General features: G+C 36.4%; 3 protein-coding genes across 11 annotated transcripts; all 3 read right to left on the bottom strand.

The window, feature by feature from the left end:
- Positions 1-14,841: 14,841 nt before the first annotated feature.
- LOC127806639 (protein CHROMOSOME TRANSMISSION FIDELITY 7) lies at positions 14,842-17,437 on the bottom strand. The gene is made up of 6 exons (XM_052344052.1): positions 17,262-17,437; positions 16,916-17,180; positions 16,714-16,809; positions 16,360-16,428; positions 15,652-15,992; positions 14,842-15,206 (listed from the first exon to the last, which is right to left on the bottom strand). The coding sequence occupies exons 1-6, from the start codon at positions 17,402-17,404 to the stop codon at positions 15,065-15,067; spliced, it is 1,056 nt and encodes a 351-aa protein (XP_052200012.1). The 5' UTR covers positions 17,405-17,437; the 3' UTR covers positions 14,842-15,064.
- Positions 17,438-19,781: 2,344 nt separating this feature from the next.
- Positions 19,782-61,130, bottom strand: LOC127806055 (uncharacterized). Of its 9 annotated transcripts, none has more exons than XM_052343042.1 (22): positions 60,929-61,130; positions 60,378-60,843; positions 54,942-55,006; positions 54,783-54,855; positions 54,093-54,215; positions 53,311-53,480; positions 52,351-52,500; positions 51,744-51,890; positions 48,522-48,579; positions 47,989-48,308; positions 39,076-39,207; positions 34,383-34,502; positions 34,090-34,176; positions 33,259-33,384; positions 32,971-33,091; positions 32,744-32,869; positions 30,596-30,730; positions 28,144-28,307; positions 27,758-27,898; positions 25,373-25,681; positions 22,011-22,126; positions 19,783-20,638 (listed from the first exon to the last, which is right to left on the bottom strand). In XM_052343042.1, the coding sequence occupies exons 3-22, from the start codon at positions 54,996-54,998 to the stop codon at positions 20,578-20,580; spliced, it is 2,736 nt and encodes a 911-aa protein (XP_052199002.1). In that variant the 5' UTR covers positions 54,999-55,006; positions 60,378-60,843; positions 60,929-61,130; the 3' UTR covers positions 19,783-20,577. The 9 variants fall into 9 exon arrangements, with proteins under 9 accessions (XP_052199001.1, XP_052199000.1, XP_052199002.1 ...); XM_052343043.1 differs by having other exon boundaries at positions 60,378-60,438; XM_052343041.1 differs by lacking the exons at positions 60,378-60,843; positions 60,929-61,130 and having other exon boundaries at positions 19,782-20,628.
- Positions 61,131-64,044: 2,914 nt separating this feature from the next.
- Positions 64,045-67,885, bottom strand: LOC127806300 (receptor protein kinase TMK1-like). Its single transcript, XM_052343505.1, has 2 exons — positions 65,045-67,885; positions 64,045-64,621 (listed from the first exon to the last, which is right to left on the bottom strand). The coding sequence occupies exons 1-2, from the start codon at positions 67,401-67,403 to the stop codon at positions 64,113-64,115; spliced, it is 2,868 nt and encodes a 955-aa protein (XP_052199465.1). The 5' UTR covers positions 67,404-67,885; the 3' UTR covers positions 64,045-64,112.
- Positions 67,886-72,089: the final 4,204 nt, after the last annotated feature.

Raw genomic sequence — 72,089 nt, 5'->3', positions numbered from 1 at the left:
GGTGATTTTGAAAAGTTTTTCAAATATTCTAGCTTATATGCATTTTTTGCAAATTTAAGATGGGCAATTTAGAATAATTTTTTAAATATTAAGTTATAAATAATTTTTGCAAACTTTAAAAAGGGGGCAATTGCCCCCTCAAGCGTATATAGTTCCACCTATCTGTGTAAATAAAAATAAAAAAATTATATAAAAATTTATTAGGTGATATGTCTAATAAAAATATTTTAGGAAGGAGTGTTAATAATATATGAAGAAATATTTATAAGACATATTTCATAACACCAAAATATAGTATTTGTTAATAATATATTTAGAATTATTATATAAAAAAATACTTTATTAACAAATTTCATAACACTAAAATATAGTATTTGTTTATATAATGCCAGAGATATATTTCGTGTTATACATGTATAAGTTAAAAAACAAAAAAATTAAATAAAAATTTATTAGATTACAATTGACCGTTCTAATTTAGTTTTTGTATTTTGTAGAGAAAATTTAAATAAAGATTAGATTTAATGTAGTGATAAATTTGAATGTGTTACGCTAAGATTCATTTTGTTTAAAATTTTACCAAAATTATAATTGTCAAACATCATTCAATAACCTTTTATTTAATTTTATTGAGATATCTCAATATCTTAAAAGAACCTGATCCCGTTTCCAGCTCTGACCTCTCGTGGCCCAGTCAGGTAGGTAGCTATGAGGGAGCATCCCTGAGCCCTACGCTTAGTATGCGAGCCCCCACGGACCTGCCGTGTGACCCCAAAGCCAGGTTCTATAGGGGACTCTACCCCCGCCAATTAGAGCATAAGTGAAGGCTGAGAGACCTTCCCTCTCTGTTCATTTGCTCGAAAGACTGGCCACATTAAGTGGCCACCACCGAGAGTCTCTTGGATCATCTCCTAAGGGGTGGCCACCATTGAGAGTCTCTCAGTTTTGATCCGAGAAACTCTCGGTTCGAGGGGTGGCCGAGATGGCCACCACCGAGAAACACTCAGTTCTAACAAGATCTTCTCGGTTTAAGTCTTCTTCAAATTTTCTAGCGAAATATACTAGGGATATGCTATCTGGGAAGCCCTAGATAACTGCCACGTGTCCTCAATTCCCTCTTCTATAAATAGGCAGCTTGTCTCTTCATTGAGAGGGGATTTTTTGGATAAGGACTCCATTTCGCTCTCAAACATCTTAGGGACCAATCAATTTTTAATGGCTAGTCAGTTCTTAGGGGCCAATCAATTCTTAGTGACCAATCAGTTCTCTGGGCTAGTCAGTTATTTAGGGCTAATCGGTTATTCAGGACCAGTTAGTTATTTAAGGCCAATCAATTTTATGGACCTAGTCAATTCTTAGAGGCACCCAATTCTCAAGACCCATTCAATTATTTGGATCCAATCAGTTCTGTGACATGCATTGGACATATTTCTTAGAACATTGTCTGACTTGGCCATCGGAGAGCCCACGTGGGGGACTCCCCTACATGGCTTTCTAACTATTGTTGTGCCTGCAGGCTAAATTTTGGACTGCTTGCCCCTAACCTTTGAAGACTGACCTATTGAAACCCCCTTGGGGTCCCATGTCACTTGTCAGTCAAAAACCCTTCCAAGCACCTCGCATAGAAGATTCTAGAGACTATTCTAGGCCCATGCCTTGTTGAATTCCAACTCTGACATGATCCAGATCTGTCGAAGCCTCGTCGATGATATCCTACACCATTGACAGCGGTGAATGCTTCTGCTCAGGTCGATCCCAAGACAAATAAATTTTATTGTTGTAATTTGGCAACAGCGGTTGACATCGTCTGTGGGAAATGTGAAACAAAAAGTCAAATAATTATTAATGGTAGGCATTAGAGGCAATCAATGGACTCTTTCTTAGGGCGTGGAAATTTTCCCTCCTTCACAAGACTCGCAAAATCCAATAGAAGCGTATAAGCTTTTATCCAATTTTCAACGATAAGGAAGTCTTCAACAGCAAGTGAGGACCCAACCACCTCCACCAAGTTTCCAACACTTGGTTAATTAGCATGAATGCCACGATGAACCTGGCTCTTCACAACAGGCTCCTTACCATCCCATGGGCAGATTATGAAGCGTTGCGACAACAACATATTGAAAAAATGCAAGCCTTATGGGATATGGCAGGGATAATCCAAAGTCTGGTCTCTAATAAGGCATTACTTGCAACGCTAAGGAAACTTATGCCAAAAATTGTGCCACTAAAAAGAACTCATCATAGGGATGAAGACATCAGTTTTTATCGAGAAGCCACACCTAGCTCCCACTCTCATTCCTCTCATCGTAGAGGAAATCATCCTAAACTCCCACTACGATGAGCTAATGCCTCTCCATTACAAAATCGAGAGTGGGAGCGAAATTATCAAAGAGATAAAGGGATCTCGAGAAGGAGAAGACGTTAGAAAACTATGACAAGTACGCCTACGAAAAGAAGGCAAAGCCTTACCAATGACTCGACGCCAAGGAATAGAGATGCTAACAATAACATTGCAATGTGTATACGGGATGATATGAAAAGGGTAATAAAAGAGGTACTCGAACATAAGAAATTGGTTCCAACCACTAAGGAACAACCAAGAAGGAAATTCCCATTCACTGAAAACATATTGAAGAAACAATTGCCATAAAAATTTAAGATCCCATAGATTATCCCTTATGCTGGCAAAGATGACCTTGATAATCATATTCAGGACTATGAATCATTGATGATACTTCATGGATGGGGTGAAAAAGTTGTGTCGAGCATTTTCGTTGATTTTGACAAGGCATGCTCAAACCTGGCTCAATGGGTTACCTAAAACTTCAATTTCATCATTCGAGCAATTAATAACATAATTCATTAAAGTCTTGTAATTAATAGTCAAAAAAAGAAGGACGCAACATATCTTATCAATATCCGACAATAAGCTAAGAAAACCCTATAGCAATATGTGGATAGATTCTGGAATGCCACTTTTGAAATCCTAGATTTACCAATTGAAGTGGCGGTATCCGTTATGATGCAAAGGACACGATTGGCATCGTTCCTAGCGTCGTTATTGTTGGACCCCCCAAAGTCTTTGGTAGATTTATTTGCCAAGGCAAACAAGTATGTACTCCACACTAAGATAATGAGAACAATAGGAGGAGGTGAAATAAAATAAAGAAAAAGAAAAAATTGAGAAATTGAAGCAGACTTCAACACGTGACGAGAAAGCTGGTTATTGATAAACTCAAATTTTATAAGTTTATTCTCCTAATATTTAGTTTATTTAGCATGTTTTAGGTCTTATAGTACTTGTTTGCAATAATATTTTATATATAAGAGTGGCAAAGTTTAATAAATTATGTTTAAAAAATAAAAAATGAAAAAATAAAAATAAATCTCACATATTTTTATTTATTATTTATTATTTATTATTATTTTCTTATATGTATAAATATTATATATTAATTTTGTAAGAAAAATAATGAAGAATTGGAGCAAAAGTGAAGCAGAAGTCTTTGTGAGAAATTAAAGTCCTAATTGCAATTGGAACATGGAGGCTAAATAAAATATTATAATAAATTAAAATTCCAAGTCCAATTGACTTGAATGCCCAGTGAATTCACGTGCAATTGGAAGGAAGAAATTGAAGTGGGCCACAAAAATTGGAGGGCTTGGCATGCGCTGCACTTGAGATATATATATATATATATAATATTAAGGAGACAGCAGCGACAGAGATTCACGAAATTGAGAGGAAAATAGAGAACCAGTGGATTGCTAAACTCTTATCCGAGCATAAGGATAATCGAAGTGTTGATTCTACAGAAATTGTGAAATCAAATTAATTTTTATTATTATTTTATTTATATATTTTATATGTTTGTTAAAATTATTGTTTCGATTAATTAATACAAAGGACTTCTTGTAAATTATTAGAACAATATATTGCCAATTAAAAATTTGAATCCGTAATTGTTTAGATATTCTAATATTAGTGGCAAATAACATAATTGATTATGAATATGTCTTCAATTTATGTTATAGAAATATATAATTTAACTTAAATGAATCAAGCTTGTCTATTTATTGGTTAAAATTAGTAGTCTTTCTAGTAATTAACGTTGTTGGTAAATTAAACCTTAAGAACTTATTTAGAGTTGTTTACTAACAAGAAAATAATCAATGAGCTTGTCTTGATTATTAGCAAAGTAAGGAGAGACGGATTATTAGAGCTTGTTAATATCCATAACTAATTTAGTGAAAGAATAAAGAGTTATTTTTGCATCGATGATCAATTTTTCGAATCAATTATGAGATTATACCTTTGACTGAATACTTGCTTAACTTGGTTTTTCGTTAATTTATATCCCTACAATTGTTTATTTCTAAATTGTTTAAATCCCAAAATTCAAAACCCCCAATTGTTTCTTCTATTTATTTTAATTTTTTAAATGAATAGATCTAACCAATCTTTGTGGATACGATTCACAATTTACATTTTTAAGAGTAAGAATTTATTATTTGTTGGATTCGACATCCACCAATTATCCTATGAGAAAAAATTAGAACGAATACAACAGATACCACATGACCTACAGAATTGAATTGAGATATTTATCCTGAAAAAAGCAAATGACAGATAACTCAATATTCAACACTTGAAAATCAAAAATATAAAAATGAATGTACATTGTCAACCAAGGATTAGGAAGCAGACATAAGCCCGCCCATCATCCACTCAAGCCTAAGGAACAGGTGTGTCCCCTCATCTAAGGAAAAATGAAGTAGAAACAAACAAGGCCATAGCATCAGAAGCATGCGAAGTGTTAGAATGGCATGAGTTCCCACCTCATGACATGACTTCCCTCATTGTGAATAAAAGGCGCGTTGTCTCGCTTACAGTCCAATAGCACAATGTACAAGATTGCCCCATTGTCCCGTCTAACGACCTGCCAATGTGGTTCGCACAATCTTTCCATTTGCATGATTGGCCATTGTCTCGCCTAACGACCCGACAATGTGGTTCGCACAACCTCTCCGTCTGAAAAATTGGCCAATTATCCAGCCTAACAACTCGGCAATATGGTTCGCACAATCTCTCCATCTACACGATTGGCCCATTATCCCGCTCAATGGCTCAACAATGTGCTTTACACAATCGCTCTGTTTGCAAGATTGGCTAATTATCCCACTTAACGGCCCGACAATATGGTTCACACGATCACCTCGCCTAAATGATTGGCCCATTGTCCCGCTTAACAGCCCAACAATGTGGTTCGCACAATTGCTCCATCTGCAAGATTGGCCCATTGTCTCGTCTAATGGCCCAACAATGTGGTTCACACAATCACCCCGCCTAAAGGATTGGCCTGTTATCCTGCCTAACGGCCCGGTAATGTGGTTCAAACAATCACTCCACCAACATAGTTATTCTCTTTGAGCGCGAACGTAGGGATATGCCAAACCACGAGAACAAAATATAGTTATTTTCCCCAATTGTAGACATAGGGTTACACCGAACCGTGTAAACAAAATATGATTATTATATATGATTGCAGACATGGGTTACGCTGAATCGCGAGACAAAATATGAATATTCCCTTTGATTGCGGACGTGGGGTTACGCCGAACTGCGTGAACAAAATATAGTTATTCTATATGATCGTAGACATAGGATAACATCGAATTGCGAGAACAAAATGTAATTATTCCCTCCGATCGTGGACGTATGGTTATGTCGAACTGCGTGAACAAAATATGGTTATTCTTTATGATTGCGGATGTAGGGTTACGCCAAATCACGAGAAGAAAATGTAATTATTTCCTCCGATTGCAGACATAGGGTTACACCAAACCGCAAGAACAAAATATAGTTATTCTCTTTGATGGCGGATGTAGGGTTACACTGAATTGAGAGAAAAAAAATATGGATTTCCCTCTGACTCTGGACGTTGGCATTATGTGGAACCGCAAAAAAATGATTGGTTGGTTGTCCTGCTTAATGGTCCGGCAACATGGTTCAAACAATCGCTTTACCAACACAAAAACCTGTTGCCTCGCTTATCGCCCGACAATGGGATGAAAAATCACTACTCGTTGTCCCACTTATAGCCTGATGCAAGGTGATCAAAAGATCCGTTGCTTATCTATCGCTTGGTAACGAGGTGAAGAATCACTGCCCGCTATCCCGCTTAAGGCCCGACACATGGTGAACAAAAGACCTATTACCTTGCTTATGGCTCGACAATAAGATGAAAAATTGAGACCCGTTATCCCCGTCTATTTATAGAGGTGCGAGAGAACAAAAAACATAGAAGAGCGTACATGGTTATGAAAAATCTAGAAATATAATACCAATGGAGCTGGGAAAATTGTGAAAAATAGACGAAGTGTTTGCTAAATTTGTGGGGAACAATACTTTCCCACCCCGGGGCACCCAATCAAAATAGCATAGAGCAATTGATATGCCCGCAAATATCAATAAAGAGACTATGTGTCAGATCTACGAATATGGATCAAATACACCTAACAAAGACAAACTAAAAAAGAAAAATGAAGAAAGCAAATGATTAGAACACAAGTGGAGGCCGAAGGGCCCCCCTCTCGGCTCAACCGTGTGGCTCTCAGTTTATAATCGAAAGCCTCTCAGTTCGTTTGCTCGAAAGAAAGTGACCACCACCGAGAACCTCTTGATTTTGAACGGAGAGGCTCTTGGTTCCCTACTCCTCCAAGAGACTCTCGGTTTTACCGAGATTATTTCGGTTTAAGTCTTCTTCAAACTCCAAAGCGAAATATGCCCATAATATGCTATCTAGGAAATCTCAGATGACTACCACGTGTCCCCCACTCCATTCTCTATGAATAAGAGGCTTGCCTCTTCATTGAGGGGGATTTTTTGGACAAAGACTCCATTTCGCTCTCAAGCATCTCAAGGACCAGTTGGTTTTTAGTGGCCAATAGAATTTTAGGTTCAGTTAATTCTCAAGGGTTAGTCGGTTCTTAATGGTCAGTCAATTCTCACGGGCCAATCGGTTCTTTAGGCCTAGTCGATTCCCAAGGGCCAATTGGTTCTTTAGGCCTAGTCGGTTATTGAGGACCAAATGATTTTTTTGACCTAATTAATTCTTGGAGACACCTAGTTCTCATGATCCACTCGATTCTCAGAGGCACCCAATTCTCAAGACCCACTCAATTATTTGAACCCAATCAATTATTTCAACAATACTATTCATCAATGAGTTATTATTCACTAACAACTATTCATCAGCATAAACATGAGCATCTATACACATATCAATAATGTCATGTATATTATCTACGACATGCATTGGACATATTTCTCATAACATTGTCTGACTTGGCCTTCTAACTGTTGTTGTGCTCGCAGGTTAAATACTGGACTGTTTGCCCTTAGACATGGAAGACCAACCTATTTAAGATCCTTTCAAGGTCCCACGTCGTCTATCACTCGAAGACCCTCAAAGCTTCTCGCATAAAAGATTTTGAAGACTATTCTAGGCCCGTGCCTTGTTGAATTCCAACTCTGACACAATCTAAATTCGTCAAAACCTCGTTAATAATATCATGTACCCTTGATAGCGATGAATGCTTATGCTTAGGCCGATCTCAAGAAAAATAAATTTTATTGTTGTAACTTGACAATAACAGAAATAAAAACTAAAATTACCCTCAACTAATATAAAAATTATGAATATTACAAAATGATATATATTAAATAAGGGCCATTAGTTTTTACAACATAGTTGGGAAATAAAGAAATTATTTTTTTGGGGGGTTAAAATAAACTACATTCATTTCAAGTTTATAATAATTTAGGACACACTATGATTATATTTTTGATCAAAAATTCTTTTGACATCATTTTTTGTTTAAAAAAACTAGATTTATATATCAAAAAAGGACCATAACGGCCCCATTAATCTTAACAAATATAAATAATTCTATTACTAGAAATCAATTAAAAATAATAATATAATACTTATCCTTAAATGGAAGAAAGAAAATAACGCTATTTGATGATTAGCAAGAAAAAATTAGATAAAAGAAGTGAAAAAAAATAAAATCACTAACCCTACCGAGTCTCTAAACCAAACAAAATCTCAATTTATCTACCAAGAAATGTAAAAATCAATTAGTACGTGATCTAAACAAATTGTAATTTATCTATGATTGAAGGATGAATTCGTTAACTGACTAATTAGTTTTTACGTAACTCACACTAATTAAATATAACAAGGCCGGGGCTTGAGCCAATCAAATCAATTGCATCAACCTTTCAGGCTTTCTGCTAATTCTTCTTGTGCTTTGCAGCTTTGCTTGACTCGGTCTGGAATGGTTACACTTTATCTTTCAAGCTCTTCCCCAGATAATGATTATCCACCTTAGTGTGTAAAGTCAATTCTTGCTTGACTTCTTGAGGTAAAGGATCCTTTTTAATCGTAAAGTTTGAATTGAGTTTAGTAAATTTTAGCACCAAATAATCAACATTATTGATTATGAAAATGTACGAAATCGGCCAAACATCAGAATAATCGTTTGCAGCACTACATTTGGCAGCGATATCCAGTGGGTCCAATTAAGCACGAAGGGCCAACCTCACAAAACGGCATCCTAAAAGAGCCCCTTTTTTGTCGTCTATACATTTCACAGCTAACCCAATAAACAAACATAATAATATTAATAATCAGACCCTATGGACTTAAAACGTTGCCCCAAACCCAATGGCAAACAATCAACAAACATGTGGCCTGTAACAGTCTTTTGAGTCTTGCCACAATATTGAACTATATTAAAAAAAAAAAAAATTAAAGAAAGATCCACCAGAACCAATCAACAACCGTTGCAGATAATATTTGTTTCAACAGTTTAATACATATTATATAGGCTGTTTTGTTAATACTTTCGAGGGCATGCATGTCATTTCATCCAAGGAAAACACTTACCTGCCGTATTCCCTACCGCATGCGATCAGTATCACCTAAGCCAGGGTTTAGGGGCCGCCCGCCCTCCCTTTCCTTCCCACAGATTCACCTTTTCTATCTACACGGTTGGAACTTGGAATAGGGCACAAACCACGGGGGAAAAAAGTGGAAAAAAATCGCAAACTTTCACCACAGGAACGAAAGCTTAATCAGAAGCGCTTCTTCTTCGGGAAGCCAATCCAATCGACTGGAAGATTGGAGGCGCTTAACTAATTGACTTACGAGGCCGAGCAATCGGCCCAGCCTGTGATCGGAACCCTACTGTGATGGCGTCGTTTACGCACCAGTGGAACGGCGCCGTTGTTCCGTTCCTGACCGCATTCGAGCACTCCTCACAGGACGGTGGCTTCTGAACCGTCGTTGACGGAGCCGGCGAAGACCTATAAGCCTCTTCGACTCTCGGAAACGAGCGCTGGTCGAAATATATAAGAGGAGTTGGATTCGGATTCATCGCCATCACGTACTCCTTTCTTCGGACCTCCAGATCCTGTAATCGCTGTCTGTAGTCCGCTAATTCAGGATACGGAAGCTGGTTATACGGATTGTTCAGCTCCGGCGCGGTTCGCCGCAGAAGAAGCAACTTCTCCGGCGACGGAGGCGCTTTGTTTCCCAGAAAGTAACCTCCAAATTCGACGCCGCCATGTTTCGCCTTAGGCTTCCGGCTCTTCCTCGACCGCTTCAAAACCACGAGAAAGAAACAGTCGGTTTCCTTAGCAAGGTCCGCGAAATTCACCTTACCGGTTACGGGAACTCGCCTGCGAAATTCAGTAGGCACCGCCGCTTTGGACTTCTTGCGATCAACAAGGTAGACGGTGATCTGGTTAGGCGAGATCCCGATCCTCTGGCTCAGCCCCATTTGGAAGCCCTTGAACTCCACCGAGGGCCCAATCCTCACGCCGCCGATATTGATCTCCCGCTCGCCGTCGTAGAACACCACAGGGAACATCGCGCCGCCGTCGTCGTCCGCCATTTCCCCAACACCGGCCAGACCACGAAATGAGGGAGAGAGAGAGAGACGCAGTAAAGGAAGGTGGGGGAAGAGAGGGCTTTTATAGAGGAAGAGAGAAGGCGAGGGGTTTAGTTAAGGCGGTGGGAGGGGGGCTAGAAATGGAATTAAAAATGGGGACGCAGCGGTTTCTACGTAATAGATGGAGCATTTAAAGTAGGTTCGAGACGCTTATGGCAAAGCGTGGGTGGGGTTGTTGCTTGGGGATCAAGCAATGAGTCAAGCCCGGTCGGATAGGGTCGGACCCAACCCAATTCCCAAGTCGTTTTCCGGAATTGCCCCTGTTCGATGGGGCCCGCAAAGCCACCTGTCAATTCGCCTGTTTTGTCGTGTATCGAGGGGGACACCACCGCATAAAAGTTGGGGGAATTTGTGCGCTTTCATACGCCAAATTTCTTTCCTACATTACACGCCCGAGTCGGTGACGTCAATTGCACACACTTACCGTACCACAAATTTTATTTTATTTTTTTATTTAATTGTGCGTGCGTGCTGCTTCATTGGTTAGTATGATACGTATCGTTCTTGAAATTGAATTGATGTATTAAATTATAATTAAAATATCAATTATTATAACAAAATACGTATTTTAATTTTTGTATTTATATTTTTTTATTAAATTTTTAATTTTTTTTATTATTTCAACTACACATCTTGTCACAATTGCACTCGCATTAAAATATTTAAATTACCTCTCTAATTTTTTTAATGACAATGGGACAAGTGCAAGCCACCAAGAGACGACAAGCAAAAGCGTCAACAGCAAGTAAGCTCGAAGGTAGACGAAAGACAATGGGCCGATGGCAAACAACAACAAAAGAGCAATAGGCGAAGGAAAACCTTTGCCTTGGTCTGCTGTTTGCTTGCCTTTCATCCGCCTAGGCCTGTCATCAACCCATTGTTTGGCCACCTAGTATCAACGCCTTGGCCTATTGTCTCTTGATAACCTACATCTATCTTGTCGCCTCTCAAACAGTGTGTGCATAATGGGTAATTTGAATATTATAGCGTGTGTGTAAGATCAACTATAACAAAATGTGTAATTAACTTAATGTTATATAACTTAATGGCATAATTGAAATAATAAAATATTTAAATATCTAAATAAAAAAAACTAACAATTATAAGGAGTAAAATATATATATTTGAGTGAGTGAAACAATTGTGCTCCTTGGGTGCCACCAGTACTAATTAACTTTGAAGGAATACAACATTGAGCATATTGATACTGTACCCAATCTCTCTTTTAGTAGATTGAAATTCCACTAAGCATTGCATAGTTATCCATTTGACATGACATCTTAGTATTACATACTAATAGGTATTTTAGTATGGCTTAATTAGTACCAATGGGTGCATATCATTCTGGCATTTGACTAATACATATTATTGAAAGATTTGGTTAGTATCAACTAACATTAGAGTCAAATTCTTTCACCTTCATTTCAGTTACTACATTAATTTTTGTGACCCACATTTGACTTAACCACCAAATGAATGAGCAATCTTCTTTCTAATTGCAGGTGGTGTCTCCACCTGGCTCTTCTCCAGTCCTTAATAATGCTTTTGTACAAATCTATTGCCTTTATAGTAATGGCCTTTCTAATTGCAACCAATCACTTTGATTCAGCATTAATATTAATACTATATATGGTATCAATGATAAATTATTATTTTTATTTGATCCCTAAATTTTATACTCAATTTAATTACTTTCCCCACCAAAATATCTCTCTCCCCCAACTAACTGGATTCATAGGGTCAGTGAGGGGGAGTCATGAAAGTTGCCCAACAACTCTCATGTCTCGTACCAATTTGAGAGCCATCAACAACTCCATCTGACATTTTGGGAGATAAATATATATATAAAAAAAAAAAACTAAATAAGATAAGGTGCCTATTGAGTTTTTTTTAATATTTTATTAATAAATAGAAGTGTTTTGTACTTTAAAAATAGATATAATAAATGTACATTATTTAAAAATAATATACACTTATTAAATCAATAATGATTAATATTATCTTAATTACTATATTAGATGAAAAGGGTTAACATATAAAATACCATTAAAATAAACAAGATAAAATTATATCAAAATAAAATTAAAAAATATTTCAATATTTTTATTAAACTATTTCTTAATTTTTTTAAAATGCACCAAAAATTATACTTTTTCTTTTTATATATTTGTTAAAATATATATAATAAACACTAAGATAATTTTTTTTTTTATCAAAATATCTCTATTCCCAAATTCATTTAAAACTATTTGTTAACATCCATAACATGTTTATAAGATTGAGTATATAGGTCTTTTACTCTTATCTATAAAATTCATATAAATTTATTTAAAGAAGGAGAAAGATTTACTTGTCTAATTTTTGATAAATAAAAAGTTAAGTGACTTCTTTTTAATAGATTGTCAAATAAATTTAACAAATATAATTAAAAATACTTTTATCTAAAATATTTTTCATATCTTACTTTTTACAACATGTTAATAAGCATTTCCTAGCAAATTCAAACTATATTAAATAGATTTACAAACATTTAATCACTCTATGAAACCAAACAATATCAATCTTTACTTTCAAAGTTTTTAAATTAAACAATAAGTTCAATTTTTATTTTTAACTAAAATAAAACCTCAGTAATACAAAAATATGGAAGCACAAGTTGAAAACTAGCACAAAAAAAGCTTGAGAATGAATGAAGGGAAAAGGTTAAAGACTGGGTCAAACCAAGTCTAGCTTTCCAGATTTAAATTTTGAGATGAGAAATAAATGGTGAGTATAAGGTGATAAAGACATGTCCAGTGACCTGATTGGCTGAAGTTGCCTTCAAAGGTAGGGACACCAATAAACTCTAGAATTTGTTGGAGATACCCTGCTCTGACAGTAAGTAATCAACAATACTCTGCAATAATAATAGCTTTAATATAAAGGCAGTGGAGTGAGGTGGGATGGGGTGGGGGGATTCTAGTGTTTGTGACATTTACAGTGTGAATAACATAAAAGATTGTGATATATAACATGAATAATGTGTTATTTAACATAAATAATATATAACCATGTAAAAAGATTTATGTATAGTAGTTGTTTAATATCTGTTTATGTATATACTATTTTATTTAAAAGAAAGCTGGCAATAATTTACAAATCGTATATACCAAATAAATACAAAAAAATTTACAACCTAGCTGAGGAAGATATAGCAAGTCTAAAGACTCAGATTTTTCTTCCTTATCAAAAATAGTGGGATCGAACGGTAGAATCCCTGCAAGAGAGGGCATTCCAAAATATAGTAATTCTAATGTTAAATCTTCCATGTAATTTTTGTTAGGGGTGAGCACAACTTCGGTTAAACCAAAGTAACCGAACTAAACTGACAAGTTCGGTCGGTTTGGTTCGGTTATTCTTTTTTAAAATTTTGGTTTGGTTATTTTTTAAAAAAAAATTGATTTTTGATGTTCGGTTCGATTTTTTATTTGAAATAACCGAATATCCGAACCGAATCGTATATTTAGTAAACCCCCCCCCCCCACTCGGGCCACCCCACACAGACATGCGCGGGCGGGCGCGACACCCACGTGGTTCTGGCAAAGCGCGGCACCCCACGCGAGTTCTTCTGGCAACTTCAAGCGGGTTCCCTTCTCAATGGCTTTCTCCTGTCTTGTTCTCCTTCTCCATGACTCCATCTTGCCTCACTGGTGAGTCGTGACACAGCTTATCAAGTTCTCCATCCCCTGCCACGACCACGAGAGGATTGTGGACCACTACAACCACCCCCGTAACGTTGGGTCCTTCGAGAAGGATGATTCGACAGTCGGCACCAGCCTCATCGACGCCTCAACCTAAGGTGGCGTGATGAAACTCCATATCAGAGTCGATGAGCAGAGCGAGAAGATCATCTTTTCCTAGTCCACAACCCTCTCGTGGTAGCTGTTCGACCCTTTTGAGTCTATGCCCTACCCTTATAGGAGAGAAATTTCCTTCTTTTCTGCTAGCCACCCCCCATCGCCATCCAAGGTCGCTGTCACCACCACTATCCCTCAGAGACGAAGAGTCGAAGAATCGAAGAGGCCGCCTCACCTCAAAACCCTATGTTCCTAATGCTTACTCCAGATTTGTTGCTCGGCGTTCATCTCTGGATCGAGCAGCTAACTGCTATTCTTCTTCCTCGCTACAGCCTAGAGGTTAGTTTCATCTCTAGATTTATGCTTCTTCATCGACCATCGGTACAATCTCGAGCTACCATTTTGTTTTGTTTCTATTTCTCTTTATCATGTTCATTATGTGTCCAACTCCATTTCATTCTTTGTATATGTTCGACAGTATGGTAGTCAATTTTTGGGTAGGTTTCGATTCAGTTTTTGGTTCGGTTAGTTTAATTTTAAAATCGATTAGTTCAATTTCGGTTACTTCGGTTAGTGGAGTAGTCGATTCGATTCGGTTCGGTTATTTGTTTAGGGTTGGTTTGGTTCGGTTAGTTAAAATTGGGCGGTTCGGTTTGGTTATAACCGAATGCACACCGCTAATTTTTGTTAATTTTATCAAATGAATTTTTTTAATGAATCAAATATGACAACTATATGAAAAGATAAGGTACTTTCAGTTATAAGAAATATTTTCCACAACATTGTATCAGAGCAAGTCCTTGTCAGAAGCTTTAAACCAACATTCAATATGGAGAAATTAAATAAGCTAGGCTTGGACAATTCCATCCCTACAAAAAGGGCAAAAAAAAAAGAAAAAGAAAAGAAAGGTTACACCCCAAATAGATTTGGTATTGGAGAAAAGTTTCTTTATGTAACACAGACGCCACATGCTGTTCATTTTTCATTCAGCAAGATTGTGGTTCGAACCAAAGGATCCCTTACCTTTCATTAAATCATGAATAAAATATAGAGTGATAAAGAACATTCATGGATGAATGAGACCTAGCAGTTCTTTTTTTCCTGCTTTTTGGCTAAAGGTAAAATATATAGTGATAAAGAACATTCATGGATGAATGAGACCTAGCAGTTCATTTTTTCCTGCTTTTTGGCTAAAGGTAATCAATGACCTAGCAGTTTAAATCACTGGTTTTGTAAACCAAGAATGAGTTGCTACCAGTATAACTAGATGCCAGTGCCTTTCCAGCTGAGGTTGGCTGTGAGAAGGCCATCTGCGAGTGTTCAAGCTCCATTCCTTCACAGAACGTTTTCCTGCATTGATTAAATATAAGATGAGAGAAATAGAAGTCAAAATGGCTAAATTAGCAGTAAAAAGACACAGTTATATTCTACTTCGAGGAATACTTTCATGTCATTTGTTGCCACCTCAAACAAACAAACATACAAAAAGACCATTCAACAGAAAGATTCATGACCTTTAGAGGAAGAGGAATGGAACTTCCAAAAGAAAGTAGGGAGAGGAATTAATGGGTAAAAATTTAAAGGCCAAATTTTGTTAAGACGGTGCATTTGATTTCCATCTGTTAAAAGAGAAACTGGTCAATCTCAGACAAATTTCAGCATACGCTTACGGTGACTTAGTTTTCTTTAACTAGTTTATTTTCGTGAGGGTACATCTTTTCCTGTCAGAAACAATCAAACAGAAACCCACAGGAGACCAGAGATTAAACAAGCTTTCTCCCCTCTTCAAAGTTACCTTGCAGCGTCAAGTAAATGGCTTGCTATGGATTTTCTTCTGTTACCGGGACTGACCCAAATGGCTCTGATGCCGCATAATGCAGGGATAGCTTCCTCTTCACATAGTATCACTCCAGCTTCTAACACCTCAGAACTACTGGCAGACGGCGTTCTTCTCACTAACTCCCTCTGGAATATCAATTCACCAAATTGGAGGGTGTTTGAAATTGGTCTTGCTTTATTTCTAGGAGTGGCTTCCGGTTTCCCATCCAATGACCTAGACAGAACCTTGTAAGCCTTCTTAATTGGTTCTGCAATTAGACAACCAGCAACCCTATGGGAATCAACAAACAGATATACCTGCAAACATTGTTGAATTATCAAATGAAACTTCAAGAATGAACTTGCAGGAAACAACATCGCACATCAGAAGGGAAAACTACTAAGTTCTGGTGCAAGGAATGCTCAAAATCTCAAATAAATTATGAGGACCAACAACGGGGTTCATACATATTCAGGCATAAAAATGATTTTTAAAAGTGTGTATACCTTATACACGACCAAATTTATTTGTGTAGAATAACAGAAATAAACCTGAACGAGGCAACCTTGATACCTCATAATGAGGCACTGATATTCTGTGCTTATGAAAGATTACTCTTATTCTACATCTGAATCTAAACAACTATGTTCCAAAATGCAGTCAAAGAATGCCAAAATAATTTACCTTACAATGCTTATGAAATATCCATCCATCTCCAAGCTCCATCTCCATCATCTTTATTACCTCCTGAACCTGCATATACAATGAGACCATACCAAACCTCCAATTTTATATTTCCATCATCACATAGTTACATATTAATCTAAAAAGTAAATTACCAAAAAAAAAGTACTAAACTTTAATCATATTGTTAAATTTAGGCCGACTTTAAATTGTTCAATAATTGCATCCAACTTATTACGTATTATTGAAACAATTTAATAAGTTGGATGTGACACTTCGAAAAATTAAGCCACTTTGAATATTAAAACACAGTTAAAATTTACACTGATCTATAACCCATAACTGAAACTGAACCTTATTCCTCTGAGGAGCGGGATCATCATCCAACACCAAAATTATACGGCTGCCTTGCAATGAAGGCATGCGAATCTCTCTCTCCTTGCGCCAGCCCTACACCATAATAAGCCATTAGCCATTTCAACAGAACAGACCATTAGACAAAACACACAAAAGCATATTTGAGATAAATGCTTCGACTTTTCTGAGGTTGAAGTACCTTGAATTGAATCCCATGAGTGTAATTCTTGTGAAATGCCTTGTGAACCTTCTCGTCCCCTTCATCACCAGCAGCATACTTGAACCCACATGTGGTACAGGTTCTTAGCAGGAAATCTGACTGACCCAATTCCAAATGGAATTGAGCATAGCTTCTTTTCTTGTTCAAAACCTTTCTAGACAGAGGCTTTGACAACCCATCGCCTAAATCCGATCTCTCCAGCGCTTTGCCGGTCGATCCCCCATCACTCCCACTTCCCCCCAAACTGGAAGAAAAACCCAGATTAGAAACATCAATTATTACCGAGGATAATCTGGTGAAGAAAAGAGAGAAGGAATTCGCTTGCCTGTCGGGATTTGGGGCTCTACGCTTGTATGTAATGCGGATTTCCGATTCGTTCTTGTTTGTGCAGCATCCGTGGACGATCGAATCGTCAAAAGCGGGAGAGGGATCAGGGGATTTGAAGAACGAACTGATCTTCTGTTGCATATTTGATTAGTCTCTTTGATGAGAAGAGGGAATCAAAACTAAAAGGAAACTGATACTTCTGGGCTTCGCTGTGCAATGGCGCCAAATGATTTTGGAATTCAAATTTCGCTTCGCGCCTGTAATTAGTGATTACTGATTGATTACATTTCACTTTCAAAATTAATTATGATGTAAACATTCTTACTCTTATGCTTTGATGTTTACTTTTGTTATAATTGTGATTGAGAATTAAAATTTATTTGTGATTGAAATTCTTAATTAATCGTGATTAGGAATCCGAATTTGACTGTAATTATGATGTTATTAAATTTAATTTCAATTGTAATTTATTTCATTTAAAGAAATATTTTCACAAATTATTTTTTGATTGGGATATATAATTTTTTGTATACATCTATATATAATTTTATATCTATAAATAAATATTTAATATTCTTGAATTTATTGTAACTATATCACTATTATTATAACTATATCATTATTATTGTAGTAATATTTAATAGTAATATTTTATTATTTTATCTGTGATTTTTTCTGATTTAAATTTTTCTGGTTAAATTCTGTATTCTTTTGTGTGATTAATGATTTAATTGTAATTTATTTATGATCCAAAATCATAATAAGTTTAAATTTTAAGAATTTTCAAATTAAATCTCAAATACATACAAATTGAGATTAGGAGCCGCTGTTGTGGCTCAAATTCAACTTAAAGAAGAAAAATAGAGAATAAAGGAGGTGATTGGGAATCATAAACATATCTTGCGTAAAGATGAAAAACATTTCATCTCAAACTCTTATTAGAAACGAAAATATTTCTCTTTAAATTGGTGTCAATACAATGAGGTTTCTATTGGAAGTGAGTGTGTGTGATTTTATTTTTAATTTTATTTATATTTTTTACTTGGTCCCCAAGATGTTCTAGAACAACTTGGCCCCCAAATTCTTCTAGATATACTTAGTCTCTAAGCACTTCTTGATTGGCTTGGTCTCCAAGTTTGGTGGGTGCCTATATATATTGGTGTGAAGTTTTACATTTCTACACAAGCTTTCAAGTTGTTCTCTCTTCTCAAGTTTTGTCTCTCATATACAGTTTTCTTCTTTGAGTATTGAAAGAACTTGTTTTTCTCAAGTTTTTCATCACTAAAAGCGAGCCCGTCCTGAGTTTTGCTAGTTTCGGTTGTTCATGGCTGTCGTTCATCGAAGAGGTCGTTTCATCCTGCTGAGACAGTCGCCATAGTCTGTTTGTTACCGGTGCAGGGCTCTAACTATCTTCAGGACAACGCAAAACGCGACTCGACCTACTTTTGTTCCTACTTCTTCACGTTCCAGAAATTTATCCCTGATACCTTGCTGTTCCACCTGCAAGCGTTGCTGTTCAACCGTTTTTTCCACTTTACTGTTCTGGTCTAGTAATCTCTGTTGTTGTTCATTTGTTATAAGCTCCTATTGTTGTTAATATTAGCTGTTGTAATAGTGGTCAAGTATTGTAGTTTACATTTCTTATACTGCAGCGAGTTAGAACTGATATATATCCTTATAGCAAAACAAGTTATTTTTGTATAACGTACGCGTCTATACTCTTTGTATCCCTAACAGTTTCATCTCTACTAAAACTTCCGTCTCTACCTCTAGAACAGTAAAAGAATAATTAAAATTATTTTAGAGTTTAAGGTTTTAATATTTTTTTTGCCAGAATCTTTTGTTTTGGGGGACATAATATTCAAATCATGAATTATAAATCAGACTCTAATATATCACTACAAAAAAGGTTATATTTAAAATTAAATTACATCTATAATAGAGAGAGAATTAGAAATAAATTATCGAAAAAATCAAAGATATGAATTTTAGTGAAAGTGAAAAAACATAGAGACGAAATCCTGTTAGAAAATTTTTCAAACATTAAAAAATAAATATATGATTTTAACCAAAAACATTTTAATTCAAATTAAAAAGCAAATTTTACTATTCATCTTGAACTTTGCACTTCGTAATAAATTAGTTCAATTTTTATCATCAATAACCACCAAACCTTAACTTCTGTTATAATTGGATCCCCATTTTAATTTCTCAATAAAATCTATTAACAAAAACTAATATAATCTACATTAACATAAACCTAAAGATTGTAAAATTTAGGTTAATTTTGCACCTTAAATAATTTTTGAATTTTCATTAATAAAATTTGATAAAAAAATGAAAAGAATAACTGAGTTATTAAAAAAATTAATATTTATTAATTGTAGTGATAAAAATTAAAGTACAATGATAAATTTGTTACAAAATGTAAATTCATAGACGATGGTGAGCATGCTATTTCTTAACAAAATATGGCATAAAGGTTCAGAATAAACAAAATGATATTGACCCTCAATGTCTTCCCTTGCTTGAAACTGGACAAAATGCAAATTAACATCCTCTGTGCAAAATCTTAGGGCTACAACATATGACACTGCTCATAACTTCAACTAAATTATTAAGCATTCCATTCAATTCTGTATTTACAGAACTTCCCATCAAAAAATGGTCTCCTATACAGAGACAAAGCAAGCAGTTGGGGCTCAACAAGAAGAGGGGCTGAGAGGGGATCATCTGCACCATCCATAGTTCAAAATTGCAGATGCCACTGTTAGGGACTAGCAATTGGCCTTTGTTCATTGGTATAACTACTAATTTGTCCTGTCGCAGCAACTGGTGCCACTAAACAGGCTTACATGGTCCTGGAGTATCGGTGCTTTATCATTACATACTGATGGTAAAAGAAAGCCTAGGAATCCAGCATGGGTTGTGGAAGGTTTTGACCCTTTTGTTCCAGGAAGAATATAGCTTCTCATCATATTGCTGCCGATACATTGAGCATATTGGCGGGGTCTATTCCATCTTTAGCTCCCAACATCGATGCAGAGGACGCCCTAAGGGCAATATTGTGAGCAACAACCTAGTAACAGCTAGTCCTCTGGGATGAAAAAAAAGGGGGGGAAAAAACAGAAGTCAACTACAACAGTGTTGGCTGATCTTTGTGGGTAAAACCTGCAGCCTTCAATCTGGAATCCCCTCTAAGTTGGGATGCAAAGTTCCTCTTGAATTTCCTTAAATTGGGAAAGCACGCACCAAGGTCATTTGAAAACTCTGACCAAAGTGTTAATCACCGCTGCTGATCCAAACCCCAAATTTCAGTCCTCTTCAGACATGGATGCATCATGCATAGCATTCTTCAGTGCACTCTGGACAAGACTAGGGGTGAGAGAAAAACATGAGATATTTATAACAGCTCCTTACAGATTACTTTATATAAACAACCAAATTCTATAGACAGTAGAACCGCCCATATCCATCAGTAGTTCACGTCAGAAATATCATTAGCTGAAGATAACTAAAAAGCCAAAATACAAGAAATTGGTACATATCCAAAAATCATATTTCAATTCTGAAGTTTAGGGCTCAAAACCTTGATCTGACTCCTGGGTAAGTTCATTTGGCACATGGCTGAGTTCAATCAAGTCAAAATTTCTAAAAATATAGAACATATTTGCAAACAACTTCTGTATCTTTTTTAAACTGCCATTGGGAAAATATCTTGCAACTTGCATTCTTGTTGAATGTTCTAATCATTTAATTCTTTGTCATAATCATATTACCAAATTAGTGAACAAGAGAGAGAATATCACGATGTAGAAAAAAAAAAAAAGAGAATATCATGAAAATATACCAGACTAGTAATCCTCCTAATTGATTTAACCAGACATTAAAAGCAATAAAAGTGCAAAAAAGGATAATACTGGCTATTAAAACCTCAACAATTTTATCACTATTACATAAACTTTAGTAAAAGGGTAACCTAAAGACTCTCCCCTTTGAGTAAAATAAACTCCGCGTTGGTTTACCCAGGTGCTGGTACTCATCGAATGTTCTAATTCAAAACGAGGGAGAAACTATGACATAGGTGCTCTGCAACCTACACAGACTTGTAAATAGGTGGCTAGAGTTGAAAACATTATTAAAGCTATCATCTCCTCCATCTAGTGGATTACCTCAGCCTACAAAATTGGGCAAAGCCCCCAATAATCATTCCAGAACACAGTCAGCCTTTGATGGTTTCAAGAAAGTTGGCTCCATTGATACTTCAGATTCATGCAAGGTTGAAGGATCCATATTGTCAGGTCAAGGAAGTTGAACTATCTCTATGTCCACTGCTACCAGAACAAATGTCAACTGAAATTTTCTCTTCCATTCAGCAAAGCATGACAATCCCCATTATTGATCTGGAGGTAGGAAATCTTCAATAGGATTCACTTTTATTTATTGATTATCCATAATGTAGACTTGGTGAATTTTCTCCCCCTTCCCTAATTATAATAGACAAAAATAACACCACTAAAATGGAGCTTACAAAGAAAAAATCCGTTTTCATCAGTGGCACCCTTATATTCTATGAGATATATACACAGCCATGCAATGCCATTATTATGTTTTCTACAAAAAAAAGAGAGAGAGAGAAGGGGGATTGAAGATAATAAACATAAACTGATTAAGTAAAACAAAAATCATGTGACTCAAGGAAATTATTAGCCACAGAAAATAAAAGATCAGAAGTAAAAAAGCTTACCAAGCAGATTTAGATTTCCAGCTCTCACTGAACAGTGTCCTCATTAAGGCCTTTAACTGATCAACTGCAGACTGTATTTTGTGCCTTTCTTCAATGATGTTGATTTGCTCAGATGACTGCATTAACCATGAGGAAGAGAATTAATTAGCGTGTCTATTGCACGTCCTCTGATGATTAGCTGATAATAGCATGAACTGTGTCAGACCTATTCAGCCAGTAGCCGTTCAAATGGAGAACTAATCTGTTGTGAAATTGCACAAACATCAAAGCAACTACAACACTTAAAGGCAGTGTGAACAGCAGATTAAATTATCAAGCACATGCACATGCTCCACTGATGAAGCTACTTTATAGAAAAGTGGATGTCCTCAAAGTACATATTTCAGTGCACACAAGGAACAGGAGTGAAACAGGAAACCAAGAAAAAAAAACCCCTCATTCTTTGGATGCCCCGAGACAACTTTTACCTGAGTTAACAGTGAACTAAAATTTTCATACAGAACCAAGTGACAAACAAGATATGACTTCATTTCAGATTTCAACCTTGGCAAACTCAAGAGAAGCCCATAACTTCTCTGTAACCTTAAGCCCTATAAAACAGGCTGCCACAGAATTACAGGGCTCACAAGCATAGTCCTTGTGAGTTGCATTTACAAGTTGGGAGCAAAGACATTGACAAGAAGTGTTGCAAATGACCATTGATACCCCGATGCAGGCAGGCCAGTGATGTTATGAACCCAAGAATCAAAAGCGAGGCTTGGGCAGCCATTCGTAAAATGCACCTTTTCAAAGCATCTGATCTTATTTGAAATTTTTCTCATGTATTTTCTTGAAATAAAGGATGCAAAGAGTGTCAAAATAATAAAGTGATTTTACGTTTATCTTGTTTGGACATAGGTACAGGTATGGCATGCATGCATCCATCTAAAGATCTAAACATTAAATTCTTCTAATTCTAAAATTCAAGGACAGGCAGGTGATTAAATTTCATATTCCTTAAATGCTATTAAGAGTAAAATGGAATCTAAAAACTAGGATAGAGTTTTTATCAATGGACCTAGAGTAATGGGCATAGATTCGTACGTAAACTCTTCCATTTGGCAAATTTGTTCAATGTGCGTCCAACAAATACAAGGGAAATCATGTCAGTATCCTATCCCCATTATCTACTATCAATTGTTAGATACAACTACAACATGTATTCAAAGTGAAGATGTACCATAGTATTTCACATACTACACAAGTATCTATGTCTGATGTCAGACATGACACACAAGTGTCAATGCCTCTTAGCTCACGGTTTCTTCATGTGTGGTTGACACTATTGTTTTTGTGGAGACAAGGAAGAGCAATAATACTACAATGTTATCATTGTGTGTGTGTATGCGTAGAGGGGCAGGTCTGCAAGAAAATTCAGGCAAGAGTTATCTGACAGACAAGGTGGAAAAATTAGTGGGTTGCAGAAAATTGACATTTAAAGTAGAAGCTCCTCCTCCAACATATATGGGATGGAGGAGGTAATTCTTATCTATGGGAGCTAAAGTTACTTTGATCAAAAGCCCTGCCTCATGTCCCGCAAAAATGCAGTTATGGGCCAAGGAGCCTAGACAAAGAGGTTTACATTCCAAAATGCTGTAGACTAGTTAAGAGATCTCTTGGCTTTCCTAGAAGGCTCTAGAGACATTCTAGCGAAATCGTTGTTGAATATAACTAGCAAATTCCTTGTAAAAATCGTAAGACATTTTGGTAGGAACATTCTAGAGGTACAATTTAGCCATTGATTAGATTTAATCTCCAGCATCCATTGAGAGGTGGGACACTCTAGCTTCCACTTGTCCCTTGTAACTCTCTTTTTGGTTGTAAGGCTGACTGAGTATTCACTAAGGAGCTGATGACACACTCAGTGCTGGCAGGTTGTGACAATTCTCTAGAAAAGACTTCTAGAAGAGGCAAATACTCATCTGAGCATGCTAAAGTACCTTGATCAATGGCACTCTTTTAGAAAAGACTTGTAAGGCAGAAGAGGTATTATGATCAAGAGTAATCTCTCTGGTTGGCCTGCATTACACCTCTTTTTGCTAGTCCACTTCATTGGAGCAGAGGTTAAGGAAGAAAAGTAATTTTTTCTTTGTGTTAACCAATAGCCAGTGTAAAAATTATAGAATCCTTTCAACATAGATCCTAGACAGATTAGAGTGCTTAGCCAACCCCACCTAGTAGGATTAAGGCTTGTGATGATGATGAAGAAGACTGGAGGAGATCAAATTCAATCGAGTGGAATGGCAAAAACTTTTTACCCAGATTGATAGTGATGGCTTGGCCTTGGGCATTCATGGCTTTCATTTTGGGCTTTATTAACTAACGACTTTGGGGCTATATGGTTGAGGGTTATCCTCGGAAAAGAATGGAGCCTCTAAATGAGACTTAAACAATAAATACTCTAGAATGATCAATCTAATTTCAGAAAGACTGAAAGATTCTAACTTCAAATATGGTCGAGGGTTATCTTTGGAGAAATATACTTTTTCCCACAACCATAGCTTACCATAAATCAAAACATAAGATGCCGAAGTCCAATATGATTTGAAAGTAACTATTACTCACTATAATCAAAACTAATCCTTTAGTATCAAAACAGCTGAACCTAGTAAGTATATCCATTAATATTTCAAAATGGCAAGGGCTGAATAGCTTATTTTGATTAATCCTGGAGTACTGGAGAAATCAGTTCATTTTCTCAAAGAGGTTCTCATACCAGCCACAATTCTGCTTCTGCAATTTATTCAGAGAACAGATATAGCATTCCATGGAGAAAGAATTTTAAAAGTGTTTTAACAGGTATACTCTAGATCCACATACGAAACACAACCAAGAGCATAAATCATATCGTTTCATCAAGGAAGTAATACCGCTATAAACAGATAAGTATTAGCAGCATGCTTAAGGATGCACATAAAGTTTGACATCTAACTCCAGGACCAGAACCAGAAATAACTATCAGTTTCAAAAAGTTCCCAGGTTTTCAGCAGGGAAGCTCAATTTTATGAGTTGATGTTACCCCAAATCAAGAAGGCACCCAGTAACAAATAAAGGTTTACAGAAACAGAAATATCGAACAAAATTTAATGCAAACTAACACAACAACAACAATCACAAGCCTTAATCTCGCACTAGGTCAGCTACATGAATTCTAGATCTCTAACCATCAATATGTTCCACATAGAACAGAGATTACATGTGCACAACAGACAATTTCAGTTCACTGTGGAGAGAGAGAGAGAGGCACATGCTGGAATATTAAAACAGAAGGAAATGTAAACTTTAGTGCATCAACATGTCATGCTTGAGGTGCAAAAGTACACCTGTATAGTAAGTATGTTCTGTAAAATCAAGTCAATCTCTGCCTTGCAAGATGAGAGAATTTTCCGGATTTTAACATCCTGATGCATCAAGCGGATGAGAGAAACAATTGCAGCTATCCTACTAGAATGATCAGGTGCACAAGAAGAGAGTGATAGCCTTTTTTCAATCACCAACGAACACAGCTTCTTCAAAACAAATCTTAGAATTTTGTCACTTCTGTAAAACAAGAAAAAGCAGGGGAGCAGATAGTAATGGCTTGAACTTCTACCAACTGGCCCAGTAGATTCATCAGTATCTTCTGGAAAACACTGTATCATAAACAGAAAGGTTTAAGAGTAGGATATTGCAACAAAGAGTAGACAGTAAGCAACATGTAAAATAAGAAATAATGCCAGCAAGCAATGACAACATCATATCAAACCTTAATCCTACTATGTGAGGTTGGCAAGATGAATTTTAGCTCATCAATCATTTCTATTTATAGCCTTATCTTCTGTAAAGCCCTTATAACTCATATTACACCTAAGAATCTCCCACCAAGTTTTTGTTGGTTTTCCTCCTCTTTTCCTAAAGACTTATTACCCCCCCCCCCCCCCTCCCTAAAAACCTCTATTAGTTTTTTTCTCACAACAACAAACCATCTTAATCGTGTCTTATGCATCTTATCTTAAAAAAGAACCACTACAACCTTATTATTAAAAACTTCATTTCAAATTTTATTTTTTCTTATGCACATCCATCATAACATTTTCATCTCCATTACATTCATATTTTGCATATGTTGGTGTCATAGAACAAAACTAATCTTATAGCCATAATATAAAATTTTCCTCTTTAGCTTTTAACAAAATCTTACTATCACATAAAACAACATGTGCACTTTTCCATTTTAACTATCATACATTAATGCCAACAAGCCATACACACATAAAAAAGAAAAAATAAAGACAAGGCTGGCCAGTCTAATCAGAAATCTTGATTCCTAGTCTTATAGGCATAGGCATTTCCAACAAGGTTCTACACCATGCAAGACACTTTGGTCACTGAACTCATAGCTCACAACTCCACGAGTTGGCCATGTTGATTTCTTATTTAATTTTGAACAGGATGCTCTGAGATTAGAGGATACATATGTGCACCATGGGTACACCTCATAAATTAATTCACATGAAACGCATTATGGGTTTAAACAAGTTTATTTAAAAGAAAAGGATATATACTAATTAATATCCCTTCTTTAGCCTTACTCTTTCAGGTATTCTAAAATCAAAATTTTCCAATCTGAATATAAATAGAGCTCTTTGAGATGGATTCATACTTCTACAATATATAGAATGTTGAAAATGATTTCTCTATTATTGACATAGTATGTTAGCCAACCCCACATAGTGGGATTAATATATTGTTGTGTTGATATGCTATGAACATATTTTTAATGTAAAAATGAAGAAACTGTTATCTGTTTTATTGTAAAAGTGCATACTTGTTTGTTCATTTCATGGCCTATTCTTTTGAAATGTTCATGTCTAAAAATTTTAGTGCCTATCCAACTGTAAAATATGAAACCACTTGCAGAAAGCTAGATCAGTTTAGTGCTCTTGATAACATAAATGGAGATTAGGATGAGGTTCTAGTTCGCCATTCCTATTATTTATAGGCTTCTAGTCTCCTTAGAACACCACTATCCTGTCACCACAAAATGCTGTTTTCTCGCCTTTATTCCATAATCAGCTGCCCTTATTTGTGTTTTCAAACTAAAAGAGGAACAGTAACTCTGTAAGTTCTGTGTGTACACAAGAGATAATCACTCCAGGTAATTATCAAACGTTTATCCTTTAAGATCATAAAATATTTCTAAATTAACTTGTTACTGAAGCATGTAATGACATCCCAAATTACCATAGATCTTGCATGAAAACTATTAAGAAATTTATATTACACAACTCATTGTCAATAAAAGAACCCAGCATCTGCAACAAAATTGAAAGGAGTCTTTTTAGCAGGAGATGTGCAAGATGTTCTCTTAGACAGCTAATCTTGGAGTTGGGCTCGATCCATTCTAACTCCTTACTCAGTATATGCCTTTCCAGTCTTTAAGACAAAAAGCTAACTGCGGGTATGCAGAAAAATGATCAGACATGTTATTTAAACAACAGAAATCTAGCCTTAATCTCACTAAGTCGGGTCAGCTATCAGACATGCTACCTACCATAGAAAATATAGCAAATGAATATTGCCAAAAGAAAACAACAAATGTAAAACTATGGTTTCCTGGCTATTCCATGAAGTGACAAACACTTGGTTGAAATGAAAAGACAAAATCATAATTCTCATAATCATATATAATGATTTATCAAAGAATTCCAAGGACAAGAATTACTTACAGACACAACGTCAATCAAGTATACTGGAAGCAAATTACTTAGATTGATAATACTCTGTTGAGAGAGTCTTGTAGGTCTAGAGTCAAGTGCAGCAAGCACTCTGAGCAGAGCACATAAATTGTCTAAAGCTGGATCCAGTGACTGGAAAAGGAAAAAGAAAAGCAGCAAAAAAACAAAATGTTCAGAGTCACAACCCTCATAAGTATATTGACATGTTCTTCGGAGGATATGTAAAATCAAAGGAAATTACTCGTCATTAAAAAAAAATAAGATAAAGGAACCAGCAAAAAAAGAAAAGGGATTTCATAGGTTAAAATAATAAAAGTGTAGAATATTAGAAAACATTAATATAAACATAAATAATGAGGGAGATTGAGTCAACTCACTATCTGACTGAGAACTACTTTTTCTAGTATCCGCAAAACAAGGTAATCATCACCCATCTGCAACATGCAAGAGCAGACGAGACTGGTAATCGACTTAAAGGTTCCCCGGTTTGAGATCTCATCATTCCCCAAGACTGGAAAACTCTTCCCTACATGGCAAACTCCTTCATCATACCAAATATGACCAACTCATCAATTATTATTTGTTCAGAAGCAAAATCATGTCTTGAAAAAATACTTGCAGCGATATTGGTTGATGCTCATTCACATTGCTTATATTGATTAATAAAAGACTGGAAAACTTATTTGGATAGAGAATGAGATAGCATCATGTGGCAGATTCCATAAATCAAATAATTCTTATTACATTATAGATTAGGTGTCAATTTTGAATAAATGAATATCTTAAGGGGGAAAAAAAAAAAAGACTACCACATTCACAGATCCACATGGATCAACACTGAGAAAGAAGCTTAATTAAAACTGAGTGATATGGGTTTGTTATTGCAAAAGGAATTTTTGGGAAAATTCTCACTTATTCAAGGAATTAAAGTAGAGATTTGCATCTTCATGAATTAGAGATTCAACAATTTAGGTGACTCATATCATCGTTTCAGGTGGGCAAAACCGAACCCCATTCCATTGTGTGTGGCCTACTGGGTACGTTTCAGGGCACTAAAAAAAAGTGCAAGGAAGAAATAGATTTTTTTTAATACAGTTATTCAATTTTGAAAATACACCATCACAAAAGAATGGAAATCTCAATCAGAAAACAACCATTTAGTAGGATAAAGTTCAAAGGGAAAATAATGTACCAATACATAGGCAACACAGGTGAATTGTTTCAATTCTCCTCTTCACCATTGAGTAGAAAAAGGTTCAAACAAAAGATACAAGCCAAAGTTGCCATAAAGCCACAGTACTGTTTCTAGTCTTCTGAAATAGATACATTGCTACCATCCTAAATGCTAACAGCAAGCTACACAAGTCTGCACTAACAAAATCTAGGTTAAGGAAAAAGAAGTCCCATATAATATTTTCTGTTAGGGAACCAGGGAAGATAATTGTTGGAGAGGTTTGTTTCTATCATAATCACACCCAGCATATCTGCTGAGATCAGAAACATATCCACGCCTCATATCAATTGAATCAGATCTATCGGCTTCATTACTAGGATGAAAGAAAAGAGCAATATACTAAAAAGCCAAAGATCCTCACAAAGGAATGGGCATAGGCATATAGCATGCCTTTCACACAAGAACATTTTTTGCAGGGGGAAGCGAGAGGAAACACAGTTGTGCACCTCCCCAAAGCCCCTATACTCTGTAGGCTATTACTACCAAGCACAAGTGCGCGATTGGAAGCTTACTATGTAATTTCAAAAAGAAACAAAAGTGTGTGAACCTCAGCAAATGTGGCCTTCACATAAGTTTAGTTTTTGCTCATTACGGTCTTCCAGTTCCATCTTGGCATAGTTTATCTAATCCTATTACAGAAACTACAAAGTTCCTTCCTGCTAGTTTTGTCTAAGGTGACATTGAGAAAGTCAGCATGGGTGCAGGCCAGGCCTTAATGATATATTAGAACTTAATGCTAGCCTAGCCCCAGCGTAGCCAGGTAATCAGCCCTAATCTTAGTTTTCTAGGCCCACTGAAGAAAACTTCACATAAACTTCTGTCACCTTTTGAATTTCTGTTCCATTCAGTTAAGAATTTATATTGCCTTTGCTAAGCATCATAACAACTTTGGAATGTCAAGATTTTTCTCTGAATGAAGTTTGAAGCACGCTAGGGGGAAGCCTGAGGACTGGAAAGTTATGACTTTTAAAGTCTTTTCTTATTTTCTTCCTTGGTTTTGCCCGTCCTAGTCATGTTCACTTTCTGCACTCTAATGATCCTATATCTTTGGAATTCCTATTAACAAATGCTTCTAGTTTCCTCTTAATTTGGTCAATCCTAAGACACCACAGTATTTTAATATTAAAATACCATAGAAATATTTGTATTAAATAATTTTTGGTCAAGTGGGGTGGCTTAGAAATTTGCAAGAACATGGAATAAAAAAAATATGTATTTGCCCTAACACAAAATTACCATTCCATGGAGATCAATAACTGCAAACCCCTTGCCCATCACTGCCCCTTTGAAGTGGCAGGGGGGATGTAACATGATGTAGATTGCTATTAGATGGTGCGACAAAAAGAGGTTCCAATTTAGGAGGAACCTAAGTCAAGAACTACTCATAAAATACAGGCATTCACCACGAGAGTACACCATTAAACAACTGTTTCTACATCTCCAAGAAATAAAAAATTCCTATTTAGTAACATTTGTATATTTGCAAAACTTGATATAATATTGCAAAATTAATGTTTACAGACACCAAGAAAAACCCAGTAATTAGTAGATAATTATCACTGAACAATATCAATGAGTGAATGTATCCAGCCTACCAGGAGAAACTTTGAAGCCTGAGAGTAAGGTGATGAAGAAACTAATGTGGTCAGCAATCTGAATATGTCCAACTTTATAGGCTGAATGCAAAATCTCTACAATCCGGAAGATTACAAAGGGTTCCAAACCATCATCTGAATTAAGAGAATTAAGGTAATGCAATTATACAAAACAATAATGGCAGACATAAAACATATCATAGTTAAATAAAACTTTATAAGCATTTTTTACAAAATAACAATTTAAATGACAAAGAAGGACAACCTTTATATGTAGCATGTAACATTCTTCCCCACATGTTTTTAAGCTTATTGCAATTGCAACTCCAATATATTTAATAAAATTTTCCTAAACATGTTGGGGAGGGAGAATTATGTTCTTGAATTGGAGCTCCCCAATTGTCTACTACACACACAGAAAGATAAAAACCAAAAAACTACATAATTAACTTCAACATGTCTTTCAGAAATTAGAGTGTCCTCAATTTTGGATCTTAACTGTCATTGTTTGATGAGGAATTAAACCAAGACCACTTCTAGGTGTGCATATCCTTTTCTCGACATGGCACTCTATTCCTAGTTGGCTTCAAATTTGCTGAGTATATATCTTGATGCCAATAATTACTACAGTTCCCCCCACCCTGGCCACCAAAAAACCAAAAACAAAAACACGATAGATGTTTTGTACTAGACAAATGAGGACAGCAAAATAGAAGAGGAGACAGTTATACTTATGAGTCGTGAACAGAGTGAAGCTGAGGACACCACCTAAAAAGTTACAAAGCACCAATTGGAGAACAAGACCTCCAGAACAGGAAGATAACCTAGACAATCACTAGTGAGAGGGTAGGGAGTCTTTCAGTATGCTGGAGAATAGAATAAAGGAGTGGCAAGAATAGTACAAAACCTCCCAATTATAGTTGAGATGTCAAGCTAAAAGTTTGGGCATGCAATGGGTAAAGGCAGTTCATCATATAGTAGTAGCAGCAGCATCTACAAACTGATCAAAAATGGATATAAGTTTTAGGATGCACCTTCTAATAGTAAGAAGTCTGCATACTCTTGTTGATTGGTTAAGGGAAAGGCCTCATGAGAGAAGGGTGAGTGCCTTAATGAGACACTGAACAAGGTCTTACTCATTCCTGGAGTTGCCTCATAGCTGGAGATTGAAATTTATGGAGATCATGATTGCAAGCTGGAATGTATAGTTCCATATTGTTAAGGGAAGTACTAGGAATTGATGTATGATGGCAAGCATAGCAGGTGAGTGAAAAAATAAATAAATAAAAATGTTTTAGCCAAACCGGAGAGGCACAAGAAGTGTTATTTATCATTGCAGGAATGTCTGGGGCAGAGAGTTCCACAGTCAGAGCTAATGCTCTGCTGCAAGCATCCTTCATTGAACAAGCAATATGGGTCACTATAGCAAAAAGTTCATATCATGAAAGTTTCTTGAAGAGAATGAGCAGATGGTTCCATAGGCTTGCAAACAAAGAGCTGCAAGCATTGTCATGCTGCTTGCCCAGGAGTAGGGTTCTGCATCAACTACCATGCTCAATTCAAGCTCAATCCTCAACGGAAGAGATTATGGACATTTAGGCCACATTATGGGGCAGCAGGTAGAGCGACATATGGGGTTCATTGTTGCCATGGAGATGACAAGTCATGCCACTTGATTACACACTTATCCAAGAGATAAAACAGTTTTCCACAAGCCTATCAGTCTATGGGTTTCTTTTGGAATGAAAAAGAGCACTCATTAAGGACGCTTAGCATAATGGAAACAAAACAAGTAAAGCATAAGTAATTGCATACAGAAGATGAATCCAAGCCACTATCGACTGTCAGCACTGAAAGCACATATCAAAAAGGTGCACAAATAGCAATAGAAATACAACATAAAATTATTCATGAATCAAAAATCATACAAGATGAAACTAGTCAAAATAGAAAAACTCCCATTAGGTTTAGGGATAATCAGGCTCGAACTGATGACTTCCACCACGTCAAGGTGACACTCTACCGCTGAGTTACATCCCTTCTATGCCTCCATCGAGAAATAGAACTGACTAATCCTAAGGCAAAGGGTCGAGAAACTCAACACCACTATTCTTGAACTAAGGGAGTTGAAATGAGAAATGTACTCACATAAGCAGCACCAAGCTAACGACTTGAGTAACACGGAATCCACATAAGAGAAATAATAAAGGCAACATATAGAAAGCTCCTGGACATCTCTGTCAAGCTTAATAAAGGGACCATAAGATACACTTCCTGCAACATAAAGATATGCCATCAAGAGCCCAATTAACAGCAGTGATAGACTAACACAAATTTTTATATTTAAATTAAAATTTTCAAAATTCAATTCCTACTTTCTTCCATGCATGTGCAGTAAAATTCTGCAAAGGAGTACTGCATGTTGTCATACTCCTGTACAAAGCAAGTCTTGGAAGCAGCACATTGACCAATCCGAAGTAGAAGATTCAAGACATTCTGTAAGGAGTGTTACAACCACACAAGAAAAGCAACCGTGTAACATTAGACCATGAAAGCTTTGGATCTTACATCTAAGAAGCAAGATTCTATATATCATCTCAAAAAACTCCAATTTTCAGAGAAGACAAGTAAACAAGCACTGATTAGATAAATATAATGCATACCCTGGAATGTAACGGATGCTTGTCACCTAACAAGTTTAGCAACAGAGGAAGTTCTCTTATCCAAGTAATCTGGTAGTCTAACACTTCTGGATCACATGCATCCAGGTGCTGCAAGCCTAGCCTCTGCTACATGCATTCAAAAATAACAAATACAGTTAGATTAGAGTTGGCAGTCCCTACTTTCAAAGAGGTCAAATAGTTTATTTTCTCAAGAATAATCAGATGAGTCTATGTGATGTGCTGTTCATACAGGAAAAGCTAAATGATTAACTACTGTCAAGAGATAAGTGTGTAATCTTATACTATCTTCCTATCTTATCTTCGAGTAAGAGGTTGCAGTCAAATTTTTAAACTGACTCCTAGATTAGTGGCTAGCTGCTGATCCATTAGTGGACTTATCCTCTTATCCCTAATTCTAAGGTTTCAGTTTAGGTGTTTAAGTTAGTGTCCTATTTTTAGGGAAGTGGGTTGTTGACTGTCCAAAACTGTATATATTTAGACTTATCCTTGGAATAAAAGTGAATTAATTTTTTTGCTCAAATTCTGTCTACTACAGATAGCCAACATCAGATCTCCCACATAATTATGCATCCCTATTCAAAACTGAAAGTAGCATATCCAAATTATAAGCCTATAGAATCCATACATTGTCATAATCATCCATTCCTCCCCCCCCAACCAAAACCCCAACACCACAAAAAGAAAAGAAGAAGGAAAAAACAAACAAACAAATCCCACGAGTGGGTAAGGGCCAAAAAAAAGGAATAAAGCATGGTATATATGTGGGTAGAACCATAAGACATCATTATATTAATTTAACCAATTGCTTACAGGAATTAGCATTTCTTCAACTGCCAAAAGGCAAGCCCATTTTAGTGAAGACTCTGGATGGCAACTTTGGAATATCTTCGTAAAAGCCTGTGGTTGAAGATTGAATTATTCACAATAATGATGATAAAGTTTATAAGCTTCCAGGCAATACAACATCTTTGGGGTGAAAGAATTAGAACTGAAGGATCACCTAAGAACTTAAACAGATTGCATCATCAAGAGCGAGGAGATCATATCAGAAATGGCTAAAAAATTGGCATTGTTAACAAACTTCGAGAGAAAATGAACCAGACCTGCAGAATACGAGACTTCCAACCACCCTCCACTAGCAACACAAGTTTTGGCGTAAAAGGAATGAGTAAAAGTAAGTGCTTTTCCAGGAAAGCTTTACCAGGCTGTGTGCCAACGGATATCTGCAAGTTAACAAATACTGTATGTCAATGACTTTTGCCCTTTCTTTTTTCTTTTTCTTTGGGTAGGGAGGGGAAGTGTGAGTCCAGGATACAGAATGCACGCATTGCTTTATAAGAAAATTTGCATGTTTCACCTCAAAATAGATATGAAATAGAACAAAAGGATTAGAGCTCGACAGAATTTGAATAGGGAACTGAACATTCAAATAAGCTCCATGCTTCAATGAGACTAGTTGCATCAAGACTGACTGCTGTGTTCACATTATATATATATATATATATTTATATATATCATTACGTACACACCAGACTGAAAATAGAATGGAAAGAAGGAATTACAAAAGGAGAGAATAAGGAAAGCTTCCCCAGAGAATTGGGAAGGAGCTTGCAATGTGATAGATGGAGCAATGTTATGGATGCTTTGAATGCATCAATTTGAGTGCGAAAACAACTAAACAGAAAATGAAGCTTTGAGATTGCAATGTTTGGATATATGATGAACTTCAAGAGCCACTGGTGAAATGAGGGACCAATGGTTTACTGTTACGCTTCTGTACATACATATGTATCTGTGGATAACTAATAGGTGAGCATTTTTTATGTGATTTGAAGAGATTGATTGATTTGGCTCTCTCCCTCTGTTATATGCACACGAAAGTGATTAATTTTAATTGTGATGAAATTATGAATTAATATCATAATTTGTTATATACACTTGCCCCCCCTCCAAAAAAAAATTAAAATAAAATAAAAAACCAATAAATGTCACCCTCCGCCCCTGTATATGTTTCTTCAGGTGCTCTCATATCTTGAGTTACTTCACATATTTCCACTGATTCTTGTTAAGGGTATTGGAAGATATCCAGGTCATGGCTTAGGCAGTTGTAATGACAAGTCCTCCTCGTTTGTTAGTAGCTGGAGCATGATTTCTTTAGGTTAGTCACTAGGATTAGAAAAAATAATTGAAGGCATGGTCTTCAACCAGCCCCTAACAAGACGGCTTTTGAGAGAATTGGTTGGTTTAAGCGATAAAAAGACTAAACCTGGCCAGGATTAGGGTTGGGGGGAGGGAGATTCTTCCAATTTTGACTTGATCGTGCTCTATGTTCTTCAAAATACCATGTACTCTATTTGTTTCAATCTGTCGTGTAAGTTCAAACTCAAACCCGATATTGGCTGTTGTTTCCCGAACAAATTAAAGGTCACTCTCTATCACACACATGCATGGAATTATCAAGTCAATAAGTGTACAGTTGTACAATGGGGGTTTCCATTAGTACAATGCAATTGTATGGTAAAAGTTGTGGAAGGCCAATATCAATAACTTAGGGAGAGAGAGGAAATGGAAGGATAAACTAAAGTTGCATATTACTTGTCAAAAACAACAAGGTAAAGTTGCATATTGCGCATGAAATTGAACCTTTGTCCATTCTTCCACTTTACCCTCCCGCACAGCTACTTATGGTCTGCTCCATCATGCTCTGCATTCTCACTTGGGAGGACCTTTATATCACAGAAAAAGAGAAGACTAACATTTATATGCACTTGTGATCTCCATATTGTTCTACAATTAAGGGGTGCATCCAAAACCAACCAGTTTGGTCTATATGGATTTAGCTCTTACTGTTTTATTTATGTGGATTAGCTATCAATTCTTGGTCACATGTTCACTCATTTTATTTTATAGTATCTTGAGTTGTGGCTAATAATTCAGTTATTTGGTTTTAGTTTTTATTGAGAGGACGTGATCATTTCCTCTTTTTTTTTTTTTTTTTTATGGCTAGAAGATCATGGGTTGCATACAAAAATAACCCCATGCACAATGCATGGAGCCTCGCACACTAGGGACACCACTATAAGAAGAATAAATTATCTTTGGCCTCTATCTAATGTGTTTTATATCAAATGTTTGATTCTTAGCTTGAAAGATCATGTTAAGCTGGCTGATGGGGCCATATCCATGTTTCAAGTTGTAGAGATGGGGCGGCAATGTGGGGTGGGGGGGGGCAGAGCACAGAACAGTTAACCGGTGGGGACAAGCGATAGTGTCAACACTCCACTTCCCTGGTGCCATCTCTATTAGTTACTTTATTCCTAATATTTATTAATGGTTTAGGGCACTTCTGTGACCTTATGCATGGTCAGAATAATTTTAGAAGAATGAAGAGGCAACCCTCCAATTTAGAAAGACAATCACACCCTAAATATATTAGTCACGACTTAGGCTAGTTGTCTTTTATTTTTATTTTTGCAAATTGTATTAGTCTGCAGAAGGAGTTAGTTATTGCTGTAACTCTACGTTATGGATTGTCAGGATTGATTTAGGAGGTTATGGACTCATTTATGAGCAGTTATTGATAGTGGAGGAGTGGTAACTACCCCTTAAATCTATTTGTGGATAGCTTATGTATAAAGCTATAACCAGTGTTATTAAAGGCGCGCACCAAGGCACACCCTGGGCGCCTGAAAGCCTTCCAGGCAGGCGCAGACCAAAAGGCGCGCCCAAGGCAAAGGCGCCCGCCTTGGGCTTTTTAGCTGTTTTTTAAGCTTTTTATTTCACTGTTTGTTACTTTATTTAATTTTTTATTGTTTAGGGTTTAAATTTATTACTTCAACTACAAATTTGACAATAAGTAAAAAGGCTATTATTTCAAATGCTCCAATTGAATTTGAACTAGATGAAGATGGATAGGGAGAATTGAACAAAGTCAAGGCATGCAATAACAAAATGCAACATTAAGTCACCAAAACAAAAAAAGATGCAAATTCAAGTCTAGTATATTACCTACCAAAAAAATGTATGAAACTATCATCACACTTCTAAACCATAGAAACCATCTAACAAGAGGAGTAGATGATGTGGAGGAAGATATTAGAGATGATGCTAATATAGAAATGTTTGGTCTTTAGAGTGATTTTTTTTATAACATGCCTGTTAAAATATTATTAGAAGTTAGGACTTATTTTATACATTTTTCTTCAACTAGGACATATATTTTTATTTTATTTTATTTTTATTAACTTGCGCCTAGTTCCACCAGACTCGCGCCTCGCCTTGCACCTTGCGCCTCAGGCTCCAAGACCCTTGTGCGCCTTGGGCCTTTAATAACACTAGCTACAACCACATGGCCGAACATCATTATGATTCTGAAGTAAATAATTCTCATTTTTCTCTCTTCAATTCTCTGGTCTCCTTCTCTGCTCCTCTCTCTTGATCCTGTTTCTCTCTCACCTACTTCTGCTTTCCCTCTCCACTTCTGATTCATCTCATAATTCTCCCTAAAGTCCCTCATTTCTCTCTCTCTTTCTTCCTTCTTTCTTGATTATCTACTAGAATCCCTAGACTTGAACCCTAGGATCCTGACAATTACGTACTTTCTCACAGATGTTAGGAAAATGCTTAATAGATGCTAGATGAGATTATAACACCTTTTCTGTGATTCTCATGAGCATACTTTAATCTTACACTATATGCATAAGAAGCTTTTATATTTTTAACCAAAAATCCAACATATAATATCCCCACCCCCAGACAAGGCCATATAAAGAAAATGAGCACCAAACATACTAACATTCAAACTTTTCCTCCCCATGAATAAATAGCACAGTTATCATGTGCAAAGGTAGCTAAATCCAGAATCTGGATTAAAAAGGGGATCCCTGTGCACAAGGCTCTGCGGTTTGTGGGGGCCAAGAGAGGTTGTTTTTGTATACAGCCTTTCCCTCACTTTGCAAAGAGGTTTCACAACTTTAACTATGATCTTCGAATCACAAAGGAACAACATTATCATTGCTACACTAAATGCCAAGGTGAATATTATAATTGAAGCAGGATTTCTCAACTAATTAATAATCTTGTTGAAACAATGTTAAGTTAAAGGTTTATTACCTCAAAAGCCTCCCTATCTTGACTGTAACAATCCAATACATTGTAGAAACTTGACTGCACTATGTAGTTCAACTCATGTTCAATAGCATAACACCCCCCCACCCCCCCAAATTTTAATCTCCTTTTCTCCTCCACATAAGTCTCTGTTTCCATGGAAATAAAACTTTTTCAACCGAAAAGGAATACATTAAAAACTACATACAAAGTTTGCAGAGCAGAAGACATTACACACAGGTACCAGCTAAACAGCAAAAGCCATCAACGTATAAGACAATTCTAATATCCCAACCTATTAGAGCAACCATACTTAACTAGCTGACATGTCCTCATAAATGTTGGTTCAATCAGAGAGATGTCACAACCACTTGGCAAGGACTAGACATGGTCAAAAGAGAAGAAAAGGCAAAAAATTCATTCCTTGAAGGAGAACAACTCAAGCGTGTTTCAGATTGTCAGGCAACTTGTTTGTACTAGACCGGAGCAACAGATTTTGATGAGTAAGGTACACGGTAAGTATCACAAAAATTGCACTTCCAAAGAAGCCTATTCAGCAGTTGAAAACACGTGCTGCATTAAAATAACATCAGAATAATGAAGACTAATTGAAACAACTGCTCTTTCCACATGTTAGTTTGAACGCCTTAGAACAGAGAGTAAATCATCAGATTGTGCCAAGTACTCTACCTCTCCACACAGAGCACTTGCAATGAATTCAAGAAACTTCTCGAAGAATGTAGCAGGAGGGCACAGCCCGTCACTTGAATGCAAAAAGATCTCTGTAATCATTACGTTCAAGACAAAATATTTACCATCTTCCTGTAACCAAGAAGATAAAAGAAATTAGAGTGATGCAAGCTACATTGTCTGTCCAGCACAGTCAGAAAATTTCTGTTGTGGATGTGAATCCTTTATATAAAGGGCATCCCCAATGCACAAGGCTCCCCAATTTGCAAGGGTTGGGGGAGGATTGTATTTGTACATAGGATATAAATGGGGCCCCAATTAACTCCATTTAGGTTTTTGTTTTGATAAATTTTTAAAGGAGCCTTGTACCTATATCTTATTTTTGTACTTATTTTCACTTTAAATGGGGTTAATTGGGACCCATTTCCATCTGTATTTGTATGCAATTTTTCCCATGCTTCTAACAAACAAAGGATGAAAGTCCCTTACGAGGTAAAAAATTAATGTTTAGAAAAAGATGTGAGCTAGGAAGATAAGGAGAACCCTCATTGGAAGTGATAGCAGTTTAAGATGGTGGCGTTCTATGAGATATATAGTTACATGTCACTCTATAACATGAATATATCATATTAAGTTTCAACAAAAGTCAATGTTTAACCAGTTCTGGTTTAAGAAGCAGAATGCTCAAACTTGGATTAGAAGTTATGTAGAGCATATGGAGTTTTTTTTCTTTTTTGTCACAATGCAAGAAAAATAACATCCTTTTTAGGGGTGCTTGATGAGTAATTTTCTTTAGAAGTCAAAGTAAAGATGTACTCTTTAAATGAGTCATGATTGTTACAGACAATTAATCACATTAAACTATTTCATGATAATAGTAGAGCTTACATTAGATCCAAATATAAGATTTATTTTTGTCAACAACCCTAAAGTCTTCTTAAGGATTTTTCAGCATGTCCCCTGATTCTTTAGTGTTAGAAAACCTGAATAGTTACTAGTGAATTGAAACAAATATCAAATCTCTTCTTAAGAGGCCCAATAGTTTTGCACTAACAGATTGGAACCAGGTACTTCTTAACTATTAAATTGTTAACCACCTGTCATGTGTCACGAGTAGGAGGGGTGCTAATGTAATAAGGGTATACTATGAGTAGTAAGTAGTATATTAGAAGTTTGCATTGAGGAGTTGTAATTTGTTTGTTGCCGCTTTAGGAGTAGTACATTCCCAGCAACAGCATTCTGTTACGCACATGGGCTGGTGATTTGGCTTTATAAGCAGCTATCCAACTCACCAATGATTATGAATGAATATTCCTAGAAGTTTCTATTCTCTCTCTCACTTTCTCTCTCATTCTCCCTACTGAATCTCTTTCCCCTAATTCTCTCAATCACTCAACCGGGAAGCACAGTCAGCTCCTCGGAAGCTGACATTTGGTATCAGAGCGGTGTTCTTGGGCGCAGGCAGAAGAAGAGAAGGATATCCATATGGCCGAAGGGACGAGGATGAAGCAGATGGAGTCTCAACTGCAGCAAGTGGCTACAACAATGGCGGAGGTGCAAACAAGGATGGGGACTCTCGAATCCTCCATTGGAGCAGGGGTAGATGCTCGGATTGATTAGGCCATGGAAAGGTGGCGGGTGTGAGAATCAAGAAGAAAATGCTCGGTTCCATGAGCAAGTGATGGAATAGATGCACCAGATTATGCGAATGTTCTCAACCCAGCAGCCGGTAAGACTTTCCATTGACTTTCCGCAAAGGGAACGGTCGAAACCCATTCTTCAAGGTGCGGGAATGGAGCGTCGACCAGTGGGAACGTCGGAAGTGGAATTTGAGACAGAAGGGACTGGCGAGAACTTAAGGGAGAGAAGAGCGAGAGCTCAGGTAGATCGTTATCAACCGAGCTTTCCGATACCCAAACTGGAGATTCCGCTCTTCGATGGTGAAAACCTGAGATGGTGGGTAAGGAGGTGCGAACGTATGTTCGCCTCGTATCAGGTGCAGGAACGACAGAAGGTCACTTTGGCCTCAACCTACCTAAACGACATGGTTGATGCATGGTACCAGGGGTGGCTCGCAGAGAAAGAGGGCAGCCCATGGAATGAGTTCGCCGATGACTTATGTGAAAGATTCGGAGACCGGAGTATGTAGGATATAGTCGAAGAGTTTAACAAGCTCAAGCAACTGGGAACGGTGCAGAATTACCAACTCAAGTTTGAGGAGCTGAGGTCCTTAATGATGATACACAATCCCCATCTATCGGAAGAGTATTTTGTATCGAGTTTTATTAGTGGCTTGGGAGAAGAAGTGAGACCCATGGTAAAAATGATGCAACCAACAACAGTGAGGCTGGCCGCCGAGAGTGCAAGGTTGCAAGAAATGACAATTGAAGCACTGTTAAAAAAGCAACGCAACCAAGTAAAAGGAGTGATCTCTGGGGGATGGCAGCCTGGTAATAGGACTCAAGGACGTGATATGGTGCACAGTGGTAAGGGGGTTCTAGCATTGCCTCCTACAGCCCCTAACCCAACGAATGGAGGAGGGTTAATGGAGCAGAGACGCCAAGCGAATCTATGTTAGGTGCGGGGATAAATACTTTCCAGGACATAGGTGCAAACGACAAATCCTGTTATTGGAAGGAGAGGAGGAGGAAGGACTCGCGGAGGAAACCTCAGAGATAGACGAAGGTGATCAAGGGGAGATCTCCTTACATGCACTAAAAGGGTTGGCTCACAGCAAGGTCATTAAAGTGGAAGGGCGAGCTCATCAATGGCCACTAATAGTACTCATTGATAGCGGAAGCACCCATAGCTTCCTGGATGAGGGTATGGCAAAGAAGTTGGGATGTGAAATCTCAAATGCTCACCCCCTTTCAGTAACAGTAGCAAACGGAAATAAGGTATTGAGTCAATCCTCATGTTTGGGGTTCTGCTGGGCGATGAATGAGGAAGAATTCGTGGCAGATTTGAGGTTGTTGAGATTGGGGGGTTGTGATGTGGTACTTGGGGTTGATTAGATGAGAGGCGTGAGTCCCATTAGCTTCGATTTCAACAAGATGGAGGTGACCTTTGAGAAGAATGGAAAAAGGAGGATACTCAAAGGCAGCCAAGAAGCGGGTGTGTGCAAAATGATAACGGGAAAGAGACTTCAATGGTTGCTCAAGAGCAAGTTCTCCCAAGTAGTACAGCTATTTTCTATCCAGGCCTTGGAAGTGTTCGAGAAGGAACCAGAGCAGGGAGGAGATTTGGCCATTACAGTGAGTAGCTACTCACACGATCAGTGGAAGGTACGCGAAACTAACTCTCTTAACATGCTATTATTTGAGTTCAAAGACCTCTTCTCTGAACCTAGCTCACTTCCTCCAAAAAGGTCCTGTGACCATACCATTCATCTCAAATCCAATTCAGAACCAGTGAATGTAAGGTCCTATCGTTATCCTCCTAAACAGAAAACCGAGATAGAAAGACTCATCCAAGACATGTTACAAAAGTCGATCATCCAACCCAGCCATAGCCCTTTCGCCTCTCCCGTACTACTTGTCAAAAAGAAAGATGGTTCGTGGCGATTTTGTGTGGACTATAGGCAACTCAATGCCATAACCATCAAAGACAAGTTTCCCATACCCATTGTAGAAGACTTGCTTGATGAATTGAAGCATGCATCAGTTTTCACTAAGCTGGATCTTAGAGCAAGTTATCACCAAATTCGAATGGAGCCTCGAGATATCCCTAAAACTGCCTTTAAAACTCATCAAGGGCACTACAAATTCAAGGTAATGCCCTTCGGACTCACTAACGCCCCAGCTACCTTTCAAGCATTAATGAACCAAATATTTGAACCTTACTTGCGTGCATTCATTCTAGTTTTTTTTTATGACATTCTGATCTATAGTTCCACTTTTGTTGAACACTTAACCCACTTGAGAACTACCTTTGAGGTTCTTCGACTCAATAAATTGTATGTTAAGGAGTCTAAGTGTTCCTTTGCACAGAGTCATGTGGAGTATTTGGGCTATATAATATCTAATGCAGGAGTCAGCACCGATCCTAGCAAGGTAGCAGCCATGGTGGAGTGGCCGAGGCCTCAAAATATCAAGGGGTTAAGGGGATTTCTGGGCCTAACTGGGTACTATCGTCGGTTTGTCAAGGATTATGGAATTATCAGTAGGCCACTAACAGAATTACTGAAAAAGGATGGCTTCCAATGGAGTGACCGGGCGGAGGAGGCCTTTGACAAACTGAAAAGAGCTATGAGTGAAGTACCGACATTGGGCTTACCGGATTTTGACAAGCCATTTGTATTGGAGACGGACGCCAGCGCTGTTGGAGTTGGGGCTGTTCTGGTACAAGAAGGGAGACCCTTGGCCTTTCTTAGTAAGGCATTAGCTTCTCGGCTCCTCGGGTTGAGCATTTACGAGAAAGAGCTGTTGGCAGTGCTGATGGCTGTAGATAAGTGGAGGCATTACCTAGAAGGCAGTAAGTTTGTAATCAAAACAGACCATGAAAGTCTAAAATTCCTACTTCAGCAAAAATTACATACGCAATTGCAACGGAAAGGGATGACTAAGTTGATGGGATTGGATTATGTAATCCAATACCGAAGGGGGAAGGAAAACCTAGCTGCAGATGCCTTGTCAAGGTGTCATGAAGAAGGGCATTCTGCTGCTCTTACGGTGATGGTTCCAAACTGGCATCGAGAGGTGGCCTCAAGCTATGAAAATGATGAGAGTATGCAGGAGCTGCTCCAACAACTAGTGGTGGATCCTAATGCTAAACAAGGGTACACCCTGACTAATGGAATTATCAGAAACAAAGAGAGGCTGGTGATAGGAAAGGATGAAAATTTGAAGAAAAAAATTATGGAGACGTTGCACAATTCTCCAATAGGTGGCCACTCCGGAATAGTTGCTACCTATCACAAAGTTAAGCAACACTTTCATTGGCCCAGGCTAAAAAAATATGTGATGGAATTGGTGATGAGTTATGACATTTGTAAACGGTGCAAATCAGAATCGGTGGCTCACCCCGGGTTATTACAACCACTAAGTATACCAGGAGAGCCTTGGGAAAGTATCTCAATGGACTTCATTGAGGGTTTACCCAAATCGGAAGGGCATGATTGCATAATGGTGATAGTGGATAGATTTACCAAATATGCCCATTTCATCGGATTGACACATCCCTACACAGCTCAAGGGATAGCTAAAATGTTCCTAGATCAAGTGGTGAAGCTGCACAGAATCCCTAAGACTATAGTGTCGGACAGGGATAAAATTTTTACTAGCCTCTTGTGGAAGGAATTGACGGGGTTATTGGGAATCCAACTCAGCATGTCAACAGCCTATCATCCAGAATCCGATGGTCAGACCGAAAGAGTAAATCAATGCTTGGAGACATACTTAAGATGTGCTTGCTTCCTACAGCCGAGGTCTTGGCACAAGTGGCTCGCATTGGCACAATGGTGGTATAATTCCAACTACCACAACTCCATAAAGAGCTCCCCTTTTGAAGCTCTCTATGGATATAAGCCAACCCTACTGCCAGATCTGGGAAATTCCTCGACAGTGGCAGCCTTGGATACTTACCTTCAAAGGAGACAGCAAGCTTTCCAGACAATCAAAACAGAATTGGCCAATGTTAGGAATCGTATGAAGCAGTTTGCCGATAGAAGGAGAAGTGAAAGGGAATTTCAAGTGGGAGATTGGGTTTATCTGAAGCTCCAGGCAGGCCATCTGAAAGCTCTACTCGGAAAGCCCAGTTCAAAGCTCAATCCGAAGTATTATGGCCCGTTTCTGGTGTTAGCTCGAGTTGGGAGTGTGGCTTGTCATTTACAGCTACCAGATAATGCCAATATACATCCGGTCTTTCACGTATCATTGCTTAAAAAGGCAGTGGGGCAGCAAGCTGTCAATCCAGTGTTACCTCACTTTCCCGATCCAGATGACAGTCCAAAAGAACCTACAGCCATAATTGACAGAAGGGTTATCTACAACCAAGGGGTTCCCATCATCCAGGTGCTGGTGCAATGGTCTAATCTACACCCCGACAATAACACTTGGGAATACCTCCTAGATATTCTCACACAATTCCCTAAGCCAGCCGGTCTTCTCAGCATTTCTTGAGGACAAGAAGGTTTTGAAGGGGCGGGTAATTGTCATGTGTCACGAGTAGGAGGGGTGCTAATGTAATAAGGGTATACTATGAGTAGTAAGTAGTATATTAGAAGTTTGCATTGAGGAGTTGTAATTTGTTTGTTGCCACTTTAGGAGTAGTACATTCCCAGCAACGGCATTCTGTTACGCACATAGGCTAGTGATTTGGCTTTATAAGCAGCTATCCAACTCACCAATGATTATGAATGAATATTCCTAGAAGTTTCTATTCTCTCTCTCACTTTCTCTCTCATTCTCCCTACTGAATCTCTTTCCCCTAATTCTCTCAATCACTCAACCGGGAAGCACAGTCAGCTCCTCGGAAGCTGACACCACCATCTCATTTAAAAGCTTAAATTGTTAGATAGAGAGTTAACTTTATTTTCATGTGTGACCAGGCTTCACTTAATAACTAGTCTAAACATGTGCAACAACTTAAATATGGGGTCAACAGTGAAGTTCGAACATAGGAACTTTGCCTACTTTAATATCATGCTAAATTGAGCCGAATCCATATTTTTGCTACTTTTACATTTTTTTAATGTAACCATCCAAACTTTTTGTTATTTCGATTCTACTCTTGAACTTAATTTTCGAGTCAATTTAACTGCTATACTTTGACCCTTTTTTTTGTGTGGCAATCCAAACTTTTTCTTGTTTCAATTACACCACTAGACCTGTATTTTTGAGTTAATTTAACCCATGTGCTTTCATGTGTTAAAAAAAAAAAAAAAAGATAAAGTGAGATGACAAAATACATGTCGCATTATGTTCATGTCAAAGTACAAGAGTTAAAAGTTCGGGTTGCCACATGAAAAAAATATCAAAATACAAGAGTTAAATTGACTAAAAAATACAGGTGCAAGGGTGTAATTGAAAACTCGAAAAAAAATGTAAAAGTACTAAGACAAAAATATAAGTTTGGCCTGCTAAATTGTTAATCACAATCTCATCTAAAAGCTTAAGCAGTTAGATAAAAGGTTAATTTTATCTTTTACAATATTATCATTTTTACTCTCAACATCAACCTCAAATCTAAATGCCTAATCTATAATAATGTATACAGATGTTTCCATTATGAACATTTTAATATTTGAAGATAAATCTTTTGGAGTTCTTAAATAAGAAAGTCTTTTTGGAATTCCTAGTTAATGCATGTCTCTTGATATATGTCTTTTGGAATTCCTACTTGTTGAGCCAACTTGCTCATATTAATTAAGTTTTTATGATTAACAAAAAGAGAATTTTTAATATACAAATTATAGTATTTTTGGTCATTAACAAAAAGAGTATTTTTCTTAAATGTATTAATTATAGTATCAAATTATTTTTTATTAATTTATAAAATATTTTTTTCATAGCATATGTATTACCAAAATATTATTTTCTATTAAAAATATTTTTTAAATTAATTTATAAAATATTTTCATAGCATATGCATTATCAAAATATTATTTTCTATTAATTTTTTTAAATATATTTTTAATATTAATTTATTAAATATTTTTTTATATATCATATGTATTATCAAAAATATTATTTTCTATTAAAAATATTTTGTAAATATATTTTAAATTAATTTATATAATATTTTTGTAGCATGTGTAACTCAAAAAGAATATAACAAACTAGTTACACCTCCCATGTCTTGAACCCTAGACCTCTAGCAAGTTCCAAACATTCCCTTGCCAGCTGATCTACAAGTCCTTTTGGGTATTTGAGTGCACATAATCATTAATCAATAATATTGATTAAAATTGAGAAAAATTTTAATCACTCAATTCAACCCCCCCCCCCCCTCTTGAGTGGCCATACCCTAAGGGACCAACACTACTTAATGTATGTCTCTTGGTGTTTATCTCTCTGATGGCCAAGCCTATAGGATTTCCAACTTAATTTAGATCATTTTCCAACATTCAGAGTATTGTTTATGACTTTTCATGAATGCGAATGCCATAGCAACATTCTTCCTCTACCCTCTATTTGGGAGTGAGATTTGGGTATTTATGCTGAGTTTCAGCTTAGACAAAGCTCTCCAACCCTCCTCCTTATATGTTTTACCTTCGTTTATGTGTTGTATGCAATAGAAAGATAGCAAGCTCTATGCTACAGTTAAGCTTAGTCTGTCTGTCTAAACTTATAAGAAGCATTTACAGATGCATGATATAACGAACCCTGATTTTTGACAGCCCAACAAATATTTCATATCTTTTGAAAAGTCATATACTTCAAAAGTTAACTGAGAATGTATATATTTGGTGAATATAGCTCAGCAATATATTGCTATATCCACACAACAACAATGACAAGCCTTAATCCCTCTAGGTGCATATTAATGCACCTTATCTGTTTAAGGTGAGATTAAGACTATATGCTATATATACCTTGTCTATTTAAAAAGTATATACATGATCATTATGTGAGTTTAGCTTATTAATGCATATGCCAAATTCTAAAAGCATTGTTTAAGTAGTCTAATTATCCCATGAAACTTATACACCATATTTCCTAACAAAAGAAAGGTCAATAATTAAAGACAAAGTAGCAACCGTAAGAGGAAATCCATCAGTAGCAATTATTTAATCAAAAAGGAAAAAAGTAGTCTGATTATCCTAGGAATATTAATACTTCATGCTTCCTCAGACAAGAGAGGGCAATGATTAAAGACAGTGACCAACAAAAGAAGATCAACATGAGATCAGTAGAAAAGAAGAAGAAAAGAAGTCAAGTAGGTGGAGAAACCAAGAGTCTATGTATATCATACCTTTCCTGAGAGATAATGTGTTGGATTGAGGGGGAACAAATCAAATAACTTCTTTAATAATAATAACACGATAGCTTGACCTTGTATGGCTGTATCCAGTTCTTCAGGAGGCACACTCACTTGTATCTCTTGCCGAGGGTTGTCGATTGCATAAGTAAAGAATCTGACTACAAGATCTAGGCTCTGAAGTATATATTGCATACAATCAAATGATTGTGCATCAAGATGAGGCATACTGTGAACCAGTTGTATAAAATCTTGGAAACAACTAACTAAAACAGGCACAAGCTCCTTTAGCTTCTTCTTGATGACTGAAAATCCTACAAAAACCAAAGATAGCAGCAGGTCAAACAATAAAACATTATCTTATTCCCAGGAAAATCTGACCCTCAAGCATTATTGAATATCATTTGTATCAATGGAATGCCCTGTTCTGTTATAGGCCATAGCACTATCAAGAGTGCAGGTCTTAGATAATGCAAACATCAGTACAAAGGAAATAGATGTACAAGGTCCAATTTTGTTATACTTACCAGCAGGATCTTCCAGTGCTTCAGGCTCAAAAGCATGTAAAACATCAGCAGCAGCTTCCTGTAACATATAAAAAAAAATGGTTACATACATGAAGGCACCTGAGGAGAAATGGTTGATGTGCCAAAGAGAGCCAATGCTCTATATTAATCTCTTTGTCCACAGCTTGAACCCATGAACCTTTAGTCAGAAAGGAAAATATTACCACTGCTACCAAGGCTCACCCTCAAAGAAGTCACAGGTTTAAGTAACAAGTAAAAAAGTAAAATATGAACAGCAGTACTTGTAAACTATGATAACAAAGGATAAAATTTAAGAAAACAAATCAATCACATTCTTACATCTTTAACTTTCCTCTTAAATAAATAAGATTTTATTTGTTTTCTAAAATCAGAAAAAGTAAATAAAAATTAAGATCTTCCCCAATAAGTCTTGAGACAAATCACTGCACCAAAAGCTTTTCCTAGTGCCTCATTGAGTTTACTTTTGTTTTGGTGAACAATTTGAAATATTGATTCTCCACTAATGTTTAGCATTGGTCTTCTAGTAATGGAAAGTTTTTCAGCTGTCTCCATGGAGAAAAAACAAAGGATATATTACAAAATATGACATCGAGTCCCTCACCTAAAAAACCTCAAGATTCGGTCTTTAAACAATTAAAAAGATATATTTTTAGTCCTTACCGTTTACATCCGTTTGTGCGTGGCATCACACACTGTTTAAGGTGCGTGATATAACAAATTCATGTATATAACATTGTTAATATTTTGTGTGATTCAAAATGATTTAATATTATTTTAATTGATGTTACAATTTTGTATTTCATATATACCTGCGGAGGAAGCTTCAACGAAGCTTCGCTGGGAAAACCAAACAGCGTGGTCGACGGTTGCCGCAGCACTGCCCACTGTGACAAAGCCCACTCCGACAGAAGCAAATGATGGCAAAGCCTATTGTGACGATGACGGTGGCGACCGAAGGAGAAGCCGACGGCCATGGCCGTGGCCCTCTCTCTCTCTCTCCCCAAATTGATTTCTTGCAGCCTAGTTAGCTATATCGCCCATGGTTTCGTCCAAGACCTGCTTAAACTTGGCTAGGCTCAAGGTGCCAATGTCACTGATGAGATCAATGGAGCTGTAAAAGATGTGAAAGATCCTCTAAGCCTACAAGGAGGTCCAATCACTCGAGCAAAGGCAAAGAAAATGAGAGAGACACTCAATGGGCTAATTGAAGACATTCGAGCCAAACAAGCCTTTACTGATGGATCTACCAATTGGAAAATAACAAATGGAAGTCAAGCCTATGTCCATTTAATCAGCATGCTAGCCCATTAGAAGATGACACGTGGCAGCCATTTGAAGATGACAAGTGGCATCCAAGCTTATGTCCATTTGTTGCAGTTTAATTTGTTAAATTGTATTACGGAGAGAGAGGGAAAGCCATTAAGGTAGTGGGGTGTGTGTGTGGCTGGTAGTTAATGATCATTAAGGTAGTGGGTAGTTAATGAGCATTTGGGTAGTGGGTAGTTATTAGGATTATGGGTAGTTATTTCAGGTTGGTAGTTATTGTTTTTCTATTTAAAGGGATTTGTGTTTACACTTCAAAATGTTGGTTAATTTCTGTGATTATTGAAAGGAGAACTTTCTCACTTGGTTTTTCCAAGAACTCAAGACTTATCAAGATTGTTCCAATCTTGTGGCGTCCAATTTCCAAGGCTTATCACTCCCAACTTCTTCTTCTCTTATTCTGGAGTGTGGCGTCTATATCATTCTTTTTCTTATTTTGTTTTGTTGCTTGAATCTGGTTTAGCTTTCTTGGGATGATGCTCAACTTGTTCGTGGGCTTTTAGATTCAACCAAAGGGATCTACCTATGCTCGCATCAGTCCTGTCTATTGTACATGTAAACTAGGCCCTGATTGGAGTAGACGGACTGGTTCGAGTACCGAAGCAAGCAATCATCATACCAAACGATGGCTTCTCTCTGAGTTGGGCACAACTAAACACACTGGGGATGAAGCTGCTGAGAAAATAGAACAGAAAGGGAAGAAATAGAATCGCACCCTTCATGTTCATGATTCTTTCTCTCAGTGCCATGGTCCTGGGTCTTAATTTCATTTCTAGCTTTTATGATTCAGCTTCAGCAGCAGGCTGAGAAATGATGTGAAGAGATTAATGGCATTAGACTCAGTGAAATCGGACTATTCTTGAATTTAGGAATGGCCGTGGCCATCAACCCCCCCCCCCCCCCCCCCATGGTCCTCTCTCTCTCTCTCAATCTCTCTCTTTATATGTATATATATACTGCACAGACCCACCCCCTCCCATGGTCGTGGCCAGCTCTCTCTCTCTCTCTCTCTCTCTCTCTCTCTCTCTCTCTCTCTCTATATATATATATATATATACTGTACAGCCCATCACCCACCCCCCCCCAGCTCTCTCTCTCTCTCTCGCAACGATGGTTGCATTCATCGCGGCTGCCATGGCGGGTGGGTGACGGCTACATTCATAGCGGCCATATGTGTGCGTGTGTTTGTGTATATTGGGGGGTGGGTGATGGGCGCGACCATGGTTGGGGCGATGGGTGATGGCCGCGGCCATGGCGGCTAGCAGTGACTGCCATGGCCGTGGCCCTGTGTGTGTTTGTGTATTTGTATATATATGTATATGTATACAGAGCCGAGTGTGTACATATATATATGTGTGTGTGTGTGTGTAAAGGTTTGGGACAAACATAACGGAGCCGTTTACTCGCATTGATGGCAAGGATTAAAAGAGTAGCTTTTTAATTGTTCAAAGACCTAATCTTGAGGTTTTTTAGGCGAGAGACTAAATGTCATATTTTGCAATAGTTTAGGGACTTTTGGATGTATTAAGCCAAAAACAAACAAATACGAATTTTAGTTTGTGTCCTCTAACAACTTGTTTTGGTTTTATATACCACCTCCGTCTATCTTCACTGCAACAGGTAAATAAATAACCTCTTCCTGAGAACCCTCAGTTCAGCCCTCCAAGCATACAAATATAGGTTCAATTTAAGTATCTTAAAATCCAGAATTAGAAAAAGATACCATAAACATTAAATAATAACATCAGAGAAAATATTTATAAAAAAAACTTTAAAAAGAATAAAACTAAGGGTATATCTTATCCCAACTTCACCAAAACAGCAGTGCATGAATGCCACAAACAACAGGATCCCATTGGTTTTGATAACTACAAGTACCTTTCCACCTGGCAAGTCATGATCTCCCTTATTACTTGGTAACAATAATAGGCAGTGAACTAGCCCCCCAAGAACATTCTTAAGCTTGCCCTTTTCTCGTAAAAGGAACTGGTTCTTTCGCAATATATCTTCATAGTTTTGGAAAATCTGTTGGCAACAAATCAAATAAAATTTAAATTAGGCCAATGAAATAGATATAAATTCACAAAACAACAAAACTGGGTTGCAACACTTGAGCAAAAAATGAACAGGAAGAAGAATGGGTATGGAAAGAAAGGAAAGGGAAGGGTGTTGGCACCTAAAGCAGGTGTAACAGCCAGAATTAGTTGCAAATTTAATAAAGAAAAAAGCTGCATCTGTATCACTAAATTCACCCCCTGATGAAAAGCTTTGAATTTTCTTGGTGGAAATGAATCGATTAAGCATATGAGAGAGACGGAGAAAATAGAGATAATACATAGCATGGTGAATCTCAGGAAACAACCATATACAAATGACAGAACTATTAACTGGTGTCTCAACCTCACCCACCTAATCCAAAGTTCAATACATGGTTGGATAAGACGATTAGAACTTCAATATTATACCTAGAAATAGAATTAACAACCTTTTCAGCATATAAGGGAAAGGATGATGGATAGTGCTGGACAACAAGGTCAAAAAATTTGAAAGCCATCAGTCGAACATCCATTGACAAATGTGTCATTGCATTGAAAATATATGCCATCATCAGTGAAATGAAAGGACCCTGATTATCCTGCAGAATAAAGGCATAGGATCAGCTAAAACAGACAAAGGATCAGCAACTATGGGCAATTCAAGAAATAATAATCAACATCTGGAGGGAGAAGGATCTGCTGTTGTAACATAAAGTAACCCTGCAGATATAAGAAAAAACATCAAAACTAAACAGCACCAGATTTGGATTTCTAAAGGTGGTTGCTAGCCCTGACTTTGTGCTTCCTTATTCCCACAAATAACAGGCATTGGAAACAATTGATCTCTTAGCCTTCTCAAATTTTTGTTCAAACTTGTTAAAGAAGCCAAATATTCCATAGATTCTCTTGCCCCACCTGTGAGTCAGGTGGTTGTTTTGAGAGATGAGGGTTTCAGTAGGGTGTAAAGGACAGAAGGCAGGCTTATGCATTTCAGAGTATGAACACATATGTCATAGCATGATCTAATAGAAACCTTACGAGGAAGTTTGGATAGAAAATAACCTCGACTCAACCATAGCATGATCTAATAGAAACCTTACTGAGAAAGTTTGGATAGAAAATAACCTCGACTCAACGAAAAGAAATAAGAAAAGGCCTCTCTGAATCTGAATTGAAAACCACCAACAAGAGTAGTTCCAAACATGCACCATAGAATCTTATAGTTTATGAATCAGTATATTACAGCCAATTGAATACAAGATATCTAAAAACAAAATGAAACAAATTCCCTATCAGATATTTCAGGTTAAAATATGCATAGGAAACTTAATGTATTAGCTAACAACTGCAAGAAGAACTTAATCAAAAAATACTGAATTAAGTATTTACAGGAAAAGAATAAGCATTACCTCTCTACAGCCAGGGAAAATAACCGATTTGAGAAGTTGATATAGTGTTTCTCTAACCAGTTTATCATCATCGCTGATGCGTTCACGCAATTTCTCTATAACAGCAAGTTTATGCAGCCTCAATTCTGTTGGATAATTAAGGAATATATCCCTAATGCCAATCAAAGCATCTTGGAATAAAAACACCGTGTTAACAAATAACTATTGCCAATCAATATACAGAAACCTCAAATGTGAAAGATGTCTGGAAAACAAAATTCACAAAGTAGCATATATATGGTAACTATTTCAAATTCCTTAGTAATGAGTTTGACAAAACTAAATATATCCAAAAACAATATTGGAGATAACTATATCTAAACCCTAAAAAAATAAAAAGATTAAAGTCCAACATATAAAAACAGCAATGATTGAACAAGTTTCCAATTAAGGAATCACGATACAAATTGTCTCATTATTTAAGATATATAACGTGTATAGTTCAGTTAGGTTCTGAACAATAATAATCTATTAATCCTCATTAATCGAATGATAGTTCAGCAGAACACAAAGGCTTCTTAGTATCAATGGTATATTTTAGCAAAGTTAAATCTTCTTGTAAAACAGACGAGCAATATTAACATCACCAACTTTATAAGGCAAGCAAGATTTGCATCACCGACAAAGGAGAAAACACCAAATTGAAAATAAAGATAAGCACTATATTTCATTTGTAGGGACACATGTAATCCTATCACTCTGTTAGAAATTGTTTACTACAGTATAAAGATTTGAAGAAGTACCTTTCCGAATTTTGGGATTGTGATGAGATGTTTGCTGAAGAAGCTCTTTTAAAGTCAAACCCTTTTTGCTCACTGCCAAACCTGCCTTTTCAGATGCTACACTCTGCTCAGGAAGAACAATAGCTGCTCATAACACATTCAATAAGACTTGCATTAGGAATTAAATAAATTATGTCAACTAAATGTTACTGGAATAATGTTTATCCCCTCTAAGGCAATCTTTAGTGATATATATATATATATATATCTTTATTATTTATCAGAAAAATCATTAAACCAACTACATCTTGCTAGCAATTTAGATAATTTTAGAAAAGGGTTCTCCTTAGTTGTTTATATGTTAGGAATAGAAAAAGAAGATTTTGCAGCAAAGGAATAATGCCATGCAGGCCGATGGACTGCACTGAATTTACAATTCAGCCCCTGCAGTGTGGTGGGGGCCACTCCATTCACCTGCATAGCACTATCCTTTGCAAAGATATGTGCTTCATTTTCCTTTTCTTTGCCCTGCCACCATTAAAACCCTCTTGTTGGCCTAGAATCTATCACATCATTGCAAAAAATGCCAACCAATCTCAATATACTCTAAACAGTTATTTTCACTTTAAAGATGACTAATATGAATTCAAATAAAATATTAACGTAAAACAAAAAAATAAATAACACTTCTGAAGTAGAAGGATATTTTACCTTTGGATTTGATCTCAGTGTTTGTCACGTTCTTTGGCGGTGGCAATTTCCGCCCAACTTTTCGTTTTATTTTCTGTAAAAACTCAATAAATACAGAGTGAACATAAAGCCTATTAATTCAAGATATCTTCAATGTATTGTTGAAACAGCAGGAATTACTTTGAAGTCTACACCACGCTGTTGCTGCTTCTTCAATGGAGCCTTAGACTTCCCCATTTTTTTCACTAAAATTAAAGACCACATAAAAACACAAAAAACCACATTAGCTCTGCAATAGTATTATTATTTCAATCGTCAAGCAAATTACAAAATGACCAATATGTATATTATTTCAGAAGATAAACATAACCACGGCTTTGGATTGACAAATAGTGTGAAATGAGCTCATATGTAACAAACAAGATCATAATTTGTGCACGAAAAGGAAAAACTCTGGAAAGCTTTAGTTTGTAAGTAAATGGTTTTAATTTACACAAGCTTGACCACTGTGTAAACTTGAAAATGAAGTGAGTAAAGCACTTCTTAACAGGAATCAAATTGATGCCAAAATTATGTCACAATATATTAACTAATAAAACAATATATACAGTTTTGTTTTCATTTAGATACTTTTTTGAAGTCACAAATCATCATAAATAGTAATGCCAATTCATAAGTGGGTGCTCCAGAAATCATATCACCCAAAAGGATTTCAGAAAATGGAATCTAAAGTGCCAATGTGAACTTATCCAGCAATGCAACCCATTAACTACAAAACCAATTATTAGACTTAGCACAACAAATGTTAATGTTATATTGTTATACCCTAAGGGCATCCCCGGTGCTTTAGGCACCTAACTTTGCAAGGTTCAAGAGAGGATGGTCTTTGTGCATAACCTTAGACTTGCTTTACAAAGAGGCTTCACAACTAAAGCTCATGACCCTAGCTAGTCAAAAAGAAGCAACCTTACCGTTGCTACCAAAACTCGTACTCTGTTAAGACTGTGCATGCTATAGAATTAACCAAAGGAAAGAGAAACAGATAAAATCCTAGGCAACAAGTTATAGTGTTGATAAGTCTCAGAAAATTTGTAAAGAAAGAAACAAATAAACGAAGGAAGCCAAGGTGAAACAAAGGAATAGAATTTAGAGAACTAACAGTTGATGGAATAATTTCTGGCCTAGGTAATACACTAGCAGTTCAGTGAGCTAACTGTTGCTGGAGCTGGAAGAGAAGAAGCACGCCAACCCAGGAGAACCAATAAGAGGTTGTTTAGTTGCAGAAAGTGGCCCTTATTTTCTGGAAAATTACGTCATAGACAGTTGTCAAAGGCACAAGGCGCATTGAGATGCAAATTAGTGCTTGGGGCCTAGGCGCAAGGCAAAGTGCAAGCCTTGAGCAGATAAGGTGCACATTTGTTCAAAATGCTTATAAAATACTTATACTCTATTCTTTTCATTATGTACATGTAAGGAGGTAGATGCAAACTCATAAAATCATGAATGACAACTAACCAACCCTATAATAAAAACTAATATTATTGCAAAACAACAATTAGTTTCTTTTGCAATTAGTTTCTTCTAACTGCAAAAGAGATTAGACGAAAGAAAGAATTATAGCGAAACACGTTGCAAGAAACAATTACAAGAAAATAATTAGCTTCTTCTAATTTCTTTTGCAAAAAGAAAAAAAAAATTACAACAGAACACAAAGCACAAAGTTACAGAAAAACAATTAGTTTCGTTTAAATTGAAAAATAAATTAGACGAAAAAGAAAAAAAATCAGTAGATCACAACACAATGGAAACATTTGTTTCTTAGCAATTAATTTCATCTAAATTGCAACATAAATTAGAAGAAAGAAACAAAAATGAAGCAGAAACCAGACAATAGTAGTTCTCTAGCGAATGGACATCACTGCCAAAGAATGCCAGTGAGTAGGAGATCCAGCAGACCTCTAACTTACACTGTTAGGTTTTGCCTATCACCAATATACATAAATATGTACTCAAATCAACCAGAAATAAGATCTAAGTTGACAAAATGGACAAGAATAGGGTTTTAGTACACTACCTAAAGATCCCAGCAAGTGGGAGATCCGGCAGATCTCCGGCTTACACTGCTAGGTTTGCCTATCACTAATATACAAGAATATGCAATCAAATCAACCAGAAATAAGATCTAAGATGACAAATGGACAAGAATAGGGTATTAATACACTTAAATATAAAAGGAAGCATGAGACACATGCCTCATGCACCCAGGCAGTGCCTCTAGCATGGTGTTGTGCGCGCTTTTGACAACTATGGTCACAGAAAATGGAATCATGAAAATCAAAAAACTGGTTCAAATACAAAAATTTTCTAAACGGAAAACGGAGATTTGAAAAACACAATTCCAGCAGTTCTCCAGATTTGAACTGAATTCCTTACTAATTTGAAGATTGGAAAATGCAGATTTCCACAAAAATTTTCCCAAATCATCTCTATCTCTTCTCTTACACAAGTTACAATTGCACAAAAGAAAATCTCTCTGTTTCTCTCTTCTATGAACATATGTACTAATTTTCTAGATTAGAAATTAGTTTTCTATACTTCTAACATTTGAACACATAATTAAGATTTTTAATGGAAAATGAAAAAAAATATTTTATAGCAAATTGCAGATGAGAAATTGGAAAACATTTCCGACAACCAAAGAGCCACAGAGTGCCACTGTAGTACGGGAAGAAGAGTTGCTTCAACGAGCATTGTGAGAGACTTCAAGGGTACAATTCACACGCACAGAGTCACAGGAGCATCATGGAGTGTCCATTTAAAAACAACTCGATTTTTTTAGAGCAGTTCAGCGAGCTGTGAAATAAGGATGACCTGGGTGGTGGCAGACAAAAGTCTCCTTGGCATGGATAGAATTGATTTTTTAGTTAATATTATTAAGATGTAAAATGTTTTTAAATATTTTTTGGTTTTTAAAACTAAATATTATTTTTAACTATAAAAATTTTACTAACTTTTGTTATGCATTAAAGTTGTTATTTAATAAAAAATACTAACAATTGTGATTCATTTTACCTATATTAATTGAATTTACCCATTTTAGTCAAACTTTTTGCTTGACAATATGACATTTTTTATACTTTTGATCCATTTACCCTGTTTACTGCTTATCAATCCTATTTAGTTAATTTAAACCCAGTTTAGCCTAAAAGATAAAAATATGGAACAAATATGCCATCCAAAGTTCTGAAACGTCATAAATAAATACCAAAAATTCAGAAATAACTACATAACTTCAAAAGTATATATAAATCAACCATCTTATCACAAAAAGAAAAAAACATGACCTATACTCCTTAATTTCTGTTAAAGGTTGTCTCGAGTATATGGTATAAGAAGAAGATGATGGCAGTAGCAGTGAATGATGGCAGTTCGCTAGAATTCCTTTTGAAGATTTTAGATAGTTGTAACCCAAACTGTAATTAGTTATAGTTTGGGGGTTAAACTGTAAATATCTAATAATATTCATTGGGATATCCACCCACTATTATAAATAGAGGGCAAGGGGTAGCAAATGGAGAGAGAGTTCTCATTTTTCTATTTGTAACGAGTGCTGATTGTTTCTGAGAGAAAGGCTAGGGCTGTTAGCTTTGTAATCTTGGGGGAAAACAATTGGGGTGCTCGGGAATAGAAGGGAGAGAAGGGCCGTTACTGTATTGATTGATTTCTAGAAATAAAGACTGCTCTCAGGAGGATCTTAGAGGCTAGATGTAGTGCCATTCACATGGCATGAACCAGGATAATCTTGATGTTCTTGTGGATGTGTGGTTTGTGTTCCTTGTTTGGTTTAATTCTGTTTTCTGTTTTATTTTCTGTTGATTCTATTAAATCTGTTCCTTAGATCAAATCCGTGAGTGTGTGAGAATAAGTGTGGTAGAATTTTTGTCCAAGAAATTAGTTTCAGCAACCCTAGATATAACAATTTCAAAATAAATGGACACAACCCCAAAACTATCATATTTCTGATTACATGTTTTTCACTTACAACAGCAAAGCACAGGCAAAAAGAGAGAAAATATTTCAAAAAAAAAGATTGAAAGTAAGATAAGAATTAATAGGTGGTTTTAACTCTTTTTTTTAATTGGTGTTTTTGAAAATTAAAGTTAAAAGCTCAAATACATCAACATTTCCCTACAAAATTAATAATACACACTTTAGTGATAACCAAAAGATGTGGCTGCAATGATTTCCAATGCAACAAGTTAATAGTAGTTGCAGGTTTTCATCAATAATGTAAAAAAAACAAAAATTAAATAAATGTACAGTATAATTGGTCAGATGAGCCAACCTGGCCCAAGACCAATAAATACAATGGCTCTAAAAGTTTATCTAAATTGGGTTGTAGGGGCCCATCACCCATGCACCATCTCAAGCTCTATGTAAAACTGGGATTGACCTCCACAACCTCCCCCCCCCCCCCCCCAAGGACCAAAAGAAACAAAAAAGAATGTGTCATCGCATGAATTCAAAGTTTGCTAATGTGAAGCTTTTCAGTTTTCCAATATAACAAAAACTAACCAGATCCCATCAGTTTGAGAAAGCAGTGTGACAGAAGCAGAATTAACAGTGAATGCAAACAATATATAGGCATAGTGAGAAGATACAAGTTCTTGGAGAGTAATAAGATGGCAACAAAAGGGAGAAGACAGAAGAGTTACCTTTGTTTCCAACCACGGAGCAGCAACAATCAATTAGTGCTACTCAAGATAGAGTGAATGTTTCCCTCTCAGAGTGGCCTACTTAATAAGTTAACTAGGCCACTCCCGGCCTTGGTATCCTAGGAATATCTCACTCAGAGAAGGAAACATTCACTCTCTGTGATTTGAGTATGCAAAACTCACTTCTTTGTTGCAGTCAAGAAAGCTACTTCTATGTGATTTTCATACTTTTAATTGTTATAATCTGATTGGGTTCTGATTGATCGCGTAATAGACTTTTATATTCTGATATTACATTATGAAATCTCTTTTATGTGGGAGCAATCTGAACTAAGCTACTAAGAAATGGCAGAAGAGTTGATATGATAGCTATCCTTGAGCTAAGGAGGGTTGATTAGGTCTAAACTAATCTGTCCTTTCTCTGACAAAAGGATGGTGTCCTAAGCAAATCTATTACTTTCTGCAGATAAACAAATATTCTGCAATGACATGAACATAGGACAAGTATTCTATTACTTTCAGTGTCTTATTTTAGCTTTAAAATCATTGCCATAACTGCCGTACCTGAGATTTTGAGGCCCTGAGCTGAAATGTAAAAATAAGCCCTGAATCGTAGTGTATATTTAAATTTTATTATTTTCATAATAAAACATCAAAAAAATAAATAAATATTCATATCATATCAAAGAATAAAATCGAAAATTTAACAATCCCAGCATGGACAATTCAAATCTCAGCCGCGGCAATTCCTAACGAAGTAGCCGAATAACAATTAGCAAAAAGCCAAATGCAGTTGTTAAACCCTAAAGTCCTAATTCCTAAACTCGTTATAGGTGTTAAATTAGCCAAAACAAAATAGAAATACACATTAAATAGAACATAATCAAATAAATTAACTTACCTCTAGTCTCTTAGTCTCTAGAGTATGAAGGGATGCCCACTGGCCAGTGGCCACTGCCTGCCTGCCAAGAACAAGAACACAACACCAAAGATTGAACCAAACAATTTTTTTGCCACTGGTATTGAATTCGAACCCGAACATAACACAACACTAAAGATTGAACCAAAGTGTCCCAATGGCAATGCAGAGAGGCGAGCGACCCGGTCACCCAGCGAGAGTAAGAGTTAGAGAGCCAGAGCCAGAGCCAGTAGCCACAGATGCGACCTCTCTAGCTACCGACCGAGAGACGAGAGCGAGAGAGCCAGAGAGGGAGCAGGGTTTGCAGAAGGCGCTGATTGGGGGTGGGCTTGGAAAAAATTTACGGGCCCCCAAAAATGACAAAATTTATGGGCCCTGAGGCAACCGCCTCTTGGCCCTCACTATAGGTCCGGCCCTCTCATAAAGTATAGGAAGTATATAGCAAACCCTAATTAAAGAAAAAAAAAATCATACGGAACACATCTTAGAAGAACAAAAAAAAAAAAAAGGAAGGTTTGAGAGTGCAGATATACCAAGCAAATGAAGGAAGATTCAAATCCAAGAAGAACGGAGATGCAGGAGAGGTGCAGTGGCCGGCGGATGCTCGCGGTGCCGGAGATGGTGGCGTCGGGCTGAGCGAATATCAGAGAGGATGAAGATGGTCAGCTGCCGGAGATGGTAGTGTCGGGCAGAGCGAACGGGGAGGAGGAAGTTCCTCGGCGATGGCGATGGCGGTGGCGGGAAACCCTGGTCCCCTTCTTGCGATTTCAGTGAGATTGATTAAGAGTGGCAACGGGTACGGTCACTCTCATAATCCTACCCACGTGTATATCTACTTTATTTAGTTTAATATATTTAATAAATTTAGTTTAAAGTTAAATTTATTATATTAAATAAATTTAAATTTTATGAGTTTAAAATAGATTAAGTTTAAATTAGACGTTAATGAATCCATTAACAGATCTAAAGTAAAGCATAAGAATAACAAGCTTTTAAATCTCTATAATCTATTTTTTATTATTCAAAAGATTAAAATAATTACTCTACAAAAATTCACACTAACATATATTTTTAGTGGTGAAAAGCCAAATCTTACTAGTAACGGCAAATTCGTTCATGTCTTATTAAATAATAACAAAATATTAATAAAAAACTGTATATATTTTAAATATATCATGAAAACAAGATGACCCATCCATTAAAATGTAGCCAAACACATACTTTTTCTTTTAACTTTTATATTTTTTTATTATAAAACCTTAAATTTATCATTATTTCAAATATATACCTGAATTATAAAAAATCACTCCATTTAAACACATATCCAACAAATGATTAATGTCTTCAACACACGCTAGACGACATCATAAATAGGTCAAAAAAAACTCTATTAACTTGGCAATAAATTAGTCTTTTTGAAATATTTTCAACTAAAACGTTGCATATTTTTAAGTTTTAAAATCATTGAAATTTTCAAAACAATGTTAACCAAGCCTGATGGAAAAATTGAACTTGGTGAAATGTTTGTAAACCTTCAACAATTTCATTTGCCCATAGTGGTAATTAACAAAACGAAACCTTATCAAAATATCATTCGTCGGTTATTTTTCACGAGCTTTCATCAGATACAGGATGATAATGATCCAAAGTGAATGCTTTTAGAATGAAAATGGATGCGAGAGAAAGACAATAGGGAGCGATATGAGAGAATGATATAAAGCATGTATTATATTAGATGGCATTTGTTAAAATTAGTAAAATAATGTTATAATATTTTTCGGACTAAAATATAAAATAATCAAGATTGTAAAGTATTATAAGATTTTTATGAGACTCTTTGTTAAATTTTTTAAAATACATTGGAGGATATATGGATTATTATTTTTTTTTTTTATCTGTAAGATTCAAAATAAATTTAATTGAATAATTTCAGATAAAAAGTCATGTGACTTATTTTTGAAAGATAACTAAATAAGTTTAACAAATACAATAAAAATTATTTTTGTCAGAAATATTTTTTATATCTTATTTTTTTAATTCATATATTGATTAATAATTACTATCTTAATAAAAAAATATAAAATAAAATTTGAAGAGAAGAGTTTATCGCTAGTTCATTTTTAATTCAGAAAAAATCTACCAACACGTGTACCAATTCTTATTTATGTCACTCTTCTAGTAGACACGTGTTATTTACACATCGATTGCTATGCCAATGAAGTATTTAGATGAAGTGATTTTATATAATTCATGAAAAAAATATAAATGATCAGGGACAAAAATACGCGTTCGGCCTTAAAACGCCCTGCTTTTGGAGTCTATCTTGGGTGAAATTATTGATTCTTATGCCCAAGGACCATTGAGCATGTGTCCTTAAAGAGGGGGCCCGTACTGAGGCCCAAGGTCTATGTCTGAAAAGGCTAGAATGACATATATGATGGAACAAGCCTGAGTTGTATAGAATGACCACACTTTTCAATCATGGCTTTACCTTTAAATTCTTTTTAAAAAAAGTCAGCAATCATGTTGCTCTAATTACTTCACAAGGATTTTTTTGTTTTTAAATAATGCATTGTTGCGCAAAATACAAAAACGCGCACACACACTGATATTGCTGGCGCCCGTACTAATCCCAACTACAGAGATATAATTGGTGCTTGAAATAAAAATAGATAGCAAACTCAATCATAAAATGGTGAAAATTAAAATAACACGAGAGATTTATTGTAGTTCATCCAAAAAAACCATTGCTCTATTAGAGTTAAATGAAAGCTCATTGTATTATTAGAATTAAAAATAAAGTTTACGATACTCATCAAATACAAGTCTCACAATCATTCTTATTTATATAGATTGATTCATTACCAAAATCGTCTCAAAATCATAAAAAGAGAAAAATAAGAAGCTTACCATATTTGAACCAGATAGAAGAACACGAAAAAATTAGAGAGTATGAAAACAACAAGATGAATCAACCCCCAGACCCTTTGCATCTCCTTACACTTTCTCTATCTCACTCTGATTAATTACACATCCCGATACACAGCAAATAAATAGGGGGTTGCACGATACAATTGAATGTCTTGGATTGCAGCAGATAAAAGGTAGCATCGACGGTTCAGATTGCACACAAGGACAAGATAATTGGCACGATCGCGTGAAAGGATACTCGGGCGGTTGCCAAGATACCCTCCACTGTCACGTGGCAATAGTTGCTGCTGACTCTCTTGCCCGGGTCCTTAAAAGCTAAACGGTGTCGTTGAGTGCTTCACAGCCAACATGTATATTTGTAAATTTATATGATATATATATATTGAAAAACATATATCATAATGTGATATATGGCCAAAAAAGACTTGATAAGGAGAATGGATGGCATTAGGATGATCTACATATGGACTGCAGGGTATCGACAAGATAGTTGCATTTTACGCGACAGAGAATGCTTATAGTAAAAAAAAAATATATATGTCGACATTCTATTAGAAGTAGAAAAAAATACACAAATATTAACAAATTCTCATGCATTGTTCTTATCTATCTACATCCCACAGCTGCAAGTTTAGAGCCTATACATAAGAGAACTTATAGGCAAATTCAAGTTTTCGACATCAAGGGCCAAAGGCAAAAGCACTGCCACATTCTAACAACTGTAATAAAAATGCTGCTCGCCTACCGAACAAACGTGTCACATTGAAAGAAGAAGAGCACCTCTTTTCATCTGCCATCAGCTGAGGTGAAGGAGTCGGCGAATCCAGTAGGCCTTGATGGTATGCTACTCTTGCTGTCCTCTAGGTCCAAGTAACTGGAGTCCTTTCCTTCGGCTTCTTGCCACCCCTTCACCATTTGGTTAAGGGGAAGACTGTAATCAATACCGCAGTACTCCTCAGTATCATCGTCTATCGGTTTCCATTTCTCAACAAGAGGGGATAGGACATTCACGGCATGGCCCATATCAGGGCGTTGGTTTGGTTCCCTTGCAGTGCAGTGGCCTGCAAGTTCTGCAATGATAGAGATGCTCTCAAATGTTTCTTCTTTGATGTCGAGGGCTGGATCCACGGCAGCCATAAGCTTCTCTTTACTTGATTTGATTTTCCAGAACCATGCCGCCAGGTACTGGCTTTCCTCAGGTCTGTCCTCATCAAGTGCCATCAGACCGGTTAACAGCTCCATTAACACGACACCGAAACTGAAGACATCAGATTTGGTTGTAATTTTACCCATAACTGCACCAATTGGCATGTTTGAGTCAGGAAGATGTTAAATGGTAACTCAGGCATACTCCAAATAAAAGGCAAAAAAAAAAAAATCATCCATTGTCCCTTCAATTTAAAAGGATTTCATTCAATATTTCTGATTTGTATTTCAATTTTGAGATTTATCAACATTGGCATTTGAGAAAATGGGAGCCATTTCAGGAGTTACAGTCACAAATTTGAATGTTTGTCTTCAACAAAATAGACAGCATATTAAGCTTTAATCCCATTAGGTAGGGTGTCACTTCAACGTAACAAGAAAAAGGGGATGTATCTAGCTAGTGCAGGAGGCTCCCTGATTTGTTAGTCTTTATGCATTTAGAAAGTTATTGTTGTTACCGCACCAAGTTACAGAAAGCAAGCACAGACAATAATGTAAGACAGAGAGCTTACCGGCATACTCTGGTGCCAGATATCCAAAAGTGCCAGCAAGCCTGGTTACTACAGACTTCTCCCCGTCAGGAGCGAGTTTCACCAATCCAAAATCTGAAACTTTGGCTCTGAAATCATCACCAAGTAAAATATTTGAAGATTTAAGATCTCTGTGTATGAAGCTCTGGTGAGCCAGACTATGAAGATACTCCATACCCCTAGCCACATCCAAGGCAATATTTAGCCTTCTTTTCCAAGACAGAGGTTCTAATTTCGAGCTCTTCCAGTGGAAGAGGTGCTTGCTGAGGGCTCCTTGAGGTATATACTCGTACACTAAAATTCTTTCATTGCCTTCGGTAGAATATCCGAGGAGAGATACCAGATGACGGTGACGAACCTTTGAAAGAACAGCAATTTCAGCTTCAAATTCACCCAAAGCTTTGCTACTAAGCACACCACCTTCCATTCGTTTCACTGCTATTTTTGTTCCATCATCCAACTCTCCCTTATAAACGACTCCAAAACCGCCACGGCCCAGCTCATTTTCTGGAGCAAAATTTTTAGTCACATTCCGAAGAACTTGAACTGATATGACCAAGTTACCAGCCTCAATGATATGTGAATCACCCATTCCACTACTGTGTCTGCTCCCAGACCCACTTCCAGTTACCGTAGAAACATTTCCAACGTTGTTATTTGCAATTGCAATCTTAACAACATTGTCCGAATCAAAGGGGTCTCTAGGGTGAATAACAAGAGAAGTTGGATGCCGGAAGGTGTCCTTTCTCTTCTTGAAACAGTAAACAAAGAGGGGAACCACGAAAACGACCAGCAATGCCAAAATCGCAACTGGGGCCAAAAAAACGAATAATTTAGACTTCTTGGACGACCTTTCCTCTTCAGTTGGTTTCTTAGGATGGGTGTGATTAGTAGTTGTCCCCGCGGATGGTGAATATTGGCTGTTAGGAGGGGATTGTGAACCCCCAGCTGGCGGGTTCTTTCCCGGTGAAGGGATTGGCTCGGGCTTATTAGAATTCAGTAAAGGATTATTATCCAAGACAAGTTTAACCGAGCCCCTGAAGTTGGGCAATGGAGCAGAAAGGTTGTTGCCACTTGCATCCAACAGGATCAAGGATTTCAAGCTAGTCCAATTGGCCGGAATTGGACCAATAAGGTGATTCGATGCAAGTTTAATTTGAGTAAGGGAGTCTAGGTTGGCAATTGAAGGACTCAAGGCGCCGGTAAGGTTATACTTGACCATGTTTATAATATTAACCTTCTGATTGGCATCACAACTCACCCCCAACCATTGTCCATTACAAGGATCATTACCGGACCACGAAGAAACAAGCCTCGCCGGGTAATTCACGGCGTCGAGGAATTCTAACAGTGCCATAACTTCCGGGGCACAAGGAACTCCAACATCCGATTGACAAAAATTGTTTGAACTGTAAGAGTAATTAACAGCTTTGAAATTGGGAACAGGACCCATAAACTGATTATTGTTCAAATCTAAATTGCTTAATACCATATCAGCCAAGCTATCAGGTAACAAGCCAACAAGATCATTGCTATTCACATTGAAATCCTTCAAAGAAGTCAAATCACCAATGGCCTGAGGGATTTTACCTGAAAATTTGTTGCCATGGAGCCACAGGCTAGTGAGGGACGCGACTGAAGCAACTACATCAATTGGGCCAGTCATCCCCCCACCAGACTGTTCGTTCAACCACAAAGTCTGCACCATGGAGTTGCTAAAGCTTCCCGGAATACCCCCAGAAATCCGATTGAAAGAAAGTTTCAAACTAGTCAGAGAAGACATATTACCTAGAAAATCTGGCAATGGACCGGCCAAGTTACAGTTCATCAAGGAAAGAGAGTTCAGTTGAGCTGAATCTTGCAGCTGATTTGGCAGTGACCAGCCGGTGGAAGCATTAAGAGGGTTGGAATCCAATGCCAGAATCTGCAAATTAACAAGCCCGTCGAAGAAATCCGGCGGAATGGAGTCGAAATTGTTGTAATCCAGAAAGGCGTATTCTAGTTCCGACAACCCACTTAGAGATGGCATCATTCCGGTGAACTGGTTCTTCTGGAGCCCCAAATTGGAGAGCTTGGTTAACTGATTGAGGCTCTTCGGAAGAGGGCCTTTCAGGCCGACTTTCTGGACTTGGATTTGGGACACTCTGTTGCCGACGCAGAAGACATGTTTCCAGCTCGGAGGGCCACAAGGGTCGTCCCCGGCGGCCGGCCATTCCAAGAGCTCGGGATTTTCAAGCCCTTCTCTGAATTGCTTGAGAATTGCAAGGTCATTTGGGTCTGTAGCACTGAAAACAACCGACACAGTAGCGAGAAAGAATGCTACAGCAAGCCTTGTTTCCATTGCAGATCTTTGAACTCTAACATTTCAAGCTTGAACCCCAACCTCCACTAATGGCCTTTCCCGGGAAAACCCATCTCAAATCTCCGAGAAAGCTTGGGTTGGAGGAGACAGATGAGGCTTTAGATCACAAAAGAGACGGGTGAAGTGCGCAGTGATGAGGCTTAGATCCTGGACTGACCATAAAAACCGGGTCTTTGGTGATAAAAAATTCCCAAAACCCAGAGAGAAAACAGAGGTGAAATTGAAACTGAGATGGAGGGAGAGCAATTCAGCTGTGATGTTATCTTACAATTTCTTCACATCTCATCCAGCTCCACAACTTTGGGCTAAATTGTCGTCTCAAGGTGATGAAGGGTATTTTAGCAATTTAAAAAATAAGGAAAAAATTTATTTTTCTGAGGTGGGTGTTGAAGCAGACAGCGACTGTGCATGGCTGCTAATTCTTGAAACCCGTGAGCTGTGTCTTTGGCCCTGGCCACCGAGGAAGGTGTTGATGGATGATAAAATCTCATTCCCCACGTATATGTTGTTGATAAATAATTCTTCATCTAAAATATATATATTTAAATAAATAAAATTATTATAAATTTGTGTCTCACCTCTGAAAGTTTTTCTGGTCTCTGAGTTCTCTTAGGTTAAATTTATATTTTTACTCTTATAATTTTATATTTTTGTTTAGTGTAGTTATGTGAATTTTTTATTTTTTGATTATATTATTATATTTAAATTTTTAAATCAATTTAATTTTTATACTTTAATTTTTTTTACAATAATTTAAATTTTTCGTTATTTCAATTACACTTATATATTTATATTTTTAAATCAATTTAACTCTTATATTTTGACGTGTAAAAAATAGTTAGATTAACTAATCTCATTTTATTTTTTTTATATGTCAAATTATATAAATTAAATTGAGTCTAAAGCATAATTAAATTGAAATATCAAAAAATTTAAGTTCAAAATAATAAAAAGTCAAAATATAATGATTAAATTAACTAAAAAATATAAATTCAGAAGTCCAATCGAAATAATAAAAAATTTAAATTATCATACGAAAAAAAAAGAATTAAAATACAAGAGTTAAATTGATTAAAAAATACAAATTTAGAGATATAATCAAAATAACAAAAAATTTAAGTGATCAAACGAAAAACTATGTAAATACAAAGATAAAAATATAAATTTAGCAAATGATTCTTCATGTAATATATATAAATTTAAATAAAATTATTATAAATTTATGTGTCTGACGTGTTAAAGTTATTCTGATTTGTGGGTTCCTTTAATTTAGAATATTCCCGTTAATTAATTAATAAATAAATATAATAATAATATACTGTGAATTCGCCATAATAAAGTATGGCCTGATTGATGCCACGGTTCTATTCAACCCTCTTTCTTTAAGCAAAGGTGAATGCCAATCACGATTTCACAGCTTTACTTAATTAGCTTGATTGAAGGCGTTTATATATTCTCACTTATCTCTTCTTTGAAGTTTCCTTATTAAGTAATCAATGTTCATCCTATTCATAAAATTGAATTGAATTTAAAATTAAATCAAATCAATTTAATTTAATAGAAATTAGGTTCGTAACAATAATTAAATCGGTTCGATTCGATTCTCGATTCTAATTATATATAATAATTTTGTTAATCTCAAATTTCTATTATACAAACTTGGTCGACTTATGAACACCCCAAACAACAAAACGTAAAATTAATTTGAAAAATCTAGCTTGATAATAATTGAAGGAAACTTATCTTATACTTAAAAAAGGGTTCTTAACACTAATTTAAACTTTATTAATTAATGTTTAAATAAAAACAGACCATGTGACAATAATAAATGTGGTTGAAATCAAAAAGGCTGCAGAGTAGTTGAAACTTAAAGATAGGTCCAGTTTTTGGTCCACAAAATTTTTAAAAAATCAATTTACAGTCTCCATCTTGGACCAAAAATCAAATAAACACAGCAACAATAGATGCAGTACGTATACGTAGCGTATGTAAATTGGATTGGTCTACTCTTACCCTTATTTGGTTCGAATTTTTTGCTAATTTTAATTTCGATCCGATCTAATTTAAGGACAATCTAATTCAATATTAGTCGATTAAATATTTTAATTATAAATAATATATCAATCAATTATATTTATAATTAATAAAAAATTATTAAAAATAAGACCGACAGCCTAAAATAGATATTCTCATCAAATTTATAAAGTATAATTATAATATTTTTTAATTGTTAAACATAGAGAATAAAGAAGGATGAAAAGTTAAATAAGTCACTTCACTTTCATCCAAACGTCAAATTAGTTTTCATACTTTAAAAATATGTCAAATAAATAACTCTATTTTCAAATTTAGAGATAAATTGGCTATTATACTTAACAAATTATCAATGATACCACTTTTACTTTGAGACCCAAAACCACTTTAGGTATTATTATGGATCTTATCTTAATCATTTGAATTCTATTAACTTCACTTGCAAGTAAATCTACTTTAGTGGTCATTAAAATTAGGAAAATTCTATTGATAATCTGAAAAATTACTTTTCATAGCTCATGTCCCATCAAATTTTTTTAATAATTTTAAATTATCTATTTTACCCCACAGCCAACCCTCTCTTCCGATCACCTCTCATCGTCTACCATCATCTAGCATCTCTTTCTCTCCCGCATCATATACACACATAAACACATACATATAAATATATATACATGCGGCTATACAACCAGTATAGACACACACATACAGAACATAGCTGCGGCTATGCAACCAACAAGCGCGCGCGCACACACATATATATATACACACATAACATGGCCACGACCATGTAACCAGCACACACACACACATATATATATATACACACACTCACATACACACATATATATATATATATACACACTCACACACACAAAAGCATGGTTGCAACTGCGACCATGAAAACCTCTGTACCTTACGGTGCGGGGGTTTAGCAACCTTCCCATCGCGAGGTGCGAGGATTTCTCAAACCTCCGATAACCATTAGCCTCCATCTCGCCTCTCTCTTTCTCTCGCGCACACACACAAACACATACATATATATACACATGCAGCCGTCATGGCCGACCGACCCACACACATATACACTCTCCCTCTCTATACACACACACGCACTTCGCAGTGTAAAGGTTTGAGAAATCCCTACACCTCACGGTGCGGGGGTTGCTGAAACTTTTGCATCGCGAGATGCGAAGGTTTTCATAGCCACAATTGCTATGGCCGTGGCCATGTTTTTGTGTGTAAGTGTGTGTGTGTGTGTATATATGTGTGTGTGTGTGTTAGGTTGCATGGTCGTGGCCATGTTATGTTTGTATATATATGTGGGCCATGCTCGATGTATATATGTGTGCATGCTGGTTACATGGCTATTTGTATATATATTTATATGTATGTGTTTGTGTGTATATGATATAGGAGAGAAAAAAAGATGTGAAACGATGGCCAGCGATGAGAGGTGATCGGAGGAGAGGGTTGGTTGTGGGGGTAAAATAGGTAATTTAAAATTATTAAAAAATTTGATGGGATATGGGTTGTGAAAGAGTAATTTTTTGGGTTGCCGATAGAATTTTTCTTAAAAATAATTATAAACACTCAAAATAAGATATTAAATCTAATTCTAAAAACTCTATATATTATAAATACTTAATTTTAAATTCGAATAATCATATAGAGTTTGTCGTAAATGTAAATCAAAGCATTCTCAAATTTAATATTTTTGGAATTAAAGTTAGATCTAATTCTTAACGTCGTTGGCGATATTAAGACCATATTTACCATGATTAAAATTTTAAATTTTAAAATATAATAATAAATTCGACCATAACTTAAAATATAATAATTTATTTAACGCTAAAAAAAAAAAAGAATCATTCGCATTCCATCTGTAAGGTGATTTTACGAGTATGCCCTCCCTATTGACTTTCCCGCCCTTCCGCGCGTCCGTCCATAAATTCACGCCGCCCCGCCATTGACACTTCAACACGTACTATAATAATAATGTAATGTAATTACGAGATTACCATTGTCACGTATTCCGTACACGAGAGAGTGAGCAACAAAGTATTAATTTACTCCTATATTTGGAAGCCACACTTAAATCTAGTCGTGCCTCCAATTTTTTTTTATTAAACTTAAGTTAAAAAGCAAAGATTTACATCTCCCAGTGTGATCTGTATTATATACATGTAAAATAACAAATAAATTTGATAATTAAAGTTTAATTTTTAATTTTTTAGATAATATTTATATTAAGATGAGTTTAGATATAATGGGTTTAATTAGCACCATGCTAAATGTGAGAAGTTATGAGTTTAAATATTGTTTATTAATGACATATAATTTTATATCCATATTATATTTAGGTAGCGTTTGTTAAAACTAGTAAGATAAGATAGTATCAATATAAGGTTAAAATAATTTTTGAATTAAGATATGGAATGATCAATATAAGACTATAAGCATTCTAAGATTTTTATCAAATTCATTAGAGGACATATGCGTCATTTTTTCTTATCTGTAAGGTCTAAGTATGTTTAAAAGAGATATAAACATATTTAAAAAATGTCAGATAAAAAGTCATGTGACTTATTTTTTAATGGTCGTCTTCAACAAATATATTAAAAAAATAAA

The sequence above is a fragment of the Diospyros lotus genome, chromosome 7 (genome assembly GCF_014633365.1).
Source record: "Diospyros lotus cultivar Yz01 chromosome 7, ASM1463336v1, whole genome shotgun sequence".
In the NCBI taxonomy this organism is placed as follows: Eukaryota; Viridiplantae; Streptophyta; class Magnoliopsida; order Ericales; family Ebenaceae; genus Diospyros; species Diospyros lotus.
Note: the sequence above shows the minus strand (reverse complement) of the source record. Positions and strands in the feature narration are given on the sequence as shown.

Bases quoted from the DNA above. Each gene is read 5' to 3' on its own strand.
- LOC127806639 (XM_052344052.1), bottom strand. From the start codon at position 17,404: ATGCAACAGAAGATCAGTTCGTTCTTCAAATCCCCTGATCCCTCTCCC. The intron at 16,810-16,915 runs GTACTTCAACCT...ATTATGGTGTAG, and splicing joins CTCATGGGATTCAATTCAAG to GGCTGGCGCAAGGAGAGAGA. The intron at 15,993-16,359 runs GTAAATTATTTT...CAATGTTTGCAG, and splicing joins TATTTCATAAGCATTGTAAG to GTATATCTGTTTGTTGATTC.
- LOC127806055 (XM_052343042.1), bottom strand. From the start codon at position 54,998: ATGGGGAAGTCTAAGGCTCCATTGAAGAAGCAGCAACAGCGTGGTGTA. The intron at 51,891-52,350 runs GTTGTTAATTCT...TGTTGCCAACAG, and splicing joins TTCCCTTATATGCTGAAAAG to ATTTTCCAAAACTATGAAGA. The intron at 48,309-48,521 runs GTAAGTATAACA...TGGTTTTTGTAG, and splicing joins AGCACTGGAAGATCCTGCTG to GATTTTCAGTCATCAAGAAG.
- LOC127806300 (XM_052343505.1), bottom strand. From the start codon at position 67,403: ATGGAAACAAGGCTTGCTGTAGCATTCTTTCTCGCTACTGTGTCGGTT. The intron at 64,622-65,044 runs GTAAGCTCTCTG...CAATTGGTGCAG, and splicing joins TCTGGCACCAGAGTATGCCG to TTATGGGTAAAATTACAACC.